A 72,089-nucleotide genomic window follows, 5' to 3' on the forward strand; every position below is an offset into this window, starting at 1 on the left:
CCAAATTTGGTCACATCCATTTAGGCCATGTTTTACTTGGCATAAATCCTGACACCTAAATTAGGCGCAGAGTGGGCGTACTCTATAATAATGTGCATAGATTTTAGAAACACCCATGACCTGCCTATTCCACACCCATAACCACGCCCCTTTTCAACTATGCGACTTGGAATTTACACATCCCACGTTATAGAATACACTTAGCGAGTTATGCAAATCTTAATGTCAGTTAGTGCTGATAATTGCTTGTTAACATCCAATTAACAGCACTGATTAGCTAGTTAACCAATTAAGTTACGCGCATTGTTGTAGAATACGCTTCGATTTCCGCATGGAAATTAAGGCATGATATATAGAATTTGGGGGTTAAGGACTAATTTTACAAGGGATTTGAGAGTGTAAAACAGCACCTTACCCCTAAATTCTATAAATGGTTCCCAAAGTTAGACACATAATTAGGCATGAAGTTACAGAATAGGGCCAGAAGTGCACGTAACATGATGAACTAATTGGCACTGCATTGGTGATAAATACTAATAATTGGCATTAATAAGCATTAGCTGGTGCAAATTTGATCCTAATCTAGAAAAAGTGTGTCTAACTTGTGCATGCAGATGCAAAGAGGGCATTAATGTGGAAGCAGCATGGGTGTGTTAGGGATGTTCCGACTATTCCTGTAAGCACTTTATAGAATAGTTGCATTTACACGCCCAACTGCTGCATTTAGATGCCATCATTTACACCAACCATAGACATGACATTTGATGCAGGCAGACATGAAGTTTGATGCATAACTGAAGACGGATAAACATAAAGGAATCCTGTTCAGAAGGAATGGATCCTTAGAAGCTTAGCCGAGAATGGGTGGCAGAGCCGGTGGTAGGAGGCGGGGCTAGTGGTTGGGAGGCAGGGCTAGTGCTGGACAGACTTCTTCAGTCTGTGCCCTGAAAATGGCAGAAACAAATCAAGGTCAGGTATACACATAAAGTAGCACATATGAGTTTATCTTGTTGGGCAGACTGGATGGACCGTGCAGGTCTTTTTCTGCCGTCATCTACTATGTTTCAAACTAAATCAGGAAAAGAAGTAATCTCCCAGAATCAATAATAAATATCCACTATCAAAACAGAGTAGGGAGATTATTATATATGGCGTCACAAAACAGCACTATTCTTCAATCTTAACATTTATAAAGATAAAGTGCTTATTCAGAGGAAAAAGCCTCTAGAAGCCTCCGGTAAATACTTTCAATTTTGTATTTTACTATGGAGAGCTGGGCTTCGTCATCATTGGCTTTCAAAAAACCTCTTTTAATTCGTTTTATTCTTTTTTATTCTTTTTTTAGTTTTATTAGAATATTGTTTCTTCTTATAGTTACAAGAACTAGCACCAATACTTTTCTAATTAACTACTTAGCTTTAAGCAGAGTCGATCGTTCGTGGCTACTGTTAAGCTTAAGGTCGGGGTTCGATAAGCTTAACAGTAGCCACGAACGAACAACTCTGCTTAAAGCTAAGTAGTTAATTAGAAAAGTATTGGTGCTAGTTCTTGTAACTATAAGAAAAAACAATATTCTAATAAAACTAAAAAAGAATAAAAAAGAATAAAACGAATTAAAAGAGGTTTTTTGAAAGCCAATGATGACGAAGCCCAGCTCTCCATAGTAAAATACAAAATTGAAAGTATTTACCGGAGGCTTCTAGAGGCTTTTTCCTCTGAATAAGCACTTTATCTTTATAAATGTTAAGATTGAAGAATAGTGCTGTTTTGTGACGCCATATATAATAATCTCCCTACTCTGTTTTGATAGTGGTCATCTACTATGTTACCACGTTACACTAGTATTCTATACCAGCACTGCCATTATGGAATACTAGCTTACCCCTGGATTCTAGAGATCCATGCTGAAATCCAGGCGGATTCTATAACATGCATAACTTATTTGGCTTAACAAGCTAATCAGCATTGTTAATAGCACTCAACAATCAATAATGAGCACTAATTGGCAATAATTAGAATTTACGCGCACAACTTGCTAAGCGTATTCTGTAATGCGGCGTGCCTAAATTCTAATGTTCACAGCTAAAATAAGATGTGTTATGGGCAGGGAAATGTGCGTTTCATGGGTGTTCTGAAATTTACATGCATAGTTATAGAATATGACCCTCTGTGCCTAAATCTATGTGCCGGGATTTACGCCATGTTGTTATTTGTGTAAAAGGAGGCACGTAGCTTTAGGAACTGAGATATCAACTAAGTGTATTCTATATACCACACCTAAATCTAGGCGCCACGTATAGAATATACTTAGGTGGAAATATTTTCCGCACTGATTTTTTAGGCATCATATATAGAATCCCCCCTTAGTGCCCAGCTTTTTGACACCTAACCTGTAGCACCATTTATAGAATTGGCCCCTTAGGGCTAGATTCTATAAATGGCACCAAAAAATCAGCGCCAAAAAGGTGCTATTCTATATGCCACTCAAACTTAGGCGTGGTTTATAGAATAGCACATACACCTGGAAATAGTGCTTAGCTTTAGGCGTGGTCATTTGCACCAACTGAAACGTGGCACAAGTGCACACACCTACCTTAGGTGCGTATCCCTGTTATTTGATAACAATACACATTGATTTTAGGAATGCTCCCATTTGGCCATGACCCTCCCATTTCTGCTGTCTCTTTTTCAAATCATGCGTAAGGGTCAATTAAATTTAATTAGTACCAATAATTGTTTGTTGAAAAGCCAAACAGTGTTGCTAATTATCTTGTTATTTAATTTAATTGTGTGCATAAATCTGCCTGCACAATTCTTGGTGACTTTTACAGAATTAGGGGGTTACCCTCAGATTATATATAGACATATTACTACTACTTATCATTTCTAAAGTGCTACTAGACATACGCAGCGCCATAGGCGTAGTTTGACTGTTTCATTTGGGGGGGGGGGCAAAAAAAAATGGGCGGAGCATATTAGCATATCATTTGCATATATACATATGCAAATGAATATGCTAATATGGAGGAAGGAAATGAAATTTACAGGCAAAATATCACAGATGCACATTTCAAAAAGCTGACACATTTCAATTAATAAATTATGAATAAAATAAACTTTTATTTACCTTTGTTGTCTGATCATGTAGTTTTTCTATTCGCTTTGATCCCAGTGTCTTCTGTTTTATGCAGTGTCTTCTTTCCAGTAGGCTTCCCTCTGCTCCCCACCCTCCCAGTCCCATCCATCTCTTGCTCCTTCCCTCTGCTCCCCACCCCTCCCAGTCCCATCCATCTTCTGTTCCTTCCCTCTGCTCACCATCCCTCCGTCCCATCCATCTTCTGCTCCTTCCCTCTGCTGTGCCTGACCTCTCCCAATCCCATCCATCTCCTGGTCCATCCCTCTGCTCCCCACCCCTCGCAGTCCCATCCATCTCTTGCTCCTTCCCTCTGCTCCCCACCCCTCCCAGTCCCAACCATCTCTTGCTCCTTCCCGCTGCTCCCCACCCCTCCCAGTCCCATCCATCTCCTGCTCCTTCCCCAGTCCAATCCAATTCCTGGTCCTTCCCTCTGCTCCCCACCCACCCCTCCCAGTCCCATCCATCTCCTGCTCCTTCCCTCTGCTCCCCACCCACCCCTCCCAGTCCCATCCATCTCCTGCTCCTTCCCTCTGCTCACCTCCTTTCCCAGTCCCATCCATCTCCTGGTCCTTCCCTCTGCTCCCCACCCACCCCTCCCAGTCCCATCCATCTCTTGCTCCTTCCCTCTGCTTCCCATCCCTCCCAGTCCCATCCATCTCCTGCTCCTTCACTCTGCTTCCCACCCTCCCAGTCCCATCCAATTCCTGGTCCTTCCCTCTGCTCCCCACCCACCCCTCCCAGGCCCATCCATCTCTTGCTCCTTCCCTCTGCTTCCCACCCCTCCCAGTCCCATCCATCTCCTGCTCCTTCCCTCTGCTCACCTCCTTTCCCAGTCCAATCCAATTCCTGGTCCTTCCCTCTGCTCCCCACCCACCCCTCCCAGTCCCATCCATCTCCTGCTCCTTCCCTCTGCTCCCCACCCACCCCTCCCAGTCCCATCCATCTCCTGCTCCTTCCCTCTGCTCACCTCCTTTCCCAGTCCAATCCAATTCCTGGTCCTTCCCTCTGCTCCCCACCCACCCCTCCCAGTCCCATCCATCTCTTGCTCCTTCCCTCTGCTTCCCACCCCTCCCAGTCCCATCCATCTCCTGCTCCTTCCCTCTGCTTCCCACCCTCCCAGTCCCATCCATCTCCTGCTCCTTCACTCTGCTTCCCACCCCTCCCAGTCCCATCCATCTCTTGCTCCTTCCCTCTGCTTCCCACCCCTCCCAGTCCCATCCATCTCCTGCTCCTTCCCTCTGCTCACCTCCTTTCCCAGTCCAATCCAATTCCTGGTCCATCCCTCTGCTCCCCACCCACCCCCTCCCAGTCCCATCCATCTCTTGCTCCTTCCCTCTGCTTCCCACCCCTCCCAGTCCCATCCATCTCCTGCTCCTTCCCACTGCTTCCCACCCTCCCAGTCCCATCCATCTCCTGCTCCTTCCCTCTGCTTCCCACCCCTCCCAGTCCCATCCATCTTCTGTTCCTTCCCTCTGCTCACCATCCCTCCGTCCCATCCATCTTCTGCTCCTTCCCTCTGCTGTGCCTGACCTCTCCCAATCCCATCCATCTCCTGGTCCATCCCTCTGCTCCCCACCCCTCGCAGTCCCATCCATCTCTTGCTCCTTCCCTCTGCTCCCCACCCCTCCCAGTCCCAACCATCTCTTGCTCCTTCCCACTGCTCCCCACCCCTCCCAGTCCCATCCATCTCCTGCTCCTTCCCCAGTCCAATCCAATTCCTGGTCCTTCCCTCTGCTCCCCACCCACCCCTCCCAGTCCCATCCATCTCCTGCTCCTTCCCTCTGCTCACCTCCTTTCCCAGTCCAATCCAATTCCTGGTCCTTCCCTCTGCTCCCCACCCACCCCTCCCAGTCCCATCCATCTCTTGCTCCTTCCCTCTGCTTCCCACCCTTCCCAGTCCCATCCATCTCCTGCTCCTTCCCACTGCTTCCCACCCTCCCAGTCCCATCCATCTCCTGCTCCTTCACTCTGCTTCCCACCCTCCCAGTCCCATCCAATTCCTGGTCCTTCCCTCTGCTCCCCACCCACCCCTCCCAGTCCCATCCATCTCTTGCTCCTTCCCTCTGCTTCCCACCCCTCCCAGTCCCATCCATCTCCTGCTCCTTCCCTCTGCTCACCTCCTTTCCCAGTCCAATCCAATTCCTGGTCCTTCCCTCTGCTCCCCACCCACCCCTCCCAGTCCCATCCATCTCCTGCTCCTTCCCTCTGCTCCCCACCCACCCCTCCCAGTTCCATCCATCTCCTGCTCCTTCCCTCTGCTCACCTCCTTTCCCAGTCCAATCCAATTCCTGGTCCTTCCCTCTGCTCCCCACCCACCCCTCCCAGTCCCATCCATCTCTTGCTCCTTCCCTCTGCTTCCCACCCCTCCCAGTCCCATCCATCTCCTGCTCCTTCCCTCTGCTTCCCACCCCTCCCAGTCCCATCCATCTCCTGCTCCTTCCCTCTGCTCACCTCCTTTCCCAGTCCAATCCAATTCCTAGTCCTTCCCTCTGCTCCCCACCCACCCCTCCCAGTCCTATCCATCTCTTGCTCCTTCCCTCTGCTTCCCACCCCTCCCAGTCCACCTATGCGGGAACAGGAACTTGAAGAGAAGGCTTCGGGGCAGAGCTGAAGGCAGCGTGTACGTCGCTACCGCTGCCAGGAACAAGAAAGGCTTAGAGAAGATTGGTGCTGCCTGCGCCGGAGGGTAGGAAGAGAGGGGGTAGATAGACACGCTCGTCTCCGTCCGCTTCGCTGCTTCCCTGCCCTCTCTGTCTGCGTCCCGCCCGAAAGGAAATGACATCAGAGGAAGGCGGGACGCAGACAGAGAGGGCAGGGAAGCAGCGAAGCGGATGGAGACGAGCGCGTGCCTGCTTGTTTTTTTTTTTTTTCCATTCTAGCGCCAGTCCACGTCCTCGTCGTTTGGGGGGGCCCTCGCCCCCCCAGTCTACGCCTATGCGCAGCGCTATACACTTGAACATGAAGAGACAGTCCCTGCTCGACAGAGCTTACAATCTGGATTTGCATGCACAATTTAATTACTTAACAAGCCAGTCAGCACCAATAATTACCACTTAACAAGCAATTATTGATACTAATTGGCATTAATTAGAATTTATGCTAGGCGTATTCTGTAAAGTGGTGTGCGTAAAAAAGGTAAGTGCCAGATTTTAGAAATGCTAATGCCCTGCCCATTCCATGCCCCCTTTCCAACTATGCAACTTAGAATTGAAGCATGTCACATTATAGAATACACTTAGGGCCCTGTTTACTAAGCAGCGTTATAGGTGCATTAACATTTTTAACACGCGTTAGCCATGTACGTGCCTACAATATCCCTACAGGCACCAACATGGTTAGCGCGCACGCTGTGTAGGCGTGCTAAAAACACTAACACATCTTAATAAAAAGGGCCCTTAGTGAGTTGTGCGCATCAATCTCAATTCCAGTTAGTGCTGATAATTACTTGTTAACATTCAATTAACAGTGCTGATTAGCTAGTTACCCAATTAAGTTATGCGCATTGTTATAGAATATGCTTCAGTTTCTGTGTGGATTTTCAGAAGCCATATATAGAATCTGGGGGTTTATGTGCTCTTATAAAATTGCCTGATGTATATGTTTATAAAAAGAAAACACAAAGAAGCCATAATGCTTACTTTTATATAGTATGAAGGTAATTATATAATAGGTATCTAACTCAAAAGAGCAACAAGGCACCTATTTTTAGCATATTTTATATAGAAGGGTGCTAATATAAAAATTTCACCAATGCTGATTAACGTTTTCAGTCAGCGTCTACGGTGCATTTGGATATAAGTAACATCGGAACGACAAGTTCATTTATTGTTTTTTTCTTTTCGGTTTAGGTGCCTTTTACTTTTATTGATATAGGTTGATTTTTTATGCAATATTAAGTTAGTGACGTCACGGATTTGCACACAGCTTGGCATGTGCACTATTGTTCCATTGATTTTGATTAAACGATGTCCAGCTATCTTAGCACTTTGATCATTTGTAGTAGTGTCTACTATTTTAGAGGATTTTGTTCATATATATTTTTCGCTGGGGGACAATCATTGATGTCAATGATTGATATATGGCGTTATTTACATTTTTAAAGTAGTAAGTTGGTTGGACAATGTAGTGATTATATATTCTATCATATCATTTTAGTGTGTCCTACTGACTAGTAGTCTTTTTAGGTATTACTGCAACAAGAGTGTCTGTTCACGCTTTCCAAAAATACTAGGACTAGGGGGCATGCGATGAAACTACAGTGTAGTAAATTTAAAACAAATCGGAGAAACTTTTTCTTCACCGAACGCATAATTAAACTCTGGAATTCGTTGCCGGAGAACATGGTGAAGGCGGTTAGCTTGGCAGAGTTTAAAAAGGGGTTAGACGGTTTCCTAAAGGACAAGTCCATAAACCACTACTAAATGGACTTGGGAAAAATCCACAATTCCAGGAATAACATGTATAGAATGTTTGTACATTTGGGAAGCTTGTCAGGTGCCCTTGGCCTGGATTGGCCGCTGTCATGGACAGGATGCTGGGCTCGATGGACCCTTGGTCTTTCCCCAGTGTGGCATTACTTATGTACGAGGATCTTTGAAAGTTTGCTTTATTCATTATATCTTTTTGCAGTTTATTTGAGGCAGATCGTATGTGTCAATTGGGTACGGTTTTAGAAGTCGTTATGAGATAGTTCTCCTGATTTTAGTTAGCGCTGATTACGAATCTGACTGTAGACAATATACGGTGGTGGTTAAGTGCTCTCCCCCAAAATGGCCACACAGCAAGTGGTTCACTTACCGCATGGCCATTTCTTTTTGAGAAACAAATGTCAGCCTTTTAACGCCTGCAGTAAAAGGGGGCCTCAGCACATGTCAAAAACACACACTGACGCTAGCGCAGCCCTCCCCTTTTACTGCAGCGTAGTAAAAGGACCCCTAAGTGACTTACCCAGGATCACAAAATGCTGCAGTGGTAGCTACACAGTTTCCCAGGTTCTCAGTCCACTGCACTAACCATTACACTTCTCCTCCTGTATAGACTGGCAAGAATAGGAATGTCTGCTTTTGATCTCTGTATCTTGTTCTTGTTAATGTTTTAGGAAATCATTTGCTGCTGTACAGGTTACATATAAGAAGAGTTGCTGTAATGAGATGCTGTTTATGTAAAATACTATTTGGAGTGCTTGTAAACATTTTGTTGCATTTGGTTTGCTCATATCCAAACAGTCAGTTCTAAGCTTCCATAGTTGTAACAGGTCCACATGGAACATTTGTGCTTTGGTTGGCACTTAAATTAATCAAAAGATTTTTTTTTTCAAGGCTGACATTTCGTTTTAAAAAATAAATAAAAAATAAGTAGTGTGCCAAAGTCAATTAGTTATGCAGCAAACTTGAAAATTGTCAGGGAAAGCCATCATTCTGACTGACTGTATCAACTTGGAAAAATATTTGGATCAAGCTTCCAACTGACAGCAAATCTTCCAGGAATCTGAGTTAGAATTAATTGGGCTTTGCCTGCTCCCACAAATATAAAGGTATAAAAGTGAAATCCCCTGATGCCTGTTTCTCCAGCATTCTGTATTGGATCAGTGTTGTAGACAACATCTGTTATTCAAGTTCATGCCTCTAGCACTTGGTAGGGATATACAGTGAAAATATTTTGTTTTATTTGATTTTGGTTTGTTGTTTGTTTTTTTTAAAAGAAGCATCTGTCAAAGAAAAAAATATTTACCCTACCCCTCCCTCCCCCCCCCCCCAAAAAAAAAAACCAAAATGAGAAGAAAAATGGCAGGTCTCACCCTGTCTGCCTTCTATCAGAGTTTTTTTTTTTTTTAAAGAGCCTCAGGTGACCAACCCCCAGGTTACCCCATGCCTCTCACCCTATTCCTTGTCCCATGCATGGTTTTGTGTTGCTCCTGCCCCACCTCTGCTTTTTTTTTTTCAAAATGGCACCAGATGACCTGAGGCTAATGCCATAACACAGTGGTTCCCAAACCTGGTCCTGGAGGCACCCCAGCCAGTCAGTTTTTCAGTATATCCACAATGAATATTTTTGAGATAGATTTGCATGCAGTGGAGGCAGTGCATGCAAATTGTTGAGGCAAAACTTCTTTTGGCAAAATCCATATTGGCTTGGTGTGGGGAGGGAAAAGTTATCAACAAGGGCCAGTAGCGTAGCCAAGGGTGGGCTCGGGTGGGCCTAGGCCCACCCACTTTGGGCTCAGGCCCACCCAGTAGCAGCACACTTATGATGTGGTTGGCAGGAATTCCCAAGCCCCACCAGCTGAAAACTAACAACTGTTCCTCCTGCATAGCAGATCTTCTCCTGTAGCAAGCAGTAACTGATACATACTGCTCGCACTGGCCCCACAGCCTTCCCTCTGACGCATTCCTGCCTATGTGGAAACAGAAAGTTGCATCAGTGGGAAGGCTATGAGGCCAACATGAGCAGTGTGTATTAGTTGCTGCTTGCTGCTGGTGAAAATCTCCTATTTAAAAGGTATGCAGGAGAGGGAGGGTGTTTGAGAGACCATATGGCATGCAGGCAAGTGAAGGAGAGACCAAATCACCTGTGGGATGGGACAGGGTTCTTCTGCCCACCCATCCTGAGCCCAGGCCCATCCAGAATTGGGTGTCTGGCTACGTCCCTGACATGGGCCACAATGAACATGTGCAATTTTATTGTTAACCCTAGTTATTAGCATAAGTTGATGGTAAAACGACATGTTTTAAGTGTAACCCACATTGATAACTACATACTTAACTATGACTATATATAAACGTTCAGTAATTTGTTCTTGCACCTGACTGAATCATAAGAATTTGTCATGTATTGCAACCTTGTCGATTGTAGGACTGGGATTGTAGGAATGGTGGTGGGGGGGGGGGGGGGGGAGAGGAATGAGGGTCAACTGTGTTTTATATTCTTGTTATGTGTTAGTTTTATGTTTCATAAGTTTTGAATCTGCTTTAAACTATTTCTGGTATAAGATGGAATAGAATTCCAAAATTAAATTAAATAATAGTTTTACCATTTTGTCTGGCACTGCTGTAGTTTCCCAGATTATTCCTGGAATCTGCATGGCGGGGAAAGAAAGCCCCGGTGGCTGATTTTATTTGAAAATGGAAACTAAAACAAACCAAAATAAAGAATAAATAACATTTCATTCCTTTGTCTTTTGTTTCAGAAATGCTGTCAAATGATAGCATATTTCTAATGTTTGGAAATTTCTAGATTTGTACTGTTCATACAATAATTTGGAGTTATTTCTGTCCAGTATCTGTAAGCCTTCCACAGACTTGATCTACAAGACCTATGTGGCTATTTCAAGGCCCAACATGCCAAAACTGAACCCTGAAAAAGACAACTTTAGCCTGATTATAATTCACTGTAGTCAAATCCTACAAGTACAGTTTTTGCCTAGTTTGATATCTCTTTCAAAAGCACCAGGGCCGCCGAGAGACTGAGCCGGGTCTGTGGCAAGGTCGCCACCGCCGGGCCCGGGGCAGAATTATCATCACCGCCGCTGACCCCTCCAAAATTGTCATCACCACCGCCACCCTCCCTCCCGTCTGCCCACCCACCCGAGGTACCTTGGCTGGCCCCGCCAGCTGCAGGCAACACGGCTCCTTCCTCTGCTCAGCATTGCCTGCCCCTGCAGCTGCTTTCCTCAGGTCACGCATGCTTAGTCTCAAAACTGAGCATGCATGGCCTGAAGGCCCAGCAGCTGCTAGGCAGGCAATGCAAGGGGGGTCCGGTGACGAAGTTTTCTCTCTCCTGCTCCTGTCAGGATGCGAGCACTCGGGTGCCGTCAGGAGCAGGGGGGAGAGAGAAAGAGACCCCTGCACCGGGCTCCCTCTGGAGGCCCGGGCACAGGGAATTTTGCCCTCCCCTGCTCCCTTCCTCTCGGCGGCTATGAATAACACCCTCAGGAGGTATTATACTACAGTGTGTAAAAGTATCAAAATATTGATGATATGGGGAATCTTCATTGAAAGAAAACTATTAATACTGTTTGGAAGATGTACAAACCACATAGATCAACATTGATCAAATTCTGGGATCCTTTTGAATCCCATTCCAAATGCCCAATAAACAGCAATAAGTAACTCGAAAATAAAGTATTTTGTTAATATTAATTAAAGTTTTTATTCACTTAAAAAATCTTTTTGTTACATTTTGTTTCCTTAGGAAAAAAAAAACATTTCCGTGACTCATATATGCATTAAGGAATACATCAATAAGAAGGTTTGTTTCACTGAACACAATCGTTACTCAGTTATATGGCAATTATTTGCATTCTTCGGCCCTCTACTACACTGGGACAGACAGCCCAACATGCTCAGTAGCGCAACAGTAGATAATGGGAATTTGTAGCCCAGAGCAATCAATGCAGTTCTCATTGGCATGGACGAATTACTGGTATTTTGAAGTCTTTATTTGATTAGTCCATTGATTATTACTATTATTAGCACTTGTATAACGCTACCAGATGCACGCAGCTCTACCAGCTGAGTAACAAATAGGCATCATCTTCCTCAAAATAATCTGATATATTGAGCAGTATGATTTCTTATTCAACAATCAAGCTCACAGTCATATCAGCATCAAATCATTGTCACTGGCCACTGGCTTGTTTTGTGTTTGCAAATATTCATAAGTACTAAGGGGTCCTTTTACTAAGGTGTGCTGAAAAATGGTTTGCGGTAGTGTAGGCGTGGGTTTTGGGAGCGCACCGATCCATTTTTCAGCACGCCCGTAAAAAAAGGCCTTTTTAAAAAACTTTTGCCAAAAATGAACATGTGGCAAAATCAAAATTGCCACACGTCTATTTTGGGTCTGCGACCTTACCATCAGCCATTGACCTAGTGGTAAAGTCTCACGCAGTAACCGGGCGGTAATGCCACTTGGCACGTGTCTGATACGCGCCTTTGAAAATAAAAATGATTTTTCAGCCGCATGTATCAGCCGGGCGCCAAAAATGAAATTGTCACAAAAGCCATGTGGCAATCGGGTGGTAACTCCATTTTGGCGCTCGTTGGGCGTGCATAGATGCTTACGCGGCTTAGTAAATGGGCCCCTAAGTGATGCCACTGAGGTATTTAAACATCTCTATCATATCCCATCTCTCCTGCCTATCTTCCAGTGTATACATGTTGAGGTTCATAAGCCTGTCCCTAAATGTTTTATGACCGAGACCGCTTACCAATTTTGTAGCCGCCCTCTGGACCAACTTCATCCTGTTTATATCTTTCTGTAAGTGCAGTCTCCAGAATTGCATACATTATTCTAAATGGGACCTCACCAGAGACTTGTACAAGGGCACTATCACCTCTTTTTTTTCTTGCTGGTCATCCCTCTTCTTATGCACCCAAGCATCCTTCTGGCTTTGACCATCGCCTTTTCTACCTGTTTAGCCACCTTAAGTTCATCAGACACAATCACCCCAAGTCCCTACCTCTGTGTACAACCCTTTGCAAATACATGCTAAGGAAGTTAAGTGTTTTTTCCAAATCAACACTTAGGTGCCCTGCTTGCACTTACACAGGTATGTGCACACACAACTGCCTAAGTACTGGTGTTCTAGACAATTATGTACGAAGGGGCACATAAATGTGGGTAGCTGCATTATGGAATTGTTCAAGAAAGCAACAAGGCAGACGATCTGCAAACTCCAAGATGGAAAAACAACAGAGCAGATCAGTAGGAGATAAACATAAAATTATTGAATGACAACCAAATGTTCAAATCAGCCCAACACTGGCCATGTTTCGCCCAGCAGGACTGCGTCAGGGGCTACAAGACAAATAACATACATTTAAAAACCTATATAATAACCAACAAATATGGAAATGTATATGAATACATATACTATTGAAACAAGAAACAAAATATTTTTGAATATTGAGTATATATATGTCATATAATTTTATATATGTGTTTATTGAGCCTCTACGTGTAATAACTCTTTTACAATTATCTATACATTTATATATATGTATTTTCTGCCAAAATATTTTTGAATATTGAGTATATATATATCATATAATTTTATATATGTGTTTATTAATATTTTGTTTCTTGTTTCAATATTTAATATTCACTCCAGCTGCTTTTCTAACAATAATTTCCTAACTCCTCAGATGCTCCCCAGATGCTCCTCAGTTGGTTCCGAAAGAGTTCCAGAGGGGGAAGTCATGCCCTTGGGCACGTGACCACTGGCTCCTAAGTGTGGGCCACATACTGCAGCATTGTAGAGGTTTTAAAGGAAGCTGGCCCTTGTTGATGATGTTGGCTGTGTGAAAGGAGAGAGGCGTAACAGCCTGCCTACAAGTACCAGATTGTGAAAGTTCTTCTTTCTTGCACCTCTCTCATTCTGTTAGGTCTCTAATGCCCTCATCCTCCAACTGTGCTGTAGCATTGTAGAAGTTTCAAATATAGCTAGCCCTTGCTGATGATGTAAACAGCTCAGCCACAAGTACAAGGCCAGTGAGAGTTCTTTGTTCATGCACTTCTCTTTCTCTTAGGTTTCCAACACCCTCTTCTTCCAATTCCTCCATAGCATTGTGGAGGTTTTAAAAATAGTTGACCCTTCCTGATGATGATAGCTGCATGACAGGATGGAGGTGGAAGAGCACAGTCACAAGTATGGGGCCATGAAAATCCTTCTTTCTTGCACATATCTTGCTTACTTAGGTTTCTAGTACCCTTTCCTCCCATGGAAGGTATTTTATAATAGGGCATTTTGTTTAAGAGGGCAAATAGACACCTGCTTAGGCACTGTTTTATAAAGACAGAAAGGCAATTATGTGTCTTTACAAAATACTAGCATAAGCAACAGAAATCATACCTACCTTCCAGACAAGGACAGTTAACACCTGCTCTCAACTAAGTGCATAAATCAGTGTATTTTACATATCATGATAAGTACTTTTACCATGGTAGGGATTTTGTAGACGGTCATTTGCACTTACATGTGGAACTGACTTTATAAAATTACAACCTAAGGGGGCAATACTACAACTGGGCACCTTCATTTAGGTGCCTCAAGGAAGCATGATAGGAGCCTATTCTGTAACAGCACTTGGGTTCCTAGGCTCCATGACATAACTTAGTTTTGGAGTGCCTAACATTTACACATCTGCAATTATATCAGCCATACTCGAGGCATAACTGTGGGCTTGTAAATGCAGTAGAGATATGCAACTTATAGTGTTTTATATGTTACGTGCATAACCAGGATCTTCACGCATGTCCCACCCATGCTTTCTCTAATATATCTGAAAAAAGTCTTGTCACCTCTCTTTACATCTTTAGCCATTTTTTTCTTCTGCTCGCGCTTTCGCTAGCCATATTTCCCTCTTTGCTTCTTTCAGTTTAATCCGATTATCTTTTCCATGATCCTCTCATTGTGTTCTTTTGTATTTCTTGAACAAAGCCTCTTTTGCTCTTATTTTTTCAGCTACTTGTTTGGAGAACCATATAGGCTTCCTGCTTCTCTTGTTTCTGTTTACTTTCCTCACAAAAAGATCAGTCGCCATATTTATAGCAGCCTTTAGCTTGGAGCACTGTTTTTCCACTTCTCCTACGCCTTTCCATGCCAACAGCTCCTTCTTCAGGTATTCCCCCATTTTATCAAAATCAGTAAGTCTGAAATCCAGTACTTTGAGTTTTGTGCGTCCGCAGTCCGCCTTTGCCCTTATATCAAACCATACGATGTGATGATCACTATTATATAGATGGGCACCCACCCGGATATCGGAAACACTGCCTCCATTAGTGCGCACTAGATCCAGCATCGACCCTTCCCTCGTGAGTTCTGTCACCATTTGTCTGAGCAAGGCACTTTGACAGGCATCCACAATCTCCCTACTTCTTTCCGATTCCACAGACGGGACGTTCCAATCCACATTAGACAAATTGAAATCTCCCAACTGTAGCACCTCCCCTTTCATACCAATCGTTTGAATATCTTCTATCAGATGCTTGTCTAACTTTTCCGTTTGCGCAGGAGGTTTGTAGATAACTCCTGTGTGGATACAGATTCCATCTTCTCTTTCCAGGATGATCCATAAAGCTTCTTCTTTTCCCCAGGTTCCCTGCATTTCAGCCACTCTGATATTCTCTCTCACATACAGAGCCACTCCTCCACCTCTTCGGCCCTCTCTATCCTTCCTAAAAAGATTATAGCCCGGTACGGTCACATCCCATTCATGAGAATCGTTGAACTACATCTCTGTAATAGCAACAATATCCAAGATTTCTTCAAACATCAGGGCTTGCAAGTCTTGAACTTTTTTTTACTTAGACTACGAACGTTTGTGCACATAGCTTTCCATGTGCTTAGTGAGTTTGGGTGTTTTTTAAATATTTACATGACCTTTCCGTCTGCCATCATGTGTATTCTGGGGGTGACTTTCCGAAATCCCCTGTTTTCTTTTGTCACCCCCACCCTCTAGTTTAAATGCCTAGAAACATACTGTCTGAGTTTCTCCCCAAGGATCCTTTTTCCCATCACAGAAAGATGTAGCCCATCATTACAGTATAGCCTGTTATTTTTCCATGTATTAATCCATTCTCTTTTCAATTTCACTTTCAGGGAGAGGGAGGGGGACAGCAATTACTGGGGGATTAAGGAGGTGTCATGTCTTAATCCCTCCAGTGGTCAGCTGCTCAATCAGAGCAACTTTCTGTAACCTGGGCATTCCTGAAACAGGTCTAACTTTGGTTGTCCTTCTTTTTAGGTTTCAATGTTTCTTCCCATTCGGTAATCACAGTTGGATGTCCTGATTTTGGACCCTCCCTAGTCCCACCCAAAAGCATGTACCCTTGCTATTTGGATATACTGCAGTGTTGGACATCCCTTTTCTGCCTTTGCAAAATCAGGATTTTGAAGTTTCAAGCACGTGGGCATCCATTTGGGCATTTTGAAACATCCATATGCTTTGAAAATAAGCTCCTATGTACTTAAATGTGCCATTACAGAATAGCACTTTGGTATCCTGCTGGCATTGCATATATAAGTGCTAGTGTTCTATACATTCACATACTCAAGAGACATGTAAATGTGTTGCCTAGATCATACACTTGCCCTTTAACCCCCAAATTCTGGGCATATTCTGATTTGCACATGCAACTCAATTGGTTAACAAGCCAATCAGTGCTGATAATTGGCACTAATTAGAATTTATGTGCACTACTCGCTATCCCCCAAATTCTATAAATGGCAACTTCAGTTGTGCATGACAATTTGGCCACATGGCCAAATTTTTTTTTGTTACATTTGTACCCCGCGCTTTCCCACTCATGGCAGGCTCAATGCGGCTTACATGGGGCAATGGAGGGTTAAATGACTTGCCCAGAGTCACAAGGAGCTGCCTGTGCCTGAAGTGGGAATTGAACTCAGTTCTCAGTTCCCCAGGACCAAAGTCCACCACCCTAACCACTAGGCCACTCCTCCATTCCACAACTGAATTGATTAACAAGCCAATCAGTGCTGGTAATTGGTACTTAGCAGCCAATTAGTGGCACTAATTAGCTTTAATTAGAATTTACACACACACACATTCTAGGCGTATTCTATAATGTGGTGCTCATAAATTCTAATACGCGAAACTGAAAAGGGGGCATGGCTATGGGTGTGGAATTGGTGGGTTGTGGACATTTCAAAAAACTATGTGCAGTATTATAGAATACACCCAATCTGTGCCTAAGTTAGGCGCAGGTATTTAGGCCTGGTTTTAGGTGGCCTAAATGGGTGTGCTTAAATTTTAGTCACAAGAATGGCACATGCACATATTCTATAAACTATACCTAAAATTTACATGCAGTGTTATAGAATAACCCATTCTGTGCATAAATTTAGGTTAGGTTAATATATCTGAGAAAGCTGAAAAGCTAAGTATTATCTTTTGAACAAGTTTGATATACGGAATGGAATAAATTGTGACTAAGAACAAGCTGGGAAACATTTATGAAGACAGTTGACAGATTAAAATTGCACTTAAATAAGTTTAAAAATATAAAAAACTAGTAAAAAAGCCCCGTTTCTGATGCAAATGAAACTGGGGCTAGCAAGGTTTTCTTCTGTGTGCATGTGGGAGTGTGCTGTCTGTCCCCTCTGCTGTCTGTCCCCTCCCCCCTCGGAGTCAAGTCCTTCAGTGTTGTTTCCTGCTGTGCTGTGTTTGTGTTACAGAGATGGTGAGGGCTTCTGCCCTCTCTCCCCTCCCCCCTCTGAGTCCTTCACTGTTACAGAGAGAGCGATTTGATTTCGTGCTTTGCTGTGTTTTCCTTCACTGTTTGTGCTACAGAGAGAGCGAGGGCGGGGCAGACACTCATGGGGAAACCGGATATCTCTCCCCCTTCACACTTCCGGCTGGAGGCTTCATTTAGAACGTTGGTGGTGCCTTTTATATATAGAGATATGATTGGGATTAATGAGGATTATGGTTCCCCTCTATGAAAATGCTTGGCTCATGAAAAAATGTATTAGCCATTTAAGAGTTGGAAATGTTGATCTGATGATCCTTTTATGACTGTCTGATTATTTAGACCTGGACACATTAGAGATAAATTAACAGAGAAGTTGAGCGTATATAATGAGTAATTGAAAGCTCCCTTCACTATATGAAAAAATAAGGGTGCCATTGTTGACTAAATTTAGGTGTGGGCATTTACACCAGCTTTTCATTGGCGTAAGTAGCTACGCCTAAATTTTAGTCACTTGGACAGCACTACACATATTCTATAGACCACACCTAACTATAAGTATGGTTTTTAGAATACGCATAGGTGCATTTTCCATTGGTGCTGATTTTTTTGGGTATCAAATATAAAATCTGGTCCTAAATGTGTAAGTCTATTTGATTATCGAGGCCATTGAAAACTGTATGATTGAGGTAGTGTACTGGCCTGAAAATACAGTTGCCTGGAGCAGGAGTAAATATATTTCACTCTGAAGTGGATATGAAATGAGTAAAACGCACTTATATATTTGAATGGAATGCATTTATGGGCCTGTCTGTGGACTGTGTGGCAGCATTTTTGGAGCAACTATGGTATTTCTTCCACTTGCATGGTCAAATGTCATTGTTAGACCTTAACAAATATCTTCTTTCTTTGCTGACTGTTGTTCTATGGTTTCTTAGTTCCATTTATCAGAGGGAAAATAATTCAGATAAATTGAGCCCTCTATGTAACTGTCATTACCTCAAACAGTTGCTCCCCTTTGTATTTAGATGCTAGAAGTTCTATCTTTCTGACTTCATTTGTTCTGATTCTTCTAACTTTGAAATACTGTCCTTAAAATAGGGATAACAAAACTTCAAAATATGCATGGCCTGCACTCTTATTTGCATAAAAACTGTGGGGGGGGGGGGGGGTGAAGGTTCTAGTTAGAAAGAATTTATATTGTATACTTGAATAGGGCAATAGTGTGAAAGAGGGATCCGAATCCCCAATCTAGAAAATATGGAGGCAGTAAGATGATCTAAGATGTCTGTGATGCAATCTAATTAGTTTATCAACCTAAGTAGTTATAGCTAGAATATTTTATAAATTCAAAGTAAAGTGGACAAGATTTTAAGAGGTAAAAACATTGGTGAGCCAGACAAAATAACTATACACTAAGGACAAGTACTAATCTAGTAATTCTGATCTAGTTTGGGTCCAGAAGGAATTTTTGTTACAGCTGTAGAATGAGATACAGATGCACAATGTGTTTCACGATCCCCTAGATAATCATATAGAGAAAGCCATTAGGAGGCATCAAAAGAAGTTTGGAGTTGATGAACATCTGGTCTTCTTTCAGCCTCATCAACAACGTAACTTCACAAATCAAGCTACTGAATATCTAATGTCCCCAAGAGAACTGTGGCTTGCTTTCTTCTTCATGATGGAAACAACCAGTAGGAGCCCTCCTCTGGGTCCAGGGTCTGTGGTGCATCAGAATGCCAAGTTATTATCATTAAGGCCTTTTGCCAGTATAAGCTCCTCAGAACTGAGGAGTGATGAAAGAGGCTGCCTGGATGATAAAGATTGTTTTACCACTGTTCATTCTTATTTTTGGCTATGTATCTAATGCATCTTGTGTTGCTATTACTGAAGTTGAACTTCTCAGGAATGAGATGCAGGCACTTTTGCAATAATTTAACCAGAAAAAAACGTTTTATTAACTCAGAACACATTGAGGTCCCCACTGGACCTCTTGTCATACTCACTGTCTAGCTTCCCTTTTCTATAATTTTTGATGTGATATCATGTAAATGCTATCCTTTGTCTTTGAAATCAGGAACTTTTCAGTTATACCTCACCAAAGGCTATCAGAGCAAGAACCTCCTGACTGAATGATATCTGCTGGAAAGAGTATTATTATTATTTTGTTTCATCCTCCACTTACATGTTCTTATTTCTCTCACTTATGCTCTTTTTCTATATTTTGTAGGGTCAATATGTAGCTGGTAGCACCCAGCATTTTGCTGTCATTGGTGTTATACCTGGAAATTCAATACCAAGCCACACCCAGGCTCTGGAATTGAATTTCAGGGGTTTACAGAGCCTGGAAAACCATAGCTGATTAAGGGCCCCTTTTACGAAGGCACGCTAGAGTTTTTAGCATGTGCTTAAAAATAAGTGTGCATTAAACACATATTCCTGTGGGCATCTCTAGCATTTAGCACATGCTAATGATTAGCAAGCACTAAAAACGCTAGCACACCTTTGTAAAAGACCCCCTAAGTGCAATATTTAGCACTTAACCGGCAAAACTGCATAAAGATAGGACTAACTTAATGCAGTCCTATTTACGTGATTACCAATCAAGTGCTGACTCCGTCCCCGGAACACCTTCAAAATATTTGCTTTCTAGTTGGATGCTAACTGAACATTTTCAATAGCATTAACTGGTTAAGGGTCCCTTTTACAAAAGGGCGGTAGGGGTAGCACTGGTTTGGCATGCGGCTATTCGGCCCTACTGCTGGGCTTCCAGGGGAGCTCGGTGGTAGTTCCGACTCCTGTCACAAGCCAATTCCGGTGCTAGAAAATATGTTTTAATTTTCTAGTACTGGGGTCATGCCCAGCGGTAATCTGGCAGTGTCACATGCCGTGAGGTTAGTCCCAGGCTACTGCCTCCTAAACAGGAGGTGGTAAGGGCTCCCCCAAGAAATGGCTGCATGGCAAGTGTTTAATTTACCACACAGCCATCTCCTTTTTAAAAGAAAAAAGCCTTTTACCGCCAGTTGTACAAGGGGGCCTTGGCACATGGCAGACCCAGTGCTGACACCACCACAGGGCCCCCTTTACCAGTGTTTGGTAAAAAGGCCATTAAGTGCTGCAGAATATGACCAGTTAGCCCCAAATAAATGATTCAACCGGCCAGGCGCCTTTCTGACCAGTTAAATTGCTTTGAATATCTCTCTCTGGTCAAAGACCTCTCTTTCCCCAGTCCTACTCTCTCTATTTACTGCTTACTTCTCTGTTGTTTTCTTACCAGCTTCTTTCTCTGATTTTCTATGTGCAACATTATTTTTATGCCCTGCCTTTTTTTTTTGTCAGTACTGCCTTTTTTTGCTCATTTTCTTTGGTTCCTATTCTTGTCCTTCTTGTTCCATTGGTTTTTCTCCCTCATCTTTTTTTAAATGTTTTTTTTTTTACTTTTATTTTTGCAAATTTCTTAATCTATAATTCATAAGTATTCACTTGCTACAGAAATACAGAAAGAAGAAAAAAATAATAACAAAAAATACACTTTTCCGTTCTTCCTTTGACCACTATAATAGCGGAGTTCCAAACGGGGAAAGTTTTCTTTTCAAAAAAGGCCTTATATATCCTGCATTGAATTAAATATTACAAACCAGTGTACAACAGTCTCAAGTATTCTTGCGTTCTAGGAAAGACTTAAGGGGACCTTTTATAAAGGCGCAGTAGAGCTACTGCATGGGTAGTGTGTGCCAAATTAGCCCTTCCACTGGGGTAGCACAGGAGTCTGGCTCCGAAGATGGTGCATGCAATTTCCTGCAGCAGAAAATAATGTAGTATTTTCTACCACAGGGGCATTTCCATGGTAATCAGCAGTGTGGGCACATTGCTGCACGCTACCCGATTACCACGGGGTTATCTCATGAGCTTTTACCACCAAGTAAATAGGAGGCAGTAAGAGCTCATGCAGTAAATGGCCAGGCACTAATTTTGGGCTTAGTGCCTGGCCATTATTGTCGAAAATAGAAAATTGGCTTTGTGGCAGATGCGCAAAGAGGTGGCCTGAGCACGCAGGAAAATCACCCGCTAAAAGTAGCGCAGGCCACATTTTAGCGGCCTGAAAACACTAGCACACCTTTGTAATCAGGGCTAGAAAGGCCTTCCTACAATCTTATGCAGCTTTAATAACATCATGATAAATCCACACTTTCTGTCTATAAGAAGAGGACATGTGAATTATAGAAGTAAAAATTCATAATATTATTCAAGTCCTGTGAAGCTGCTAAAGTTCACCTCTGAATTGACTCTGTTATTGATCCCTCCATTCTTCCTAGTCGGTCTCATCAAATTCAGTACAAATTAAAGGTAATGCTTTCTTTTCCCCATTGGACTAAGTTGATATTTTAAGACTAGCCTTCAAGATTCATAAAATGAAAAAAGAATTAAGGATAATGATGTCTGAATTCATATATACATTTCTGGCCTAATTTGCAGCATCCTTGTTTAAACAGCTATAAAAAGTTCTAAACGAACAGGATGGGGGAGGGGGAAGAGATGTCTGCCTCAGTCTAATTTGTTTAGAAGTGTAAAAGATAAAAGATCTGATTTATTAAGGCTTTTTCTCCTCCTAATTTGTGTCTTTATATGGGGAAAAGCATAGTAAATCAGGGCCTTAGAGAATTGTTATGAAAGGTTGAGGGAGATTTCTGTTATTAATACATTTATCACCCACAACCCCAGTTCAAAGTAGGTGGCATACAAGATAAAAACTAAATTGTGTAATTTATACTTGTTGGAGTCTGTCTACTAATCAGTGTTTTCTTTATGTATGTTTTAAATCCATTCCTGACCCCTTCAGAATTTGCTTCTGACACTCTGCTTTTTTTAGGATATATGTTGGTAACACTGGAAGGGGCAAGGGTGCCTTGGTGACTGGTAGAGATCCCTCAGTGGTATGAGCATGGCTGGTGGAGATCCACTCTGTGAGTATTTCCTGTACATTTCTTTCATTATTCAGCATGGTATCTTGTCTATGACTATCTATGTGTTGGTGTTTTACCTGAAGGTTTCTTGGCTTCATTGTGCACGTTGTTTGCTCCAATATTTCATCAGCAAATTGCAATCTATATAGTTCAGAATAAGAAGAAAGTTAAGGGGTGGTGAGTATGGCTTTGAAGGTTGGGGGATGCGGAGGCAGCACCATTACTACGTGTTAACATGGCTCTTCCATTGAGGTGCAGTTCATTTATTTTTCTTTAGGAGAGCACGTGTTAAACCTTACAATGATGAACACTGGATAGTAAATGTGGCATTTATACCTAAAAAGGTTATTTGAATATCTGTGAGTATTAAAGCTGACATACATTAGTAAATAGGCACTGTAGTACTCCCCCCCCCCCCCCCGGATTAATTCCTGTGTGTGTTTGTGGGTGCAGGAGTGGGTGATGGGTTGATGCGAAGTGTGAGTCCATGCGTACTATGTAAATCCAGATAGAGTATATTTGTGACAGAAACTGAGGGGTCCTTTTACTAAGGTGCACTGAAAAATGGCTTCTGGTAGTGTAGGTGCAGGTTTTGGGCATGCACCAATCCATTTTTCAGTGCGCCTGTAAAAAAGGCCTTTTTAAAATTTTTGCTGAAAATGGACCTGCGGCAAAATCAAAATTGCCATGCATCAATTTTGGGTCTGTGACCTTACCACCAGCCATTGACCTAGCAGTAAAGTCTCATGCAGTAACCAGGTGGTAATGACCTACACTCGCCAAATGCCATTTGGCACGCGTCTGATACACGCGTCTGACAATAAAATTATTTTTCAGCCTTGCGTATTGGACACGCACCAAAAATGACATTGCGGAAAGAGCCGCGTGGTAACTCCATTTTGGCGCATGTTGGGCACCCATAGATACTTGCACGGCTTAGTAAAAGGGCCCCTGAGAGAGAGAGAGAGAGAGAGATATCTTATGAGAAAGGGAGGGGTATTTTTGAATGGGATCTAGCCAGGTATTTATGATCTGGATTGGCCACTGTTTGAAACAGGATACTGGACTTGATGGACCTTCAAGTTTGTCCCAGTTTGGCGTCATGTATGAATTGATTGTGATCCGACAAAGCTGCATTTAAGCAGACAAATGCTGTGATATCCAGCAGCATCCATGGTACTGCCTCTTCAAAAAGGCCAGTCAGTGATTCTGAAACAGAATTTTTTTACAACTCTTTATCGACACTATCTCTGTATCCTATGCCAATGGAATATGATAGAGTTTTTTAAAACAGAGGGTGGTATTGCCCAACTTCCAGGATTTCCAAAGCAGCATTTTTTTTCTTTTCCATGAAATAAAAGGAAGCTGATCAGACTTTCTTCTGTTATTCTCTAGTTAGGGTAGATATCTCAGAAAAACAAACAAAATCTGTGTAACTTGAGTGAAAGCTCCTCAATGAATATCTTTGACCCTTATTTTAGAAGCGCTATTTATGTTTTGAACATCTGAAAACCAGCATTTAGATATATCCATACTGCATGGATGTCTAAATCCTGATTCTATGAAGGCAGGATATGGATGTCTAAATTGCAGTAAGTCTTTATAGAAAAGGGGTGTGGTCTGGGCATGTATTGGGCGAGGATAGGGAGGGGCCAAAATATGGATGTTCAACTCCGAATTCAGAAGGAGAGGAGAGTAAATTTTTAATAAACTTGATAAACTTAATATCTATGTCCAGAAAGATGGATGTTGATGTTTAGACCTGATACTTGGCAGGTTACAGAATGGTGCTCTGATTGAGCAGTTGTCCCCTGGAGGGATTAAGACAAGTCACTTCTTTAATTCCCCAGTATAGCAAGAGATATGGGGCACTATGACACTTCAGGAACTCTGTGAGTCAATCTGTGCCTCAGATCTTTGCATTTAAAGAGATTGCCAATAGGAGACTTTGTTTCACGACTTGTCTGGGAATATGTTTGAGATGGTAGTTTCCTAGACCCCTGATGCAGGCTGGTAGGGATGAAACACGAGTTGTGTCAGGTCCCCTTTGTTTTTATTGAAGACTGTTGTTAATAAAGATCTTTTCTGGACAACATCTGCGAGAGGTTCTGCTTTTTTCCTCTACTGTTTGATGCCTGGTGTTCACTAAAATCCTAGAAAGTAGACAGGTCCTGCAAATTTTCTGGACTGGTGCAGACATTTGCCAGCTTATTTTCGAAAGAGAAAGACGCCCATATTTCGACCCAAATCGGGAGATGGGTGTCCGTTTCCCGTGGGCGCCCAAATCGGTATAATCGAAACCCGATTTTTGGTGTCCTCAACTGCAGTCCGTCACGGAGATGAACAAAGATCACTGGGGCGTGTCAGAGGCATGGTGAAGGCGGGACTGGGGCGTGGTTATCGCCCGAGGAGAGATGGGCGTCTTTAGCTAATAATCGAAACAAGAAGGGCGTTTTTGACGAGAATTTGGTTCGCTTTATTTGGACCCTTTTTTTCAGGTCCAAGTCCCAAAAAAGTGCCCCAACTGACCAGATGACCACCGGAGGGAATCGGGGATGACCTCCCCTGACTCCCCCAGTGGTCACTAACCCCCTCCCACCAACAAACACCCACTTTACAAACTTTTTTTCCCAGCCTGTAAGCCAGCCTCAAATGTCGTACCCACCTCCATGACAGCAGAATGTGTTCTATCCTCTGACAGCCTTTCCGTGGTTCTGATGTGGGTCTCGGGTGAGTGTGACACCTTTTCTGTTAAGGGCAGTGCAGAGTCACATCACCAATGCATTGTGGTGGGTGTAGGGTATTGGGCTCCGTGATTCCACTAGCTTGTGTCAAATGCTCACGATGTTGGTAGTTGGTAGGCTCTACTCCCATGGTGCTTTTCCCTCTGCTTACTGGGTCAGAGTGTGCCCTGTTTTGTTTCCGGTAGTCCATGAGGTAGTGGTCATTTGTGTAAGACACTTTTAGATCCCTTTCATGTGTTAGCCACGTTACAGCACTTAGTTCTTACCTTGAATGTTGCTGAAAGAGGGCATTGTACACCATTCTGCCAGCTCGGACCTACTGCTAATCTCAGTACCAGTGAGACTTGTTGCCAGTGGGGCACAACCTCTGATCTGCAGTTAACTGTGAGTAAAGGTGCTTAATCAAATAAAGGACGTTTTCAGCGAGATTAGTCTTCAGGTGTCAACTGCTGTGCCAAGGTTATACACCAGCAACAAGTCCTGTCCCTGGAGCACTTTTAGTGGGTACTGCAGTGCACTTCAGGCAGGCAGACCCAGGCCCATCCCCCCCCCCATAACACTTGTGGTGGTAAATGGGAGGCCTCTAAAACCCACTGTACCCACATTAGTTGCCCCCTTCACCCCTAAGAGCTATGGTAGTGTTGTACATTTGTCCCTCCCATGACCAAATGGCTTGGATTGGGACGTTTCTGAGCTGGGCGTTTTTAGTTTCCATTATTGCTAAAAAAAAAACCCGCCCATCTCAGAAGGGACCAAATCCATGGCATTTGGTCCGTCCAAACCGTATTTTCGAAACGAAAGATGGACGCCCATCTTTTTCGATAATACGGTCTGTCCTGCCTCTTCACATACCCGTTTTCGGAACATAGACGCCCATGGAGATGGGCGTTCACGTTCGATTATGCCCCTCTTGATTTTCTTAGGAATGAATGCAGATGCTACATACAACAGTGTTAGTGTCTATAGAAAATCTTGAGCATTTCATAACACGAAATGTTCATCTATCTGGCCATAACATACATCCCCTTTAACTTCAAAATGTTAAATCTCCTTCAACAAAAGCTGGAACACTGACCCTTATTTTAAATATCAAAGAGCTTCTCATATGAGGCTGTCATGGTCACATTGTTGGCCAGGCAGTTAGCATTCTCAATCAGAACAATACAAGCATTTCTTTTAAATCAGATTTATCATCAGCTTTCCTCATTCTAAGTAGGTGCATACATTTGACATTTTGCTATCTGACAGCAATGCAAATACATATGCGTTTTTTTTTTACCTCACAGAAAAATATCACTGCAGAAAGCTTTCCACTTTGCAAGAGATAAGGTTCACTCTGTTAGTGCAAAACCAAGCAAGAGGTAGAAAAATTGATCTCTTGATCGCAACAAAAATAAATTTCCCTAAACTGGAAAAGTAATATTAGATGAATTATACTGGAACAGATTCTCTTTAAAAAGCTATTCTGAAGTTTAAAATATCTGTAGATGGAATTGGAAATGAAATATGTTTATAAACAGCGATATTATTCTTAGATCACATTTGTTATATTTTAATGTAGCTTTAGGTAGATTTTCACTGAATTAAATCCAAATATTGGGGCCCTTTTACTAACGTGCATCAATTTGGAACTACCGCCCGGCTACCGCATGCCCTGGGTGGTAATTCCATTTTTTACATGTGTCTGATACGTGCGGCAGAAAATATTTTTTATTTCCTACTGCGTGGCACTAACCGGGTGGTAATTGGCAGTCTACACACACTGATGATTACCGCCCAGTTAACGCACGAGAACTTGCACCACTAAATCAATGGGTGGCGGTAAGGTCTCAGGCCCAAAATGGAAGCGCACTGATTTTTATTTTGCCGTACGTCCATTTTTGGCAAAAAAGGCCTTTTTTGTTGGTGCGCTGAAAAATGCACATGTGCGCATCCAATACACGCGTCTACACCAGCGCAGGCCATTTTTCACTGCACCTTAGTAAAAGGACCCCATAAATAGCAAAAGGACAGCACTGTAAGGATTCTTTAAATAGTTGTATTATATTAAGTGTTGCAAGCACAAGACAGATGTTCTCAGGTCCACCTCTTTCCCAGTTGCCAGAGTATTCTGAAAATGAGTAAGTATTTAAAAAGAGAAAACTATGGAGCCATTTTACTAAAGGGCGTTAAGCCCTAATGTATGCTGTCCCTCAGATTCTATATATGGCGCTCAAAATTGCACACACAAATTTGACCACATTCTCAATTTGCGTGCACAATTTAATTGTGTAATGAGCCAATTAATGCCAATAATTGGGCATAAAACAATCAATTAGTGGTGTAAATTGGTAACAATTTGGATTTGTGCACACATCTTGCTATTTTATAAAGATGCACATGCAAATTTTTTTGTGCGCAACTTAAAATGTGGTGTGGCCATGGGAGGGGCATGGGTGGGTCAGGGACATTCACTAAGGGCTTATTTTACAAAGCCATGCTACCGATTTCTGCGTGGTAAATAAGAGGAAGCCTGTTCAATTCTTATGGACTTCTACTCATTTGCTGTGTGAGAATCGCTAATGCGGCTTTGTAAAAGAAGCCCTTAAGATACGTGCAGTATTATAGAATTTGTAGGATCTGTGCCTAACTTACATGCAAGGATTTACACCAGGTTTCAGTTGGTGTTAATCCTCGGGCCCAAAATTGGGCACGGATCCTGGCACTAAGAGGGAGATTCAATATATGGCACCTAAAAAATTGTCACTGAAATCAGAGCCAACTAAGCGTATTCTATAATCAGTGCCTAGATTTAGGCGCTAATTATAGAATATGCTTAGTTGATATTTCAGCGCCTAAATCTACGCACATCCATTTACACCAATGAAAATGTGGCGTAAATCCCAGCATGTAGATTAAGGCGCACTGGGTCGTATTCTGGAGCCCATTTAAAAAGGAGCGGGAGGGCTAACTTGCAGGTAGGGTGTGCCAAGTCAGCATTACCACCAGGGTAGCATGTGCGCCCGGCAGTAATTCCGATTTTGGCACATGCTGAACCTCATGGTACAAAATTATTTTCTATTTTCTACTGTGGGGGTGTTTCCGACAGTAACCAGCATGCACACTCACGTTGGCATGCGCTGCATGGTTACTACGTGGGTAGTACATGAGCCCTTACTATTAGGTCAATGGGTGTTGGTAAGGGATCAGGCTGTAAATAGGCCATTTCCTGGCCCATTAAAAAATAGCCTTTTTCCTAGCCATAGTGAAAAATGGCCCAGTGCATGCCTAAAAGAAATGCCCACACTACTGCAGGCCACTTTTTACCGTGACTTTGTAAAAGGACCCCTCTATAACTAGGTGCCTAAATTTCAGAATGCCATGAAACACCCATTTCCCCACGTGCCTTAGAAGTTCGGCACACATCGTTACAAAATGTGCTTAGCGACATGTGCACCTAAATTATAATCAGTGCCAATTAGTGCTCATTCTTGCTTAAGTGCTGTTATCAGTGCTCATTAGCTTGTTGCGCTTAAGTTAAATGCGTTGTTACAAAATCCACGCCTTAATCTCTAGGCAAACTATAAAGAATCTGGGGGTAAGTGCCATTCTTTAAATAGCACTCAAATTGGAGTGCCATTTATAGAATAGTGCTCAGTGCACATTTGTTTTCAGAGCCCAAATTTGGGCACCATATCCTGAATCTAATCCTTAGGATGTGAAAACAGGCTAAGCGCATGGGAAGTTCCCATGTTAAAATGCACTAAGCCCATTTCTTAAAAAAAGGGTCCCTATCTTAATTACCATTTGCTTGTGTCCAGAAATTTTGGGGTTCCTTTACTAAGGTGTGCTAATGATTAGCATACACTAAATGATAAGATACCCATTAGAATATAATGGGCATCTTATCATTTAGTGCACGCTAAGGGCCTTTTTCTATAAAGGTAATGCTCCTAAAGTTATGTTCCTAAATGTACACATCTAAATTTAGTATGTAGGAACATAGATTATTCTCACAATTTAGAAGCATAAATTATGCTCATAAATTTAGGAGTGTAAATTTTAGGAGCATAAATGTAGGAGCATAAACTTTGTAGAATAAGGCCCAATCCCCCGGATTCTCTATAGTGTGCCTAGAGATCGGCGCCAAAATCGGCGCAGATTCTATAACAATGTGCCTAATTTAACAAGCTAATGAATGCTGATAACAGCACTTAACAAGCAATAATGAGCACTGATTGACACTGATTAGAATCTAGGCACACAACTCTCTAAGCATATTCTGTAACAATGTGTGCCAAACTTCTAACAGGTGCAGGCAAAAAGGGGCATGGTTATGGGTGAGGATATGGGCATTTCATGGGCATTCTGAAATTTATATGCGTAGTTATAGAATATGGCTCAGTGCGCCTAAATCTACGCACTGGGATTTACATCACATTTTCGTTGGTGTATAGTGTAGATTTAGGTGCTGAAATATCAACGAAGTGTATTCTATAATTGGCACCTAAATCTAGGCACCAATTATAGAATATGTTTATTTTGTAGGCGCCATATATAGAATCTGACCTAATAGGCTCTAAATTAGGAGCATTCATTTAGGAGCATAGGTTATGCTCACAATTTAGAAGCATAAATTTAGGAGTGTAAATTTAAGAGTGTAATTTAAGGAGTCCTTTTACAAAGGCACGGTAGCATTTTTAGTACGTGCTAATGATTAGTGTATACCAAATACTAGAGATGCCCGTAGGAATATATGGGCGTCTTCAGCATTTAGCGCACACTTATTTTTAGCACGTACTAAAAAGGCTAGCTCGCCTTTGTAAAAGGACCCATTTTTCTGACTTCAGGATTCCTCATGGTTAAAATGGAGCTTTATGACTTGGAAGAAGACTATCCAGTAGAGTCTTCAATGTCTATAAAAAGGAACAACTAATCATATTACTTTGACTTGCATATTAAGAGATATTTTTCAAAGTGAGAGTCAGCGTCATTCTTTATGTTCAACACTTGTTTTAGCAGCTTGCCTAGAGGTAAATTAGCACTGCAGATTTCATGCCCTAGTCAATACTTGACTCAGAATCAAACCAGTAGCCCATCTGTATTTTATCAAAATGCCAATCTGTCACTGTTTTGTCAAGGTAGCTTTAAATAGTTATACAGTAAAAGGCAATCTATGGCCCTGAAAAAAAAATCAACAACAACTGGCTTCAACAGATGTACATAGACTGGATGTCATATAAATAGTTCAGTGCTCTACCACATAAAGGGATACCCACTCACATAGTTCTAGAATGATAGTGTTATAAACCAGCCTAGCCTTTCTGTAGACATTTTGCAAAGTTTGGTTTGTTTTTTAAATCACTTATCACTGGGGGTCATACCATGAAATAAACAAGCTGTGAAAATAAGCAGTGCAGTATCTTTTGTCCTTTGCTAGCTATAAAACAACCACAAAATAGCAAGGGTTGTATTCAGATAGCTACAAACAGCTATTATAACGCATTGAAGCAAAGACACACAAACTGCTACTGTATCTTGCACAGTGCAGATGGCAAAGGATCAGACCTTTTTAATTTCTCATCACCAGTTCATTAGTAGTTCCAGCAGGTAGGGATACAGGAGGAAGGGGAATAGAGGGATGTAGAAAAGCACTGTTTTATACAGACACATTCAATGTTTTTCCCATGATTCTTCTTGATTGTTGGATGCAGCCCCATCAGTAGCGCTTACAGTACTTTACATTTAATATGAGACTTAAAGACTTTAGTAAATGTAAAGTACTGCTAGTACCATTGGTTTCCTTTTGAGCTGAGAGTTCTTATCACCATGCATATCTTCCTGTCCCTCATCCACCCGGCTCTCCCTGTCTCTCACCTAACCCACCCTCATCCTGTTAGACTGTCACTGAAATGCTTTGATGTTTCACTTATATATACTGTCATCTATCAACATTTGCTTATTTCCGATCTGACGAAGAAGGGCTACCTTCGAAAGCTAATCAAAAAAATGTATTGTTAGTCCAATAAAAAAGGTATCATCTTATTTTCTTTTCCATGTTTTATTTTATTCTTCTTCTATTGATTACCTCTATTGAGACGAAAAAGCTCATACCATTTCTGATTTAAAATGGAGGATTATAGATAAAATTGAAATTGGGTGGGAGGGAGGTGATATGACTGGTCTCTAAAATATGAAGGAACAACATTGGACATATCAACTGAATACTATATATCTGGGTGGTTTAAATTTGGAGATAGATTGGGGTTTTAATCAGCTATAGTGTTTTAGTAGTGCTCCCTTTAAATGGGAGGGATTCTGCAGAGCTAATGAAAGACATTCCACATAGAGAGAGAGAGAGAGAGAGAGAGAGAGAGAGAGAGAGAGAGAGAGAGAGAGAGAGAGTCTTTTTGCCCGGTTCCCATTTTGAAAATCAGTTGACGTATATGTAAGAGTCAAGGCAATTGAGGTGAGATTTAAGTGGGGATTATTCTTAGATTAGTAGGGTTGAGAGTTGGGTTTTTGATATGATTTTATTACATTGCAGGACCAGATCCTAAGCAGGTTTCCAAAACATGGACCATGTTGGTGTGGGTCTGTTATTATTTAATTAAAAAGCTGCTGATTATGCTAAGTTACATTTTTCTTTAAAATCTCTAAAATATTATAAAAAAGCTTTTAAGATATGCATTAAAGGTTATATGACCGATGACGATTACAGTGATTCACTGAGCAATGTCTTAGTGTGAAAAGAGGGAAAAAAACAAACAAGGGTGGAAGAACGCCAAATCCAATAAGAAGAGTCCAAATGACACAGTAGTAAGAGCACCAAAATAAAGTTTATTGGGACCCTACACAGTCCGTGTTTCGGCTCAAAAAGCCTTCATCAGGGGTCAACGGCTTGACGTATACTGATTGGCCGCTTAATCTCTCAGATCAAGGAGCACATAAACAGCATGGTGCATCCAGCAATACACAATGTGAAGGTAAACGAGTGTGTAAAGAGTTACTGCTGAAGTCAATGGCAGAGCACCCGCTACTTTATATATGTTAAATAATCCAGTGCTGGGTCATTGTCAGTTTTTGGATTTATTACCCCCACTGTGGAACTGTTGTCTATTCAAATTGATTTATTCCTGGCACAAAGCAGTGGCCCAATGCTCCTTGCTGCTTTTTAAAGGGACTGGCCAAACTATCATTACTTTCAATCACAGTCCCTCCCTGATGAATCCCCAAAATGCAATGCCAACTTCCAACTTATTTTGTCATTAAAGGCACCAATGGCATGCCACTTACACTGCAAGTATCAACAAGATTGTTTCAGCTTAAATATCCCTTCAGAATACCATAGACAAATTTCAATTGCAAAGGTGCAATTCGATCAGTTGAAGTACTAACTATATCATTACAGCTCTCCATCATCCACACAAGATCAGAGTGAATCATCTAGTTAACTTGGGAAGGGTAAGAAAAGACTAGAAATTATCTTTATTGGTTTTAAGATGAACTTGGCAAAATTACCGCAGGATGCCTCAGCATGTCCTGCGGTAAACCATATTAAGTGCTTACTACAACTTAGTAAAAGGAGCCCTAAGAAGGTAATTCTATAGAGAGGGCCAACATTTAGATGCCAAGACATGTGCATGTGTGTATATAAACCAAACATAGAGGGTAAACAGCATACATAGAAAGTACACAAACAAAAAAAGCAACACTGGGCCTTCAATACTGAGACAACAGGATTATTTTATTGGTAAACTAGCCGTTGAGCCCGTAAAAACGGGCTAGTAAAGGAAGGGGGGGTTGAAAGACCCCCCCCCCCCCCGGATAGGTCGCCGCCGCCCCTCCCCCCCGGAGTCCCCTCCGCCACCCCTCCACCCAGGCCGGGTACCTGGCTTCACTATTCAAACCGCCGGAACGCAGCACACAGCTCATCTGAGAGGCCGTCGGCCTTCCTTCTTCTCTGCATGTGTTCCGCCATCGTGTGACGTAACGTCAGCGAGGGCGGGACACAGGCAGGTAAGGAAGGTCAACGGCAGCTCAGATGAGCTGTGTGCTGCGTTCCGGCGGTTTGAATAGTGAAGCCAGGTACCCAGGCCGGGTGGAGGGTGGGTGGCGGTGGCGACTCCGGGTGGGTGGGGTGAGCGGTAGCGGCAACCCTGGGGGGGAGCAGTGGCGACAGCGGTTCCCTCACTCACAGGTGCGCAGGTTCCCTCTCTGTCACGCCCCCGTCATCACGTATTGACGCGGGGGCGGGACAGAGAGGGTCTCTACTGCGCATTTGCGAGTGAGTACGCCTCTTGCCATTTATACTGTATGTTTGATGACCCGACACGGGCCGTGTTTCGGCGTTAAACAACGCCTGCCTCAGGGGTCAGGGTTAAGATGTAAATTATTTAAAATATAAATGTGTCCAATGCCTCTGAAAACGAACATGGAAAATCTTTAAAACCAAGCTTGCTTGTCGGAATGGACAGCCTTGATGTAGGAAACAACTCTCCTGTGGTAGCATTGGGTTTTTTTTACGATTTGCGCTTGCAAAAAAACAAGGTTAACAAGCAAGCAAGCTTGGTTTTAAGGATTCTTTTCACCCTTATTTGGCAGCTTGGTCCCTAATGGTAGTACAGTGAGATTACCACTAGGATTGAACCAGTGCCATTTTGAACCCAGAGCCCAATGGGGCAGGTGCTATTGGAAATCACTTCTGCTCCAGCTACTAGACACTCAGGGCCTCCCTATAGTGTCCCAGGGTGATCTTCTAGGGTGGGAGTCCAAGAGGTGACTGGAGGTGAGAGGCCTGGAGGTGACTTCAGAGGGGCCGGAACCTATTTTGTTGATCTGAATATATTTTTGCATGGTGGGAGGAGGAGGGGCCATGACAATTCATATACAGCAGTCCTAGTCCTATAACATAAGAGTTACTGACCTGTGGTGCTGACTTACCACAGGTTAGTGCTTCCTGTGGTAAACTAAGCAGTGACAAAACACTACATTTTCCCACAGCTTAGTAACTACCCCTTAACTATGAAAGAGAAATAGTAGTATAAGCAGAATTTATAAAGACATCAACTAGAAAAATCTTCAATAAACACAGTGGAGTGGAGGAATGGCCTAGTGGTTAGAGCACAGGGCCTGATATCCAGAGGGGCTTGGTTCAAATCCCACTGCTGCTCCTCATGATCCTGGGCAAGTCACTGAACGCTCCATTGCCTCAGGTACAAACTTAGGGTCCTGTTTACTAAGCCACTCTATAGGTGCACTAGCATGTTTAGAACATTCTAAAAACACTAGTGAACCTTAGTAAACAGGGCCTCAGATTTTGAGCCCTCCTGGGACAGGGAAATACCCTGTGTACCTGAATGTAACTCACCTTGAGCTACTAGTGAAAAAGATGTGAGCAAAATCCAAATAAATAAAATAAATTGAAAACACAGGACTGCCTTAAGCAAATGAGAGAAAAAGGTATGTTCATAAACTGCCTCTGGAAAAAAAAATAACATTAAAGCAGCATATATCCAATTTAATCATACCATTCTAGAGAATCCTTCATTATAAAAATGAAATATAATTTCTCAAAAACATTATGATTTCCATTTCCATGTCTTATAGGTAGATCTTATGAAAGATTGCTTAACTTATTCAGAAGAGCAATCTGACAAACTTCCAATAGCACATTTAAATGTTTCTGCACAAGATGAGTTTACTTACAGATGCATAAAATATCAAACAGCCCATTGCACTCTGAGAGACTTTGCAACCCTCTAACAAGGTAGCAAGTTTTACTGAAGCTTCTTTTAGTAACTCATGTAAAGAGTAAATATATAAATCTTGTGATATAAATTATATCCTGGTTATTATACTTTTGTAATCTTTTTTTACTGTTATGTATTCACTGGCAAATTTGCCTCTTAATCATCCTATCCCTGTAGTGCAAGGACATCATTCAGAGCTACTCCTCACTACAGAAGCCCCCATAAGGTAAGAGTCATAAAAGGCAATTCTATAAGGCACATTTAAATTAAGGTATCAATTGCACACCAGTGTTTACAGGATACTAGCACTTACGTGTGGGATTGGTACCCTTAACTTGTAAATACATGCTTAAATGCTAGTAAACATGGTGTGCATGTAGCTTAGTATGCAAAGGGAAGTAGGATGCACCTGTGGGCAGACCATGGATGTGTCTTGGGTGTCTCGCCTAGCAATGCACACAATATATAGAATACTTTGCATTGCGTGCACTGCAAGGTGCTTTTAAATGCAGCAGCTTATGGGGTCCTTTTATTAAGGTGTACTAACAGATTTAGCACGTTAACGATTAGCAGATGTCATATGATGATGACCATAGGGATATAATGGGTGTCTTATCATTTATAGTTTATTAATTTACTATACCGCCTTACATATCAAAGCAGTTTACAACTGTAGTAATAAAAACATTGGCCAGTGTTGGAAACAGGATACTGGACTTGATGGACCTTTGGTCTGTCCCAGTGTGGCAATACTTATGTACTTATATACAAAAAGTAATGAAAAGAAATATAATTTGGACACTAAAGCACACTCATAACAGGCCATACAACCACACTACATCTCCCAGATACAATATCAATTTCCACCAAAGGCATTAGTAAAGAAGTAGGCCTTAAGAAGACGTTTAAACTAACCCAAAAGAGCTTTCATCCCTCAGTTATCCTACAAGTTCATTTGAGAAAACGGGACCTATCACAAAAAACACCCAATTCCTTGTTCTAGTCAAGCGGGCCTCATGCACACCAGCCCCCCCCCCCCCCCCCCACCAGTATTCAGTCAGCAGCGGTCAGCGTTTTTTAAAAACGTTGATCATCGCTGGGTAAATCATCCTCTGATATTTAGTGCCAGGCCATGTCCGGGTACCAGCAGTGAATATCGGGGGATATTTATGAGTGGGCAGGCTGCTGGAGCTTATGCGTGCCTGCTCCACCCCCGCGGCCCCAAACAACAGCCCCCCCATAACATCCCTGCCTCCCCCGTCTTGCCCTCTCCCCCTGGACAGCAGCTCCCCCCAGACAGTAGCACTAATCCCATCCCACCTCCCAGTTTGGACAAGACACTCCCCAGGACATATCTGACTTCCCTGGTGGTCCAGCAAGGTGTTGGGGGCAGGAGTGAACCCCCCCTCGCTCCTGCCCCTAGCGACAGCTTCTTGAAAATGGCTTCCGCAATCTTTCATATTGGATTTACAACCTGCTTAGCAGTTGACTGAGATAATTTGCAATCTTTCAACTCTGCTCTTTATTTTAAAGCACTTGGGCTACTTTTGCCTTTACTGTACCTTTCTATCAAGATGTCCTAAGTTCCATGTTTTGATACCTTTCAAAGAAGCCTTACTCCAAACCATGCACTCTTGAATGAATGTCAGATTTCCCTCAAGTTCTAATTTAAAAGCTGCTCTATCTCCTTTTTAAATGTTAGCACCAGCAGCCTGATTTCACCCTGGTTAAGGTGGAGCCCATCATTTTTGAATAGGCTACACCCCTTCCCCACAATGTTGCCTAGTTCCTAACAAATCTAAATCTTTTCTCCCTGTACCATAGTACAGGAGATGATAAGAATACAGAAGGCAGCAGCCCAAGAGACAATAGCCAAAAAGGGATTATTTTGCCTTTAGCAGCTGTCATTCTTCTTGGGTGGAACTCTTGGGTGTAGGCAACCTGCTTAGACTTCAGTGATCTAAGAACCACTGAGAAGCCCAGAAGCAAAGCAAAAACATGATTCTTCTGTTTTTAGCTTCTGTAATCTTCTTTAAATTTTGCCCTTGGGCTGATGCAATCACCAGGACTTCAGTGATCCAAGGTTGGCTCCCAGGAACAAGAAATAAAGACAAGAGTCAGGAAACTGACCAGAAGCTGCCTGTACCAAGGAACAATGAAGCACAGTGAGCCAGCAGCCATCACAGGGATTGGTTGGGTATAAATAACTATGAAACATCTTGGTGGGGAGTGAAATAGGCTTTTTAGCACGAGCAGCTAAAACTGTCATGAACACTATACAACATACCTAACATCTAGGCATGAGCCACAATACACTAGCCCAGTGGTTCCAAAACCTGGTCCTGGAGCCAGTCAGGTTTTCAGTATATCCACAATGAATATTCATGAGGTAGATTTGTATGCAGTGGAGGCAGGAGATGCCTAAATGTAATGACGTCTTTGTGAAGGACCTATCACCCTGACACAGCATGGTGAAACATAGCCCATGTTGGCGCAGGTCTGAGAACTTTAAAAGATAAGTTCTAATGATCGGACTTAGAATTTGTATAAGATATTTAAAAGTATTTTGTAAAAAAAGTGAGAAAGTCTTATGAAAAAGCATTATTGAGTAACTGGAGCCGATGACAATGCAGGTAAGTCACAGGAGATATTCCTGTTTGAAATGAGTTGCTGCCGAGGATGAGTGTTGATGTTATCCACTCACTTTTTGGAGTTTTGGAAGTGATTGGGTTGTTATTGTTGGAATAATGTATTGTATTTTACATGCATTGCCTGTCACCAATTTTTTCTCTGTGATTACTCTGTGACCTCTGATGTGAATTGTTCTGAGAGGTCACACCCATGCAACTTCCTGTGGGGGTTAGGCACAGCACATGGAGCTCATGATCTCTCTCCTAAGCTGAGGATCTATGGTGTGAGCATCCATTACCATCTAAGCACATGGAAAGAGCTGATAATCCAAATGTATAGTATTATGTATATATAAGCCTGTCTGAATATAATCTAACTACAAACTGTGAGTAAACAGATGTTTTGTTACTTCAACTTTAAAGTGACTCAGCAGTGAATTATTCTGGGGTGTATGAGAGAGATGAAGAAAAGAAATTAACATTTCTAAAGCTGAAGCTGTGTGTATAAAATCTGCTAATTATTTACTACAAATAATCCAACAAAAGGGTTATGGGCCCAGGGCCAGGAATTGAAAAAGGGAGAAATATTACCAGGCAGTAAAAAAAAAGCCACACTTTTTTCTCTTAAGTTTTAAAAGAAAGATTCAGTCTGTCTCTCTCTCCCCCCACACAGCAGACAGAAGGCAAGGCTAAGAAAATGGCTGAGGGAGGAAATTCACCATTTTTCTACTCTCTCAAGGTGCCTAAATTAACTGAATTTAATTATCAGCAGTGGGAACTAAGATTCATATGTCTCCTTCAAGCAAAGAAATTAAATATATGTTTAGACCAAAACAGAACAGCTGAAAATATGGCTGAATGGGACAATGCAAACTATTATGTGAAGTGCATGTTTTTGGAAGCTCTCTCAGAGAAACAAGCAATATTGCTGGAAGAAAAAGATACAGCAAACGAAATTTTATATAAACTGAGAACTATGTATGCAACTACATATGCAAAACAGCAACCAATTTGGTTAGCAGAGTTGAATGAGACCAAATTAAGGGATAAAAGTTAATGTAATGATCACATTATGCATCTTATGTCTTCATTTCAAAAGTTAGAACTTTCTGGAATTCCCATGTGTGATGCATTGAAAAGAGCATTTCTTTTTACCTCACTATCAAAGAAGTTTGATGTTTTTAGGTCTGTAAATGAAGCCATTGAAGGGCAATCTTTTGAACAGGCAGCATCAAAACTGAGGCAGGAATGCATAATTAATGATTCTGAGGAGAAGTGTTCTCAAAGTCAGTCAGAGAGAAATGAAACAAATTTCTTGGCAAAGAACAGAGGAAGGCGGAGCTATGGGAAAACTCCACCCAAGGACAAGCTGATTTGCTACTCATGTGGAAAGGAGGGACATGTATCTAAATGGTGTAAGGAAACACAAAACACTCCCTTTAGCTCACCTAAGCCAATGGAACAAAAGAATTCTCCAACCAGGAAATGTATGAAGGACAATAATAAACATAAGAGCTTTCTAATGGTAGAAAAATCTTTGACTATGGTAAATAATAATTCAAATGAAAGTACTTGGATTTTGGATTCGGGGAGCACATGCCATTTAACCAATTGTAAGGATTTCTTTCAGGAAATGTGTCCAGAAGAAGGTATTCTTAAAACTGCAAACGCAGGGACTGCTAAGATCCAAGCAAAAGGCATTGGATTCTTAAAATGCAAAGTGTCTAATGAAGTTAAAGAAATTCCTGTAAGTGATGTCTTGTATATTCCCCAAGCAGTTTGCAATATGCTTAGTGTATCTACATTAGATAAGAAGGGATTTGCGATTCATTTTGAAAACAGTAAGTGCACAATCTCTAAAAATGATGAAGTGTATGCTGAAGCTTTTATGCATAATGATATTTATAAACTGAGCATTTCAGGTGAAGCCTCACATATGGCGCAAGTAAGGAAGAATGATGGTAAATGTAGTCTGGAAATCTGGCATCGCCGCCTGGGACATCGTGATTTTAAGGTGATCCAGGATCTTTACAGTAAGCAACTAGCCACCGGCATTCAAATCAGTGCAGATGCTGGTAAAATGGAGAAATGCATAGACTGTGTTACTCAAAAAGGTGTGAGACCCTCATTTCCTGCATACACAGGAAATAGGAGTAATAAAGTACTGGACTTAATACACAGTGACTTATGTGGACCGTTTAATATCCCATCATTGGGAAATAACAGATTTGTGCTAATATTCTTGGATGATTTCTCTAGATACTGTGTGGCCTATTTGCTGAAAGAAAAAAGTCAAGTCACAGACATGCTGAAGAAATACGTAGCCATGGTGAGCAATAAATTTGAAAGAAAACCAAAGGTTCTTCAGACCGACAATGGTGGTGAGTTCACTTCACAAAGCATTCGCACATTTCTAGAACAAGAAGGCATTCAGCATATCACAACAGTAGCTTATACACCAGAGCAAAATTCTGTTGCAGAGAGAAAATTTAGGTCACTTGTGGAAATGACCAGATGTATGCTGTCAGATAGCAATCTCCCTAAAAGACTATGGGGGGAAGCCATTCTCACAGCAGTGTACCTACAAAACAGAATGCCAACTAAAGGCACTGAGCGCACACCACATGAGACATGGCATGGTAGGAAGCCAAACCTGTCACACATAAGAACATTTGGAAGTACAGCATATGCTCATATACCAAAGCAAAGAAGGCATAAGCTGGATTCCACAACAGAAAGGGGCATTTTAGTTGGCTATGCTCCAGGACACAAAGGATATAGAATTTTGAATCTGAAAACTGGCATTGTTGGCATAAGACATGTTACATATTTTGATGAAAACAAAAGGGTTGATAAAGGCTGGATTATCCCAGATGAGCCTTATCATCCAGAATATGAAACTAGAACCATAATAGACATGCCAGTGTATATAAATGCCATACCAAGGCAGATGTCTGAAAGCAACTCATCTGTATCTAACGAGGAACAGGCAGAGGAAGCAGACACAGAAAGGATCATTGCAGAAGACAGTACAGTTGGAGAAGGGGAATCAATTGGAGAAGGACTCTCAGATTTAGAGGATGCGGAAAGGTCAGACCAACCTGTTGTCAGACGCTCATCCAGGGAAAACAAAGGTGTTCCACCCCCAAGACTGTCTTACCTAACAAAGTCAGCAGAAGCTCAAGAGCCCTTAACATGGGATGAGATTGAGAAAATGCCAGCAGAAGAAGCTGCTGAATGGCGTAAAGCTGCACAAGAAGAAATTGATGCATTGGATAAAAATAATACTTGGATTCTTACAAAATTACCTCCTGGCAAGAAAGCTATAGGATGCAAATGGGTATTCAAGTTAAAAAGGAATGCACAAGGAAAAGTGGAAAGGTATAAAGCCAGATTAGTCGCAAAGGGATATCTTCAAAAATATGGAGAAGATTTTGATGAAGTGTTTGCACCTGTAGTGAAACACACGACAATTAGAACACTTCTGAGCATTGCAGTCTCAAAAGGCATGCAAGTCAACCACATTGATGTGAAAACAGCATTTCTTCATGGAGATATAACTGAAGACTTGTACATGGAACAGCCAACAGGTTTCATAAATACAAAACAAAGACAGCTAGTGTGTAAATTAAACAAAGGTCTTTATGGATTAAAGCAAAGTGCAAAATGTTGGAATGACAAATTGCATGAAATATTGACAAATTTAGGATTTAAGCAAGGTGAAGCAGATAAATGCTTGTACACTAGGTGCAGAAATGGACAATATGCATACATTTTAGCTTTTGTTGATGATCTGCTCATTGCAAGCGAAAGTGAGCAAGAGTACAAGGACATTGTAAAATATTTAAACCAGAATGTTGAGATAAAAGAACTTGGTAATGTGTCATACTATCTTGGTATAGAAATTCAGAAACAAAATGATGGTTCTTATCTTCTAAGCCAGAAGCAGAAAATAAATGAGCTTATTGAAAGTTTAGGTATGCAAGATGCCCAAGTTGTAAGCACTCCCATGATCACTGATTTTCTGAAGAATGAAACAGTAAGAGAACCTTTACCAGATAACATCCAATATAGATCAGCCATAGGTAAGCTTTTATATCTGACTACCACATACAGGGCTGATATAGCAAATGCGGTAGGAATTTTGAGCAGAAGGGTCAGCTCACCTACCAAATCAGATTGGACTGCAGTTAAAAGTGTTGGATTATTTGTAGTAAATAATTAGCAGATTTTAGTACACACAGCTTCAGCTTTAGAAATGTTAATTTCTTTCTTCATCTCTCTCTCATTCACCCCTGAATAATTCACTGCTGAGTCACTTTAAAGTTGAAGTAACAAAACATCTGTTTACTCACAGTTTGCAGTTAGATTATAATCAGACAGGCTTATATATACATATTACTATACATTTGTATTATCAGCTCCTTCCATGTGCTTAGATGGTAATGGATGCTCACACCACCATAGATCCTCTCAGGTTAGGAGAGATCATGAGCTCCATGTGCTCCATGTGCTGCATGTGCTGCATCTAACCCCCACAGGAAGTTGCATAGCTGTGTGACCTCTCTAAGTAATTCACATCAGAGGTCACAGAGTAATAGCAGAGAAATAATAGGTGACAGGCAATGCATGTAAAATACAATTACATTCCAACAAACCCCTTCTCATGCATAACTGTCATGCAATTATTTATTCATACAAAGTCCAAGCTTTATACGCAGATTCACAAAATGTTCTCTGGGTAACGGTTTTGTCATGATGTCAGCTGTCATCTCACTGGTGTGACAATAGTGTAGACTGATGACCCCTTCTTTCGCCAACTCTCGCACGTTGTGGTATTTCGTTGCGATGTGCTTGGTGCGTGACTGAACCTTGTCATTCTGTGACAGTCGGATGCAGCTCTGATTATCTTCCATTATCTGGATTGGTCTCTGTTCAGCTATTCCGAAATCCAGCAAAAGTTTTTCAATCCACATCAGTTCTCAGCACGCTTCCGATACGGCCACGTATTCAGCTTCTGTAGAAGACAAACTCACAATACTTTGTTTATGACTGGCCCATGAAATTTGTACATTTCCATACATAAACACATATCCACTTGTGGATTTATAATTAGAATGATCCCCTGCCCAATCTGAATCACAGTAACATATTAGTTTTGGATTACTATTGGCTGAAATCTTTAATTTACAATCAATGGTACCCTTTAAATACCTTACCATCCTTTTAACTGCAGTCCAATCTGATTTGGTAGGTGAGCTGACCCTTCTGCTCAAAATTCCTACTGCATTTGCTATATCAGCCCTGTATGTGGTAGCTAGATATAAAAGCTTACCTATGGCTGATCTATATTGGATGTTATCTGGTAAAGGTTCTCTTACTGTTTCATCCTTCAGAAAATCAGTGATCATGGGAGTGCTTACAACTTGGGCATCTTGCATACCTAAACTTTCAATAAGCTCATTTATTTTCTGCTTCTGGCTTAGAAGATAAGAACCATCATTTTGTTTCTCAATTTCTATACCAAGATAGTATGACACATTACCAAGTTCTTTTATCTCAACATTCTGGTTTAAACACTTTACAATGTCCTTGTACTCTTGCTCACTTTTGCTTGCAATGAGCAGATCATCAACAAAAGCTAAAATGTATGCATATTGTCCATTTGTGCACCTAGTGTACAAGCATTTATCTGCTTCACCTTGCTTAAATCCTAAATTTGTCAATATTTCATGCAATTTATCATTCCAACATTTTGCACTTTGCTTTAATCCATAAAGACCTTTGTTTAATTTACACACTAGCTGTCTTTGTTTTGTATTTATGAAACCTGTTGGCTGTTCCATGTACAAGTCTTCAGTTATATCTCCATGAAGAAACGCTGTTTTCACATCAATGTGGTTTACTTGCATGCCTTTTGAGACTGCAATGCTCAGAAGTGTTCTGATTGTCGTGTGTTTCACTACAGGTGCAAACACTTCATCAAAATCTTCTCCATATTTTTGAAGATATCCCTTTGCCACTAATCTGGCTTTATACCTTTCCACTTTTCCTTGTGCATTCCTTTTTAACTTGAATACCCATTTGCATCCTATAGCTTTCTTGCCAGGAGGTAATTTTGTAAGAATCCAAGTATTATTTTTATCCAATGCATCAATTTCTTCTTGTGCAGCTTTATGCCATTCAGCAGCTTCTTCTGCTGGCATTTTCTCAATCTCATCCCATGTTAAGGGCTCTTGAGCTTCTGCTGACTTTGTTAGGTAAGACAGTCTTGGGGGTGGAACACCTTTGTTTTCCCTGGATGAGCGTCTGACAACAGGTTGGTCTGACCTTTCCGCATCCTCTAAATCTGAGAGTCCTTCTCCAATTGATTCCCCTTCTCCAACTGTACTGTCTTCTTCAATGATCCTTTCTGTGTCTGCTTCCTCTGCCTGTTCCTCGTTAGATACAGGTGAGTTGCTTTCAGACATCTGCCTTGGTATGGCATTTATATACACTGGCATGTCTATTATGGTTCTAGTTTCATATTCTGGATGATAAGGCTCATCTGGGATAATCCAGCCTTTATCAACCCTTTTGTTTTCATCAAAATATGTAACATGTCTTATGCCAACAATGCCAGTTTTCAGATTCAAAATTCTATATCCTTTGTGTCCTGGAGCATAGCCAACTAAAATGCCCCTTTCTGTTGTGGAATCCAGCTTATGCCTTCTTTGCTTTGGTATATGAGCATATGCTGTACTTCCAAATGTTCTTATGTGTGACAGGTTTGGCTTCCTACCATGCCATGTCTCATGTGGTGTGCGCTCAGCGCCTTTAGTTGGCATTCTGTTTTGTAGGTACACTGCTGTGAGAATGGCTTCCCCCCATAGTCTTTTGGGGAGATTGCTATCTGACAGCATACATCTGGTCATTTCCACAATTGACCTAAATTTTCTCTCTGCAACAGAATTTTGCTCTGGTGTATAAGCTACTGTTGTGATATGTTGAATGCCTTCTTGTTCTAGAAATGTGCGCATGCTTTGTGAAGTGAACTCACCACCATTGTCGGTCTGAAGAACCTTTGGTTTTCTTTCAAATTTGTTGCTCACCATGGCTACGTATTTCTTCAGCATGTCTGTGACTTGACTTTTTTCTTTCAGCAAATAGGCCACACAATATCTAGAGAAATCATCCAAGAATATTAGCACAAATCTGTTATTTCCCAATGATGGGATATTAAACGGTCCACATATGTCACTGTGTATTAAGTCCAGCACTTTATTACTCCTATTTCCTGTGTATGCAGGAAATGAGGGTCTCACACCTTTTTGAGTAACACAGTCTATGCATTTCTCCATTTTACCAGCATCTGCACTTATCTGAATGCCGGTGGCCAGTTGCTTACTGTAAAGATCCTGGATCACCTTAGAATCACGATGTCCCAGGCGGCGGTGCCAGATTTCCAGACTACATTTACCATCATTCTTCCTTACTTGCGCCATATGTGAGGCTTCACCTGAAATGTTCAGCTTATAAACATCATTATGCATAAAAGCTTCAGCATACACTTCATCATTTTTAGAGATTGTGCACTTACTGTTTTCAAAATGAATCACAAATCCCTTCTTATCTAATGTAGATACACTAAGCATATTGCAAACTGCTTGGGGAATATACAAGACATCACTTACAGGAATTTCTTTAACTTCGTTAGACACTTTGCATTTTAAGAATCCAATACCTTTTGCTTGGATCTTAGCAGTCCCTGCGTTTGCAGTTTTAAGAATACCTTCCTCTGGACACATTTCCTGAAAGAAATTCTTACAATTGGTTAAATGGCATGTGCTCCCCGAATCCAAAATCCAAGTACTTTCATTTGAATTATTATTTACCATAGTCAAAGATTTTTCTGCCATTAGAAAGCCCTTGTGTTTATCTTTGTCCTTCATACATTTCCTGGTTTGAAAATTCTTTAGTTCCATTGGCTTAGGTGAGCTAGAGGGAGTGTTTTGTGTTTCCTTACACCATTTAGATACATGTCCCTCCTTTCCACATGAGTAGCAAATCAGCTTGCCCTTGGGTGGAGTTTTCCCATAGCTCCGCCTTCCTCTGTTCTTTGCCAAGAAATTTGTTTCATTTCTCTCTGACTTGCTTTGAGAACACATCTCCTCAGAATAATTTATTATGCATTCCTGCCTTAGTTTTGATGTTGCCTGTTCAAAAGATTGCCCTTCAATGGCCTCATTTACAGACCTAAAAACATCAAACTTCTTTGATAGTGAGGTAAAAAGAAATGCTCTTTTCAATGCATCACACATGGGAATTCCAGAAAGTTCTAACTTTTGAAATGAAGACATAAGATGCATAATGTGATCATTACATTTACTTTTATCCCTTAATTTGGTTTCATTCAACTCTGCCAACCAAATTGGTTGCTGCTTTGCATATGTAGTTGCATACATAGTTCTCAGTTTATATAAGATGTCCTTTGGTGTATCTTTTCCCTCCACTAATATGGCTTGTTTCTCTGAGAGAGCTTCCAAAAGCATGCACTTCACATAATAGTTTGCATTGTCCCATTCAGCCATATTTTCAGCTGTTCTGTCTTGGTCTAAGCATATATTTAATCCTTTTGCTCGAAGGAGACATATAAATCTTAGTTCCCACTGCTGATAATTAAACTCAGTTAATCTAGGCACCTTGAGAGAATAGAACAATGGTGAATTTCTTCCCTCAGCCATTTTCTTAGCCTTCTGTCTGCTGTGTGAGGGGAGAGAGAGACAGACTGAATCTTTCCTTTAAAACTTAAGAGAAAAATGTGGCCTTTTTTTCTGCCTGGTAATATTTCTCTTCTTTTTCAATTCCTGGCCCTGGGCCCATAACCCTTTTGTTGGATTATTTGTAGTAAATAATTAGCAGATTTTAGTACACACAGCTTCAGCTTTAGAAATGTTAATTTCTTTCTTCATCTCTCTCTCTCATTCACCCCTGAATAATTCACTGCTGAGTCACTTTAAAGTTGAAGTAACAAAACATCTGTTTACTCACAGTTTGCAGTTAGATTATAATCAGACAGGCTTATATATACATATTACTATACATTTGTATTATCAGCTCCTTCCATGTGCTTAGATGGTAATGGATGCTCACACCACCATAGATCCTCTCAGGTTAGGAGAGATCATGAGCTCCATGTGCTCCATGTGCTGCATGTGCTGCATCTAACCCCCACAGGAAGTTGCATAGCTGTGTGACCTCTCTAAGTAATTCACATCAGAGGTCACAGAGTAATAGCAGAGAAATAATAGGTGACAGGCAATGCATGTAAAATACAATTACATTCCAACAAAAAGGATGGTAAGGTATTTAAAAGGTACCATTGATTGTAAATTAAAGATTTCAGCCAATAGTAATCCAAAACTAATATGTTACTGTGATTCAGATTGGGCAGGGGATCATTCTGATTATAAATCCACAAGTGGATATGTGTTTATGTATGGAAATGTACAAATTTCTTGGGCCAGTCATAAACAAAGTATTGTGAGTCTGTCTTCTACAGAAGCTGAATATGTGGCTGTATCAGAAGCATGCAGAGAACTGATGTGGATTGAAAAACTTTTGCTGGATTTTGGAATAGCTGAACAGAGACCAATCCAGATAATGGAAGATAATCAGAGCTGCATCAGACTGTCACAGAATGACAAGGTTCAGTCACGCACCAAGCACATCGCAACGAAATATCACAACGTGCGAGAGCTGGCGAAAGAAGGGGTCATCAGTCTAGACTATTGTCACACCAGTGAGATGACAGCTGACATCATGACCAAACCGTTACCCAGAGAACGTTTTGAGAATCTGCGAATAAAGCTTGGACTTTGTATGAATTAATAATTGCATGACAGTTATGCATGAGAAGGGGTTTGTTGGAATAATGTATTGTATTTTACATGCATTGCCTGTCACCAATTTTTTCTCTGTGATTACTCTGTGACCTCTGATGTGAATTGTTCTGAGAGGTCACACCCATGCAACTTCCTGTGGGGGTTAGGCACAGCACATGGAGCTCATGATCTCTCTCCTAAGCTGAGGATCTATGGTGTGAGCATCCATTACCATCTAAGCACATGGAAAGAGCTGATAATCCAAATGTATAGTATTATGTATATATAAGCCTGTCTGAATATAATCTAACTACAAACTGTGAGTAAACAGATGTTTTGTTACTTCAACTTTAAAGTGACTCAGCAGTGAATTATTCTGGGGTGTATGAGAGAGATGAAGAAAAGAAATTAACATTTCTAAAGCTGAAGCTGTGTGTATAAAATCTGCTAATTATTTACTACAAATAATCCAACAGTTATTACATGATAGTTTTCTATTTAGACATTTTTCTCCTCAATGAATAGGATAGATCCTGAAAAAAGGCTGTTCTGTTACTACTAGCTCATATTTCCAAAGCACTACCAGGCACGTACAACTCTGGTTGGACATAATAAGAAACTGCCTCTTTTCCACAGAGCTTAAAATCTAGTCAAAACAAATAAACATGAAAAACAAGAGATTCTGAGAGATTGTATTATAGAGAAGTGGTCAGGCTACAAAAGCATATGTGCATATTTTCTGTCTCTGCAGGTCTCAGGTTACCTATCTCAGTAATTCTGTCCAACTTCTTCGGGATTGCTAGTGTCCTAGTCATGTGACCTGCCATCATCCTGATCCCGGAAGGAGGTTTAAAGCTTTCACATTGGCGGCAGTTTGCACCACGGCAGCATGCACCCAGGGAGCAGATAATGCTGGTTGGGCGAGTTCCTTGGGGCGAAATATGGGGACGAACTCCCATCTATCTGACAATTCTGGCAAATACCTTAGCATTTTGTATTCTATTGTATTTGGAGTTCCCTATGACTATGTCTTCTTTTTGTTCTGTTGATGCCGGTGGTCATTATGTCTCATCTGCCCCAGCCTTTATTGATTTCTCATCGTTGGTTCTTAGTGGAGGGTACTACAACAACCATTGACACTCCCTGTTGCAACAATTGTATTGAGCTAGGTCTCTTGAACTGTCAATCTCTCTGATTTAATTCCTGTCTGCCAAGGGACCTTTTAGGTATGTCAGTGATCATAGGCGCCCGGTATAAGAGGCTTGGGGAGGCTATGCCTCCCCAGCCACAGCAGGATGGATCAGCTGTTTCTATAGAAATGCTAAATAGTAGTAGTAGTAGTTCTCTGGCAGTCCCGCTGCTCTGGGGGGTTTAAATAGCAGCAGGCTGCAGCTACAGTGAAAGCCGTCTCTAGCCTTTTGTAACCAGTTGTAATTTGATTACCTGCTGGGAGAGTAGAGCAGGGGGGGGGGGGGGGGTTGGCTGGACTTGTCCTGGGTTGCCATGGAGATATTTAACTAGGCTGAATTCCTGCACATGAGCACTTGATTCCAAAGAGATTTGCACTGACCCCTGAAATTTTAAAAGTCCTAAAAATAAGTTTTAAAAGTATTTGAAAGATCATTTTATTTTCATTATAGTGTTTGGAATATGTCCACTTTGAGAATCAGGTGCTCAACATTAAAAGTTTATATTTATTTACTTATGTATGGCATTTTATACCACATTAAACATAAATTAGGATGTTTTGTGGCTCTACATGAGAATTGTGATATTATGATCCCTTGTTTGATATTGTTGACGGTCTGCATTTTCCGTATGGGTGGTATATTGGTGTATTAGGTTCTGCCCAGTGTAATATTTATGGTACAGTAAGGTTCTGAGTGTGTTTTTGCACAAAGTTGTGCATAGTGTTTTGCAGTTGAGCGATTGTGGTTAGTATATGCTTTGAGCAACCACTTTATTCTTTGATATATGATACATATCTAATATCTAAATTTAATTAAAGGTATTAATTGTGACTTTTATTTTTATTTATTTATTTTTTCTGTGTTATCAGACAATTATGGATTTAAGCTCCACCCCTGGCCCCACCCCTAACCCCGCCCCCTTTAGCCTCCTCAAACAGTTGGGCCACCAACCGCCTATGTCAGTGATCCAAATTCTGTGACTCACTGAGACATGGTTAAAACAGGGAGAAGAGCCTTTTTTGTATCAAGGTTTTCCACCTGGCTTTCAAGCTTTCCATGCTGCCCAAACCTCAAAACATGGTGGAGGACTAGGCCTTATCCTCCTTTCTTCATATGTTGCTGCTTAGATCCCAGGGAGGAGTACCTGTGTAAGTCTGGAATAGCAAAAATGTTACAGCAGCCATCGTATAGACTAACTAATTAATTGAGGCATGAGTTTTTGAAGACAAGAGACCACTTCATCAGGTGACTGGCGACCTTGTGCTGCATTTTCAAAGTGGTTGAGATCCAAATTCCTTCTTCCACTTGCTCCACCAAGCCAGACTTGTAGATAAATAACTGGGGGTCATACAGGTTTATTAAATTGGCATGCTGTACTCCCTCTAACATATTTTGATGGTGTGGACACTGCTTGGCCTATGATTGCTTATTCATCGGAGCTGGTCCTTCTCACTTTACAGTTGACCTTGACTGAACATTACTCCACTATCTGCAGCCTGTGAATGCAGAAGACACTAGTATACCTCTACCACCAATTTCAGTGATAGTCTTTGTCAGAAAATAGGGATGTATATTCAGTTTGTGTTAGCAGTTTAGAAATGTTTAAATGTAAAGAACGCACAATAAATTGAATTTATGTTCATAAAACCTTAAATTTAATGCACATTTGATTTATGTGTATCAAAATATTTTTGTATTAATTTATGCATGCCTTAATCTCTGAAAGAAACCATAAATATTGGAACATTGTCAAACTAAAATAATGTTAAAACAAAGCAAACATTTTCCCATGTGCACCACTGTAAAAAAAACCCACCCTGAAACAATTTTTCCTAAATTGAGGTGAAAATTGCTAGCCAATATATATTTAGACATGCAGAAGACCATCATGAATTAATATTCATAGAAACAACATGAACTGATAATGGCTTAAAATGGATAAAATAGAGGCTGTGACTAATCTTAGCATATATAAAAATGTGCCTTGGATTAATCAAATGTATGTTGAAAAGTCCTTTTTTGCCTTGCCTTTGCCCATATTCATTCTAAGTTACTTAGCAATCCAAGCTTTGCTCAGATGTTTCATTTTACAAAATTAAGCATTCCAGATATCCACATGCACTCAGGCATTATGCATGGGATGCTTACATATTTGTTTGCAATTTATGGTGAACCACATTCCCCACATCACCTACAGCCTAGTAACTTGACCACTCTGGTATAATCACTTGAATACCAAATATATTTTGTGTACCACAGATCCTCAGAACAGCTTGGAGGCAGATTTGTAGCCCTTATGCCATCTATTGGAAGTTGGAATGGTTTCAAACATTGATTTTTCTACAGACCTTCCATACTGCATCTGTGAGATTAAGAATTATGGGTTGATAAATAAAGGTGAAAAATGAGATTTAAAAAACGACAAAACATTCCTGCATTTTGCACTTTTTCAGAAAACTTATACTGAGAGATACCCACGAAATGAGATTGCTAAAAATGTAAGCTATAATAAATCCATGCTTATATGATTTGCTTATCCTAAAATTGTCTTTTTGCAGCTAATGATGGGAAATGTTTCCACAAAATAAAACCACTGTCTAGCCTACTGTTTCAGGAGCGTGAGAAATATCTATTATCAATGCTCATTAGGACTGAGGATAAGTCCATTTTTTGATGCCTCTGCTTTTGTTCAGTTTTGTTTGCATGATAGCAGAAGTAGAACAGAATAGTATCCTGAAAAACAGAGCTAGCTCTAAATAAAGAAGAACAAATGGAATTTATGTCAGTGTGGGTGTTAGCACACCCTGGAAAGACATATTGGGCTCTTTGCTTAGTACAAGTCTTCTAAAAGCTGTCCCAGGACCCCCCCCCCCCCCCCGCCCCCAATCAGTCAAGTTTTTAGGATACCCACAATTAATATGCGTGAGATAAATTTGCATGTACTAGGTCTCAGATGCATGTACATCATTCGTGCATATTCATCACTATCTCTAGGGTCCCTAGGACAGGTTTAGGAAAGCTTGACTTAGGTCAAATACAAGAAAAGGGAGCATGGTTGGTAAAACTAGACACAAATCACATCTTTGTATCGTATGCAAGCAGTTGAGTAGTCAAAAATTTTAAAGGCTATAAGAATCATTATACAAATTGTGATCTGCATGAAGATTTTAGCTGGGGCTGTTTCATAGGCTATACCATACCTCGGTTTTTACTAAGCTGCTTGAAAAACGAACATAAGGAGAACCATACTGGGTTAGAGCAATGGTCCATCTAGCCCAGTATCCTGCTTCCAACAGTGGCCATGCCAGGTCACGAGTACCTGACAGAAACCCAAATAGTGGCAGCAATCCATGCCAACAATCTCAGGGCAAGCAGTGGCTTCCCCATGTCCGGCCAGTGTTATCCCCGGTGAGGGTCATTCCCGTGCAGTGAGGCCACTTTTACCACAGTAGTAAAATGGCCCCATTTCCCTATATTCCCATTAATGGTCACATGTTAATTTGCCCGATAGCACATGGCCATTAGCGTATGGATCCCTATTCTAGGTGGTAAGGGCTCACACACTAATCCTGTGCTAAACGGTTAGCGTGTGTCAATGTAGCTGCACTGTTTAGCGCAGGACACGCATACTCTTCGCCCCCTAGACACGCCCCAACACTAAAAATTAAATTCTGTATTTTTTAGCAAGTGGGAAGCGCGCACTGAGCCCAAAACTATCGTGGGATGCCTGAGTGCCCCAAGGTAGTGTTTTTGTATTCATTTGCATGTTTTGAATGTTATTATTACTATCAGGGCTTTTTGTGAGGGTGTACTTGGGGGTACTGAGTACCGGCACCTTTTCCATTGTCTGCTAAAATTGACCCATGGACCTCAAGTTTTAATGAAAGAGCTCAGGCTCTACACACCAATTCTGCCTTGTCATAGATTCTGTAACTGGTTGAAGGGGGTCTGGCTAATGTGGGGTGAGTCTCTCAGTGATCACCCCACCCCTGAAGGGTGGCATGGCATTTGAGTACCTGCACCTTTTTTGCTAGAAAAAAAGCACTGATTACTATATAACACAGAGTAACTTATTTAATGCTTCATTAAGGTACCTCACTCAGCATTAGAGCCCTCTAATTCACTTCAGGGTCCTTTAACTTAAGGATTGGTACGTGGCAACAGGCTTGCTGCACGCCAATACTGAACTACCACCGGGCTACTGCAGGAGTCCAGCAGTAGTACCCACCCCCAGCATGCACCATTTCTGACAATCCAAAATTTTTTTCGATTTTTGTAGCGCTAGTGCTTACTGGCGGTACTCGGTTACCACAGGGCTAATGATGGAGTCCTTGGCGCCACCTCACTGGGTGGTGGTAAGTGCTCCTCCGGAAACGGCCACGTGGCCAGTGGTTCACTCACCACACTGGCATTCCTTTTTGAGAAAAAAAGACAGCCTTTTACCTGCTGTGGGAAAAGGGTCCTCAGTGCTCATCAAAACCAAGCGCTGGCGCTAGCACAGGTCCCCTTTTACCGCAGCTTAGTAAAAGGACCCCTCAAAGAGGTAAATAACGCGGGCTAGTGCCATAACACAGCTTGCTAATTTCCTTCTTAACTCATGTTTTCATCACAAGTTCCATTTTATGCAAGAGACCTAATTACTAATTACTGGGGTTAACAGTAAAATAACAAATAACACATCATCATGGTAGCCCATGTGGATAACTTCCCTCCATAATCGTGTTTTGAAGAGCAATAAACTCTTCTATTAATCAATGAATACATATAATTGAAATGTGAGTGAATAGAGAGGCAGAAAAGAATTCAGCATTAGATGGACTAGCTGGATTTAACACTGAGCTCTTAAAAGCTGGGGAAAGAGACAATAATATGGAAAGAGACAATAATATGGACTGCGTCATGAAGAGGGGCTGGTTTTCAGAAAACTAGCTAATAAGCCTTGTATTTGACCTCAGGTCAGTTACAGGCAATAAATGTTGTTAGGTGTGCATTGAGTTTTCTCTCTTTGGAGACATTTTAGAAGGTAAGATAAATCTTGCCACTCAAACCAAGGGCCATAAAGTTCAGCATCCTGTCTACAGTGGCCAATACTGGTCACAAGTACCTACCAAGTACTTAGCAGTATAAGATAAGGGGATGGGAGACCTATACATATAAAAGTAGTTAAATAATGAACTAGAAGGCACAATATTCACACTTAGAGGCCAGCCATCAGTTAAACAAATGAGAGCCAGCCAAGCAGGCAGGCAAGTAAGGGAAAGGTCCCAGGAATTGTTTCAGCTAGTATGCTGCAAACCCTTAGTTGCTTAATCCAAATATATGTATCTACAAGTAAAGAATTTCTGTTGCTTTTTCTTTCAGTGGTCTAAATGAGGTCATTAATGAACCTTCTATTTCAGGAAAATATTGACAACAGACATTAATTTAACTGATTAATTAATTAGCGATGCTAGATAAAGAAATTGGAGAGCTAAGTGATCAAAATGAATTTCAAACAATGAAATGGAGATTAAACAATACTTGTGTGTGTGTGTGGCGGGGGGGGGGGGGGAGTATTTCAGATCCAGACACCAGTCATTAATTAGGCAAATAAGATTGTAAGCCCTCTGGGAACAGGGACATTACCTATGGGCTCATTTTCGAAAGAGAACGGCGCCCATTTTTTCGACACAAATTGGGAGATGGGGTCACCCAAATCGGCATAATCGAAAGCCGATTTTGGGCACCCTCAACTGCTTTCCGTCACGGGGACGACCAGAGTTCTCGGGGGTGTGTCGTAAGCTTAGCGAAGGCGGGACTGGGGCGTGATTAGCACATGGGCATCCTTGGCTGATAATAGAAAAAAGAAGGGCGTCCCTGACGAACACTTGGAAGACTTTACTTGGTCCTTTTTTTTTATGACCAAGCCACAAAAATGTGCCCTAAATGACCAGATGACCACCGGAGGGAATCGGGGATGACCTCCCTCTACTCCCCCAGTGGTCACTAACCCCCTCCCACCCTAAAAAAATGTTTTTTCCAACCTCTATACTAGTCTCAAATATCATATCCAGCTCCATGACAGCAGTATGCAGGTCCCTGGAGCAGTTTTAGTGGGTACTGCAGTGCACTTCAGGCAGGCGGACCCAGGCCCACCCCCCCTACCTGTTAAACTTGTGGTGGTAAATGTGAGCCCTCCAAAACCCACCACAAACCCATTGTACCCACATTTAGGTACCCCCTTCATCCCTAAGGGCTACAGTAGTGGTGTACAGTTGTGGGGAGTGGGTTTTGGGGGGGTATTGGGGGGCTCAGCACACAAGGTAAGGGAGCTATGCACCTGGGAGCTTTTTCTGAAGTCCACTGCAATGCTCCCTATGGTGCCCGGTTGGTGTCCTGGCATGTCAGGGGGACCAGTGCACTATGAATACTGGCTCCTCCCATGACCAAATGGCTTGGCTTTGGTCATTTCTGAGATGGGCGTCCTCGGGTTCCATTATCACCGAAAATCGGGGATGACCATCTCTAGGGACGACCATCTCTAAGGTCGACCTAAATGTGGAGATTTGAGTGTCCCTGACTGTATTATCGAAACGAAAGATGGCCGCCCATCTTGTTTCGATAATACTGGTTTCCCGGCCCCTTTGCGGGGACGTCCTGCGTGGACGCCCTCAGGAAAACTTGGGTGCCCCGTTTGATTATGCCTCTCCTAGTGTACCTGAATGTAACTCGTCTTGAGCTACTATTTAAAAAGATGTGAACTAAATTCCCCCCATGCATAAATCAATCAATCAACAAACCAACAAAAGATAGACTATCTAGCTTATAATTGAAAAAGAAAAACGCCTATATTGCGACCCAAATCGGGAGATAGACGTTTATCTCACAAAAACGAATAAAGCGGTATAATCGAAAACCGAATTTGGACATTTTCAACTGCACTCCGTCGCGGATGCGGACAAAGTTGATGGTGGCGTGTCAAAGGCGTGGTGAAGACGGAACTGGGGCGTGGTTAGCGGCCGATCAGAGATAGGCGCCTTTCGCCGATAATGGAAAACAAAATATGCGTTTTTAGCGAGAATTTAGGGCACTTTTCCTGGACCCTGTTTTTCCACGAATAGGACCCCAAAAAGTGCCCTAAATGACCAGATGACCACTGGAGGGAGTCGGGGATGACCTCCCCTGACTCCCCCAGTGGTCACAAACCCCCTCCCACCACAAAAATATGCCGTTTCACAACTTTTTATGTTAACCCTCAAATGTCATACCCACCTCCCTGGCAGCAGTATGCAGGTCACTGGAGCAGTTATTAGGGGGTGCAGTGGACGTCAGGCAGGTAGACCCAGGCCCACCCCCCCCCCACCTGTTACATTTGTGCTGGTAAATGGGAGCCCTCCACACCGCCCCCCCCAAACCCACTGTACCCACATGTAGGTGCCCCCCTTCACCCCTTAGGGCTATAGTAATGGTGTAGACTTGTGGGTGGTGGGTTTTGAGGGGGATTTGGGGGGCTCAACACCCAACAGAAGGGTGCTATGCACCTGGGAGCTCTTTTACCTTTTTGGTTTTTTTTGTAAAAGTGCCCCCTAGGGTGCCCGGTTGGTGTCCTGGCATGTGAGGGGGACCAGTGCACTACGACTCCTGGCCCCTCCCACGAACAAATGCCTTGGATTTATTCGTTTTTGAGCTGGGCGCTTTCATTTTCCATTATCGCTGAAAAAACAAAAACGCCCAGCTCACAAATTGTCGAATAAAACATGGACGTCTATTTTTTCCCAAAATACGGTTCGGTCCGCCCCTTCACGGACCCGTTCTCGGAGATAAACGCCCATGGAGATAGACATTTTCATTCGATTATGCCCCTCTGTGTATTGCACAGAATTGTGGTAGATTGTGGCACCTTAACCCTTTGAATATGCTCAGCTATTCTATTCACACCGATACATTCCGGTGGCAACCACAGTCACTACAAGATGTCTTCTTTTCCAGGGAAAACCCAAAGAAAGTTAGGGGGGCCCTTTCACAAATCGGCAGTAGAGCTACCATCGCTGTGTCATGCACCAATCTGGCCCTACCACCAGCTCACCATGGAACCCAGCGGTAGTACTGCCCCTACTGTACGCCATTTTCAGCATGCTGGAAATTATTTATAATTATTTTATTTATTATATTTCAATTTCGCAAATATACAAAATTGATAAGAAAAATCAGTAAATGAGGTTACAATATCAAGCAAAATCTATTACCCATCTACTTCCTCAAAACCAATATAAGTCCACATTTAGGAGTTCAAAATATAAGTAATAGTTGAAGAACTAAAGGAAATAGAGAAAATACAACACAAATGGTAGATAGGCGTGATTAGGACATTCTTTTGTTTTCAAACACTGTTTATAGTTGGTGAAACTATTCCAACTGTCCTTCTAGATGTTATAAATGTTTCCAGTTGGGAGGGATCATAAAACACAAATTTTTCAGACCGGTAAGTAACCAAACATTTGCACGGAAATTTTAAAAAGAAAGTTGCTCCCATTTGTAACGTTTCCTGCTTCTTCTGAAGAAATTTTTTCCTGCGCACTTGTGTTTCTCTCGACACATCAGGGTAAACATTGATCTTAAGTCCCTTGAAAGTCTTATCACGGTTTTTATAAAATAATTTTAATATCCAAAATTTATCCGAGGAAAAAGTAACTGTTGCTACCAAAGTAGCAGCTGTTGCTTGGTCTGTTATAGAAGATTCCAACAAATCTGTTACATCAAGGGATTGATTTTCCAAAGCTTGTTGGTTCCTGGGAGAGAGATAAAATGCTTGTGCAAACAGGGGAATATTCTCTTCTTTTGTTTGGAAAATTTCCTAGAAATATAATTTTAACATCTCCCTAGGGGATATCTCTTTCAAATAAGGAAAATTTATAAAGCGTAAATTATTACTTCTAGTGAAGTTTTCCAAAATCTCTATTTTCCTTCTAGAATTTATTAAATCCTTTAACATAATCTGCTGTACTTCTTGTAATTGTTTTATTTCTTTCCCTTGTTTTTCCACTTGAATATTCGTTTGTTTAACTTGTTCTTCCACCCTTTCAACTTCTTGTTTTACTTTTTGTACTTGTGGAATTAGTGCCTTGCCTAAATCTACTATTAGAGTCCAAAGGCAGTCTAACGTGACTTCAGGAGGTTTAATCTGTAATTGTGCAAAGGAAAAAGCTCCTACCTCCGTCTGTTGTTGCAGCGGAAAAATTCCTGCCATACTGGGAACACTTTGATCCTCCTTAGTTGTCTCGGCCATCGTTGTAAGCTCTGCACTTTGGATTTTACTTGCCCCCCTTCTGCCTGATTCCTCATCCACTTCCGGGACTGGAGTCGAAGACATTGCCGATAGAGCACCGAGCTCACGAGGCACAGGAGGAGGAGGTGGTGTTCGAGCATCGGGGCTAAGAGAGATTTCCAGCTCTAAGGATTCCCGTGCACCTTCAACATGCGCAGGAGTCAACAGCGAGCCGCTCACCGGTGTACTAGTGTCCAAAACCCGCTGGAGAAACGTATCAATCGGTCCTCTTTGAGTCGGGGTTTCAAGTCGTTGGGAGGCTGCGGCAGCGGCTTTTTCCCTTCTCTTGGGCATTCTGAGGAGTGTTTACTATGTAAAAAGGTAAGTTCGCCAGGAGCTCAAAAATCACGTCCTATCTACTCGGCAGCCATCTTGAACTCCCGCATGCTGGAAATTATTTTGTATTTTTTCCGCCAGGGGTTTACCTGGGAGTAATCAGGCACCGCCGCATGCTGCCTGGATACCCCACTGGGTTAGCGTGGGAGCCCTACTGCCTCCTAAATAGGAAGCAGTAAGGACTCTCCCTAGAAATGTGTGGAAGTATGTACTTGCCACGCAGCCGTTTCCTTTTTTTCACAAAAGCCCCACTGTGGTAAAAGGACCCCTTAATGTTAAGTTAATTCTTTCAGCTAATCTATTACTGAATGTCAGTTGTTGCTTTGGAATATTTCTGCAACAAATTTTGAGAAGCTGGACTTGACAGATGCAAGAAAACTATTTCAGACCAGCATTAAGAGTTGCCTGTAATAAAAGTGGCCATGAAGAGTAACATGTTCTGAAGCTATTCAGACCAGGCAAATACTCAAAACCAGAGCCAGAAGAATTCAGTACAACAGGATAGTAGACATGATGGGCAGCCAAATGGGAAACAGGGAAAGGATATTGGCATAGCACTGTTTCAGATAGTGTGTTACTGCATGGTTTATTGATTTAAAAATATTTCGGCTCATCCTATCAACATTTCTAAGCAGTATGTTTCAAACAACTTAAGATAAAATACATAAAGCAGGCAAGCAAGGAAGGGAAAGGACTTATTTGGTGTTTTATCAGTATATGGTTTACAATAGTAATTGCACAGCTTGGATGGGTTGAGAAATCTTGCATTGTCAAAGATCAGAAAGTAAAAAAAAAGAAAAAAAAACAGCCCAGAACTAAAACATACCATTCATTTCATAAGTTGTCGGAGGGAAAATCTCAGAGTACATCCATGTGTTAAAGCAATACAGTATGTTAGCTCTCAATCATTGACAGAAAAACCTTCAAATCCATCAATTTCATAATTCAAATGACATTCTATATTACCATAATGTGAAAAAACTGTAGAAAAAGAATTCAAAAATTATCTTTTTTTTATGCAGAAAAAAACCTCAATCTGGCCAATATTCAAAACCATTTAACCGGCCAGGAACGGCACCTGCCCAGTTAAAAGGTACTTAGCTGCGATATTCGGTGGGAGATGGCCAGCTATTTCCCACTGAATATCATCGGTTAGCAATTAGCGGATAGCCGGTTGTATTGCACGATATAACTGGCTATCCACTGATTTTCAGCTGGGTTTTGCGGCCAAATCTGGCCACATCAATAGCAGGTCTATCTTTGGCTGCTATGAACTTAGCCAGCCAGTGCTGAATAACGACTTAGCCAGCTATGGGGCCCTTTTACCAAGGTGCTCCCAAAAGTGGCCTGTGCTGGTATAGGCACGTGTTTTAGACGCGCACTGGTCCATTTCCTGAGCGCACCTGGAAAAAAAAGGGGATTTTTTAATGTGCCAGAAAATGGACGTGCGTCATAATGAAAACCAGTGTGCGTCCATTTTTGGCTTGAGACCTTAATGCCACCCATTGACTTAGCGGTAAGGTCTCAAATGCTAACCGAGCGGTAAGTGTGCAGCGTGCACCAACTGCTGATTACCACCAGGTAAGGGACCCTCGGTAGAAAATAGAAAATATTTTCTACTGCGTGCTTTGGGCACACGCCAAAAGTGGAATTACCGCCCGGGGTGCCAATTTGAAGCACGTTGGACGTGCGTAGGCACCTACATGCTTTTGTAAAAGGGCCTCTATGTTCTTAGCAGCAGCCAAAGATAAATCGGGTATTCAACACTGGTCACTGGAAACAGCTGGCATTGAATATTTGGGCAGCCTGGCTACCTCCTGTGGTCCAAATATCAGGCCCAATGAGTATACTAGTGGTCAGGTCTGACATGTTTTGTGGTTCTTCATCAGGGACCACAAGACCATAATTCAACTACACTTAGCTAGCGACTACATCACTTATAGGCTCTAGTCACTTAACTTACAGTTTACTGTGTGGTAGCTGTGAGAACACTACTGCAGTAAGGTGTTTTGCACTATTCTAGCAGTTACCACGTGGTATACTGCAAGTTAAGTGCTTTTTGTAAAAGGTACAGGGCATGGATAGAGAATGGGCATGGGAGTCTTATCCAGGTAGTGCACTGTATTTACTGTGTGCCAGCTGACTAACATATAGTTTATTTATTTATGTATTTATTTCCAACTTCTTATACTGCTTTTAACTGGCAGAGCAGGACAAAGTGGTTTACAATCTTAATCACACAAAGAAATATGAGAAAAGAACTACAATTCATGAAAGGAAAGGGTTCATTCATATCATCAAATTGCAGTCAGAGAATGAGTATTCTACACAGGGCCTAGTAGGCTGCAACATCTAGGACCCCCCCCCCCCCCACACACACACACACACACACCCAATGAAGCTAAATAGTCCTAGTTAAAAAGCCAGGTTTTCATGGCAGTTTTGAAAATTTCGATAGAGAGTTCGCTCCATACTATCAAAAGAAGCAAATTCCAAAGTGCAGCAGCAACGTTCAAGAAGGTGTAGTGATGAGTAATTTCATGATGGGCCACACATGGACTGGGTAAAACTAGTCTAAGGTCATTAAAAGAATGTAATGTTCGCAACGGTGTATACAGTATAGTCAAACAATAGAGATAAGCAGGCACTCCAATATGGTAAGCATTAAATGTGAGGAGTAAAATCTTAATCCTGAACACAACTGGCAACCAAATGATGTTTTATAAGCAATGGAGTTACATGAGAGAACCAAATAGCGTGACAGAGAAATCTTATAGTGCAATTTTGAAGCGTCTGAAGTTGCTTCAGAAGAGAACAAGAAATACTAGCCTATACAATGTTGCAATAATCCAATCTTGAGATGAACAGGACAAGGAGAAGAGAGTGAAAAGACATGTTATCAAACAGTTTTCACACTATCCACAACTGACAAAGGACAACAAAAATCCAGACTTATATAATGCTGAACCTGAGGTACAAAAGATAACTGAGAATAAGAAATGATATTAAGGGTAGCAGAAAGAGTCAAATTAAGTGTTTACAAGATGTAAAACTGGTGAGGGACGGGAGAGAAATCTTGTAAGCCAACATGCTACAGTCTTTTTGGGATTTAAGACAAGATGGTTCTCCAACAACCAACGAACAATTTTATCTAGACAAGCCTGCAGCAGTGCTTTGGCAGGGTTAACTGGATTTGTGTGAAATGTGGGACTACTTACCACCCCCTAAATAGGAGGCGCTAAGTGATTTTGAGTTAACAGCCGGCAGGTGCTGCACGTTAATAGCAATATTAATGTGAGATTTAATTAGGAAAATGCTGATTACCCCACCACTAGGTGTTACATAAATCCCAATCAATCAATTAAATTTGCAGCTAGCATGCTGTAAAGTCCTGCATTAAGCTATGGTAACTGCAGGTTTTGATGCAGCTTAGTAAAAAGGCCCCTTACATTTTTAGAGCATTTTTGTGGGATACTGGGGCTGGTGAGTAACTAGTGGAGCTCAGTTAGACCAGGTGGACAAAAAAAAAAAAATGGTTCATATATTCAGTATTCTGGTAGCTTCAGATAGCAGACATCAGTAACAAAAATACCAGCTTTGTTTCAGTATTACAATATAGAAAATGAAGAACAAGGGTTTTTTCCTGAATAGCAGGTTGAGGCTCAGCCTCCTGCCTGGAGGCTTTGTAACCTCAGCAACTGAGAACAGGGATTCTGCTTCTATTTTTCTTATCCGATGGATTCTGTGTCATCTTGTCCAATAAAATAATATCACATCTTGCACTTTCACAAATTTGAAATGGCCCATTTCAAATTGGGCATCATCAGCCATCCTCATTTCTTAAATCTACTAGGCATGACTCCATAAGAGGTTTTTCTCAACCTTAAGCCATAACTGATTTTTTTTTTTAATTCAAAAACAAGGATGCACTGACAGAACTGACCAATATCTTCTGTGTGAAATTGATTATAAAAGATGATGATGAATAACACATTATATATATCAATGACTCTTGTTCCATAATGTATATTTTTTTAATTATTCTATAAAAGCAAAGCCCTATGATTGTCCAAAGCAAATAAATAAGTTTTTCTAATCACCGACATTGGGTATCCTCTTGCTAATACTATATCCTTCAACTCTTTAGCTCACATTTTGAATTCTACTGCAGCAGAATAGATCATCTTATAGGGGTCCTTTTGCTAAGCTGCGGAAAAAAGTGGCCTGCGGTAGTGTAGATGCGTGAAATTGGCGCACGCTGGGCCATTTTTTTCACTGCAGTTGGGGAAAAAGGGCCTTTTAATGGGGGCAGTAATGTCTGTGAGGCAAGTATTTACTGACTGAGCACTTATCACCACCCATTGACCTAACGATAAGGTGCTACTTATGTGGCAATGAGGCAGCGTGCACCAATGTGGCCACTCAGCCAATTACCGCCGGGAATGCCCCCGCAGAAGAACATAGAAAAACATGGTAACAGCATGCGTCAACTTCAAAACTACCGCAGGATGCCCAGACTACCCCTGTGTTAGGTCGATTTGGCACATGCTACCCATGCGTTAGCCTTACTGCTGCTTAGTAAAAGGGCACAATGGTGAAGACACTGCAAAAATGATAAGGTGGTAACTTTTGTACTGTAGAAATGTAGATTTAGGGATCCTTTTACAAAGCCATATTAAGCACTAACATGTGCTTACTTCAGGAAAATAAATGGGCTATTGTGGGGTGTGCTGAAGTGTCCTGCGGTAATATTGCCATGTGCACACACTACCCAAATGCAGGGTGTATGTCTGGGGGTGGAGCTTAGGCATGTTCCGTGCTAATCAGTGTAGCTACATTGCTGAATGCTGGGGGCAATAAGATCTAACTCACTAACCTGTTTTAATGGACAGACCCTGATGGCACAGTTAGTGCATGATGAAAACCACACACGGTGAAATGTGACTTAAACAATAAGGGGAAAAAGTCTCATCAAACTGTGCCGAGGGATTTCTAATTCAATGCACACAGTACAAAAAGTAATCATCGACAAACCCTCCCCCCCCCCATTTTTGTATAATTTATCATGAAATTAGGTTCAATAAAATGTGTAATAAAGAACTTCACTCACATAATCTATTAATCCATGTGCTTTGTCAAACAGTCCATATACAGCAAAGTGTTTGGGATGAAAATATCTTTCATAAAAAAAACGTATCTGATCATCGTTCATCCCATTAAATGCCGAATGATATTTTTCCTTATTGTTTAAGTCACGTTTCACTGTGGGTGGTTTTGATTTTGATCAGTTTCTTAAATACAGTGGATTTGATCTGTGTAGACTTTTACAGTGCATGGCCATTAATACAAAAAAATAAGAAATACAACCATTTTACCCCAGCAGTAAAAATGGCCTTACCACGTGGAAAAGACCCGCATAAGAACACGCTAAGGCCACTTTTTACCACTGTTTGGTAAAGGGGCCCCTTAAGAAATACTGCTGTAACAAAGCCTTTTGCAGTTTTTATGATTTTCATATGTAAAAATGAGAACTGTGCTGCATCCAGGACCGCTGAGAGACAGAGCTGGGCCCGGAGCAGGGTCGTCACCCCCACTGCCTCCCTACTCGGGCCACAGCCACCACTGCCACCACCCCCCCTCTTGGGCTGTTGCCACCCCCACCCTTTCTGCATCTGATCCTCCCTCAGTCTGTCACTCTCCTGCTCCTGTGTGCCAGGACCAGGTTATCGCGTTAATGCAATCACCCATCTCCAGACACACAGGAGCAGGAGAGAGACAGACCCTGGCGCTAGGCCCCCCCTTGGAGGCTGGGCTCAGGGAATCCTGCTTTCCCTGCCCCCCTCCTCGGCAGTCCTGGCTGCTTCATATTGAATATCAAATATAATCGCTTTATTACAGTGGGGGAAATAAGTATTTGATCCCTTGCTGATTTTGTAAGTTTGCCCACTGACAAAGACATGAGCAGCCCATAATTGAAGGGTAGGTTATTGGTAACAGTGAGAGATAGCACATCACAAATTAAATCCGGAAAATCACATTGTGGAAAGTATATGAATTTATTTGCATTCTGCAGAGGGAAATAAGTATTTGATCCCCCACCAACCAGTAAGAGATCTGGCCCCTACAGACCAGGTAGATGCTCCAAATCAACTCGTTACCTGCATGACAGACAGCTGTCGGCAATGGTCACCTGTATGAAAGACACCTGTCCACAGACTCAGTGAATCAGTCAGACTCTAACCTCTACAAAATGGCCAAGAGCAAGGAGCTGTCTAAGGATGTCAGGGACAAGATCATACACCTGCACAAGGCTGGAATGGGCTACAAAACCATCAGTAAGACGCTGGGCGAGAAGGAGACAACTGTTGGTGCCATAGTAAGAAAATGGAAGAAGTACAAAATGACTGTCAATCGACAAAGATCTGGGGCTCCACGCAAAATCTCACCTCGTGGGGTATCCTTGATCATGAGGAAGGTTAGAAATCAGCCTACAACTACAAGGGGGGAACTTGTCAATGATCTCAAGGCAGCTGGGACCACTGTCACCACGAAAACCATTGGTAACACATTACGACATAACGGATTGCAATCCTGCAGTGCCCGCAAGGTCCCCCTGCTCCGGAAGGCACATGTGACGGCCCGTCTGAAGTTTGCCAGTGAACACCTGGATGATGCCGAGAGTGATTGGGAGAAGGTGCTGTGGTCAGATGAGACAAAAATTGAGCTCTTTGGCATGAACTCAACTCGCCGTGTTTGGAGGAAGAGAAATGCTGCCTATGACCCAAAGAACACCGTCCCCACTGTCAAGCATGGAGGTGGAAATGTTATGTTTTGGGGGTGTTTCTCTGCTAAGGGCACAGGACTACTTCACCGCATCAATGGGAGAATGGATGGGGCCATGTACCGTACAATTCTGAGTGACAACCTCCTTCCCTCCGCCAGGGCCTTAAAAATGGGTCGTGGCTGGGTCTTCCAGCACGACAATGACCCAAAACATACAGCCAAGGCAACAAAGGAGTGGCTCAGGAAGAAGCACATTAGAGTCATGGAGTGGCCTAGCCAGTCACCAGACCTTAATCCCATTGAAAACTTATGGAGGGAGCTGAAGCTGCAAGTTGCCAAGCGACAGCCCAGAACTCTTAATGATTTAGAGATGATCTGCAAAGAGGAGTGGACCAAAATTCCTCCTGACATGTGTGCAAACCTCATCATCAACTACAGAAGACGTCTGACCGCTGTGCTTGCCAACAAGGGTTTTGCCACCAAGTATTAGGTCTTGTTTGCCAGAGGGATTAAATACTTATTTCCCTCTGCAGAATGCAAATAAATTCATATACTTTCCACAATGTGATTTTCCGGATTTAATTTGTGATGTGCTATCTCTCACTGTTACCAATAACCTACCCTTCAATTATGGGCTGCTCATGTCTTTGTCAGTGGGCAAACTTACAAAATCAGCAAGGGATCAAATACTTATTTCCCCCACTGTATATAAATTTAACCAATTGAAGAAAATTATCAAATTATCTTTTGTGCCATTCTGTAATTAAACAATATCACCAATAATACATTTCCATTGTTTACAGCAACCTTTAGAAATATGGAAAATATATACCGGTTTTCTTTCAAATACATCCCTGTAAAAATGGCAAGAAAAGGGGCAAATTGCTGCCACATGGAACAGTATAGATGTTGAGTCAGGTTCTGTGTGTATTGGAACCATTTCTGTTTCCACTGAGCCATCAGCAGCATGATCACAGTTGATGCAAAATGTGGAGAATCTCTTCCATCCTATACAATCTTCTAATAATTCCAGTGCTTCCATTTGCTGTGGATTGTGCATCTAAAGTCATCAAACATGTAACATTGTTAACTGATATTTTATGTGAAGGTCTTTTATAAGAATCAATGTTCTTTACTTGAGAATACAAATAGTTATCAACATACAAAATGACCTATTCTAATATTGAGACATCATCGGACTTCCAGGGGTGTCCAGCAACCTTCTGTCTACCTAAGGTAGTGTATATAGTATTGACACTTTTGAATATTCTGGATTAAGGATCTGAAATTCTCTTTCAGTTCAAGAAACTCATCTGCTTCATTTCTTTGAATGCTTTAATTATAACTGTTGTTCAATTAAAATTTTAAGCCATGATTATTCTTTCAATTACAAATTCTTAGATGCGATTAATTACATTTTTTAATTCTGGTCTAGAAGACCCAATCTAAGGGCAGCCCTCTTCCCGATGCCACCCAGAGCATCCATCTCCCACCAAAGCAATCTGTAGAGCATATACCCTCCATTCATAGCACCCCAGAGTATCCACCCCTCAGAGAATCAATTCCCCTCCTAAATTCTCCCAGAAGAACTCCACAAATACCTTCCAAAGGGCATGCACCCCCTCCTAAGGACCCTTCCTCCATCTCTGTAAGCCCTACCAGGACCTATATGAAAGCTGCCCTGGTGGTTTAGGATAGGGTGGGTACAAGTGAGCCCCAATTACTGTTGCCTATGAACTGCTGCCTATGTTGCTCTGGTTTCAAAATGGTGGCCATGACATCCAGCAGTTAAACACAATTAATAATTATAATTGCCATAAAAATGTTTGAGTTAATCATGATAATTAAAATTGACTGTCTTTAATATTTCTTTATTTTAATCATTAAAGTAGAATCTCCATTGAATGTACAATAATGGTTCTCATTGGCTAGTCCTTTTTCAGTCTCCTATTTTGGAGTTCCATCCTTACCTGCCCTTTTTATAATTAAAGAATCATTCTTCTTAATTGTAACAGGCCATTTTGTTCTGTTCATGATACATTAAATGTCCATTGTACTTCAGCAGCAAAGCTATCAATGTCCTTAAGAACCAACGTTTTAAGAACTGGATTGATAGGAGCTGATAGTCTTATTTTTCACTGTCAATTTATGCTCAGTGACACTACTACCAGAAAAATGCAATTTCAATTGCAGAACATAGAAAAATGTTAATAATTGAAACCGAAAATGATTGAGTATCTTCTGTATGAATGTATGTATTCATTTAAAAGGATTTTTTTAAAATGGAGAACAAAAGACAATTCTTTAGACCATAAAGGGGCCTTTCTACTAGAATGAGATAAGTTTTGGGCTTAAAGTGCTTTAACACAGATTTTTAATGCATGGCAAACCCAAAACTAATGCTGCACGAGGAAGGGGTATTCCAACTATTTTATTTATTGCAGATCATGTAGATATAATAGGTACCTCAGAGACCTGGTGAAAGGAGGATAGTCAATGGGACATTGTGTTATCAGGGTATAAATTATATCGCAAAGATAGGGTGGATCAAATTGGAGGTATAAGAGGTAACAGTATTGGGTCCTCTGGCAAACAGTGATCATAGCATGATCAAATTCAACTTAATGACTTAATCTACAGTAACGACATTTAAATTTTAAAAAGGTAACTATGGTAAAATGAAGAAAATGGCTTTAAAAAAGCTTAAAGGCTAGCCTACAAATGTTAGAACTAAATTGGGCAAGGATGTTGTTTAAAAAATACCAGAGGAGACCAGAAGTAAAGGAGTGAAGGTAATGAGAGGCAATATAGGGAACGAAAAGACAAGATAAATAGTCTGGCACGGAGGGGAGATGAGATTTAAAAAGCAAGAACGAAAAGTCTATACCGAATGCGAGCAGGAAGGGGTAACCAAAGTTCTGAGTAGAGAAATGGAGTGACATGATCAAAGGGTTTAGAATGAAATAATAGGCGATTGTAGAGACATAGGCCTACATACGAGGAATTGCTATAGTAAAGATGTGTGATGACCTCATCTCACCTTCTAGTACAGTGTGCTGCCTGCAGTTCTCACCTGTTTTGCCTACCTGCTGCCCCCTCCTGAGGACCCCAAGTCCTGCTGGCCACACAAATCTGAGGGCTCAACTCTTGGGGAACGGTGGTCAGTTCAGGTGAAGACCTCAGGAGTAGCCTAGTGGTTAGTAGAGTGGACTTTGATCCTGGGGAACTGAGTTCAATTCCCACTGCAGCTCCTTGTGACTCTGGGCAAGTCACTTAACCCTCCATTGCCCCTGGTACAAAATAAGTACCTGAATAGATGTAAACTGCTTTGAATGTAGTTGCAAAAAAAAAGAAAACCCTCAGAAAGGCAGTATATCAAGTCCCATTTCCCCTTGCACACCTGTTCACCCTTCCTGGTGATGGCATAAGGGCTCACTCTTCGGTTGGTGCAACAGAACATGACAGTCTAACATAGAGATGGTGCAAGTGTCAGTACTTAACTGTGGCCGGAACAGGTGTAATGCTCCACCCCTGTTTACCCTCCCCTTGCACTTATGTGCTATGCAAATTATATGCTTTGATAGAGAATAGCTCTTAAGTGGCATTTAATTATTTATTCATACTTGTGTCCCACAATTATCCAAAAATGAGTTTTGGTTCAATGTGGTTTACATTTAACAGTTGTTAGAGATTACATTGATTCAATTACATTTACAAGGTTGTATGATGCTGTGTTTTACAGTGGTTGGCAAGATAACTATTAGTGCATATGGAATAGTCATTGGGTTTCTTGAGAAGATATGTCTTCGGTCATTTCTTAAAAGATGCATTACAGTTAGAGGTTGTATTGTGTAATGTTGTTCCAGAATGATTACTGCATATTTTACTCAAAACATTTCCTGAAGAGGTAGGTCATACACACACACCTGTGGTAATCCAAACATTTATGAGTATAACTCATGCTTACATATTAGCTTCTGTGTTATAGAAGTGCCCCCATAAGAAGTAGTGCTGAATACAGTATATATCACTGACCACCAGCTATTGTACAAACAGTGACAATATTCAGCCTGCTATGATGGTTATTTTAGCTTATTTGCAATTTCCATGTGTAAATACCATCATTTACATATGTATATTGCCAAAATAAATTCAGATATTTAGTACCAGAGTATCTGGACAGAGTAGCAAGCATACTTGCTTTGCTGATGAATAGCTATTCAATTAAAGCTAAGACCATTTTTCTCTACCGTAACTCCACCCATGATCTGCCGTAGCACTATCTTAATAGCCAAAATATAAGGAGGGGATCTTGTATCTGTGGAAAGGTAAATACCACCACCACCACCAAAAATATATAGATATAGATATATATAATTCAATGCAATTTATCATCACATTATTAAAAAAATGTTTTCTTAAATTCATGTTCAAAAAAATTCTAAAACAATCTTCAATTTGAATCAAAAGATGAAACACATTAGAGGGCTCCTGCTAAACACCTTACAAGACCATTCTAGAGCAGAGAAACAACGCATTGGTGTTCATTTAAAAAGTGCCAAGACAGCGTGAAACAGCAGCAAAAGAGCCAAAAAAGTCAAAGGAAGCACAGTGGGCTTCAAGACACTTGCTATATCCATTCTTCTGACTTGCTCATTAAAAAAAAAAAACATGCAAAAGATCCTCCACTTATAATCTCTAAACTTAGGGTCCCTTTATTGACATGCACTATGAAATGGACTTAGTGTATCCTAACGCGGGATTTTTCCATGTGCTAAGCCCATATCTAGTGCATCCCTAAGTAACCTGGGTCTCACCGGTGTGCTAGCTCCGGCCCTGGGCCACAAAAGAAAATCTTTTCACATACTTCACAGTCTTCAGGCCACTCTTACCACACACCTCATTTCCAGTCCACTTACAGTTGAGCTGGGATGGGTCAATGGTCTGGAATAGCAATCCAGGGGTTTGGGAGACACTTCCAAGTTGGATCCTGTCCAGGAACCACGCAGCACTCCAAAAGCTTAATAACAAACTTAACTTTTGTTGTAACTTCTGCAACAAGCAGATGGCAACTTGATTCACTGGCAACAAAATTGATTGTAGAACTCTATCTTATTCTCCAAGTTCTTGGGGAACACCTGCACCACTTTCTTCACGGATGTATGTATAGAGATATGTGAGGGCTATTTACGTATAAACAAACGCTCCTGTCCATACCTACCCTGTTAGCAAGATATTAACTCAGGGGCTGTACTTCTCTTCTACTGAACTGTTCCACTCCCACCAGGCACAGACCCTTATAGCTGTCCTCCTTCTGCAGGTGTACCTCACAGGGCTACACCCCGAACTTGAGCAGGCACCTTCCTGCCCTATACCCCACTTGTGGGCAGCACTTCCCAATCCTCCCGAAGCTCTGGTTCCTTCTCCAGTTATTGTGACTGAGGCAATAACTGCTCCTTAATTTCTGCCCCGCTTAAATTGGCTCTCCAAGATTCCCCCTCTTCCTGGTCACTTGGCAGGGGCTTGCAGTCAGCTGTAGCTTGAGGCAAAACCAAGAACATTTCCCATTCTCATTCTTCCTCTTTTATTTGCTCTTAACTCCTCTGCATTTTATTCCAAAAAACACTCCCCATGGGTAGGGTTATCATACATCTTGGTTTCCCCGGACGTGTCCTCTTTTTAGGTGACTGTCCAGGTGTCTGGGCGGATTTGCTAAATAGGGGGAGTTGTGACTATTTGTCCGGGTTTTAAAAACTTGTCGTTTCCAACAGTGGCATAGACAAAGACAGGCCCACCCCCCTTTGGGTTCAGCATAAATAATCCACCCAACCTACCCCTGAAGTTTGGCATGTGTGTTTCCCTTTTCCTCTTCTCCTCTCCCAGCAGACCAGAACCTTCTCTCTAGTCTAGTCCCTTCCTCCTCTTTTTTGTCTTTGCAAATATAGTAACATTACCCATGGGCTGGGCTTCCTCTCATCCTGGGGCCTTCTAGTCACTCATCCCAGTGACTCTCTACTAGGACTCACTCCTACAGTAATCCCAATTTAACCAGGGATTATACCTATTTGTTTTTTTTATTTTTATTTGTTACATTAGAATCCCACATTTTCCCACCTTTTTGCAGGCTCAATGTGGCTTACATAGTACCGCAGAGGTGTTCGCCATCTCCGGCATAATCTGAGTTATTATGGTCGAAGATGTAAAAGCCCTATAGGAGGGCTTTTGCTATTCTTGTATTGCAGGTCATGCAGTAATGTGGGATTAATGTGGGAGCACTTACCACTTCCTAATTTGAAAACGTTAAGAGCTCCTATGTTAACCTTGCATTATTCAGTTAGTGCACGCCAATGTAAGGGCACTACTTGAATACTGCTTCCACACCCATTCTTTCCCTTGACATACCCCTTCAAAAATACATTAAAAAATAAATACTGCACAGCTAAAACGTGCAACATGGAAAATTCCCACAGGCTGCTTCAACGCTTCCTGTGGTAACCCTTTTTCGGCATGTTAAGACCACATTAGGCCTTAGCACACCTTAGTAAAAGGACCTCTTGGTCATGATGAGTGGCTAATGTCATCATTGCATTGCAGCTGTGAAATTTAATCACCAAATCACAACAATATGAAAAATCTTTACTAATAAAAATGATTTGTTCAAAATAATGGGAATGAAGGAGTAGCCTATTGGTTAGTGCAGTGGCCTAAGAACCAGGGGAACTGGCTTCAATTCCCACTTCAGCTCCACTGTCCCAGGTACAAAATATGTACCTGTATACAATATGTAAATGACTGATCATAATCACAGAAAGACAGTGTATCAAATCTCATTCCCTTTCTCGAACGGGAATATATAGTACTTATCTTTTCCCAAAGATCAAAAATAGTATTACTAGGTCTCTGCTCATGATATTATCTCTCCCACCCTGGATAAATAGGCTTCTTCAAGGGAGACTTTGATATGAATTCATACATCTCTCCCACCTTGGGTAAACAGGTTTCTTCAAGGGAGACTTTGATATGAATTCATGCCCAGAGAGAGATATTGGTCACAATGTAGTGCACAAAGACAGTTTCCTTTTGAAATTGGGGCCCTACTTGCTTTATCTTTGCATAGAACTGTGCCCTTATTCCTTTTTAAAATTTAGGATCATGACACTTCAAGTAATCTAGTACAAATCCTGATATTGTAGCTAG

At 41.6% G+C, this 72,089-nt stretch overlaps 1 long non-coding RNA gene across 1 annotated transcript; it reads left to right on the forward strand.

The window, feature by feature from the left end:
• Nucleotides 1–22,223: 22,223 nt before the first annotated feature.
• LOC115459694 lies at nucleotides 22,224–48,405 on the forward strand. The gene is made up of 3 exons (XR_003940321.1): nucleotides 22,224–22,311; nucleotides 34,964–35,012; nucleotides 48,031–48,405. It is a non-coding gene; the product is annotated as an uncharacterized LOC115459694 (long non-coding RNA).
• Nucleotides 48,406–72,089: the final 23,684 nt, after the last annotated feature.

This window comes from Microcaecilia unicolor, unplaced genomic scaffold (genome assembly GCF_901765095.1).
Source record: "Microcaecilia unicolor unplaced genomic scaffold, aMicUni1.1, whole genome shotgun sequence".
In the NCBI taxonomy this organism is placed as follows: domain Eukaryota; kingdom Metazoa; phylum Chordata; class Amphibia; order Gymnophiona; family Siphonopidae; genus Microcaecilia; species Microcaecilia unicolor.